Source organism: Arvicanthis niloticus, chromosome 15 (genome assembly GCF_011762505.2).
Source record: "Arvicanthis niloticus isolate mArvNil1 chromosome 15, mArvNil1.pat.X, whole genome shotgun sequence".
NCBI classification, from domain to species: Eukaryota; Metazoa; Chordata; class Mammalia; order Rodentia; family Muridae; genus Arvicanthis; species Arvicanthis niloticus.
The window spans coordinates 58,121,191-58,193,279 of record NC_047672.1 but is presented as its reverse complement, the minus strand read 5'-3'; the positions used below and the strand labels follow the sequence as shown (position 1 = coordinate 58,193,279).

The 72,089-nt window shown below is 40.1% G+C and overlaps 1 long non-coding RNA gene across 2 annotated transcripts; it reads right to left on the bottom strand.

Moving 5' to 3' along the window:
* Positions 1-53,760: 53,760 nt before the first annotated feature.
* LOC143434472 (uncharacterized) lies at positions 53,761-70,421 on the bottom strand. Of its 2 annotated transcripts, none has more exons than XR_013103946.1 (3): positions 70,361-70,421; positions 61,144-61,188; positions 53,761-54,461 (listed from the first exon to the last, which is right to left on the bottom strand). It is a non-coding gene; the product is annotated as an uncharacterized LOC143434472 (long non-coding RNA). The 2 variants fall into 2 exon arrangements; XR_013103947.1 differs by lacking the exons at positions 53,761-54,461; positions 70,361-70,421 and adding exons at positions 60,161-60,244; positions 68,840-68,910.
* Between the last annotated feature and the right edge of the window lie 1,668 nt (positions 70,422-72,089).

The window sequence follows — 72,089 nt, the reverse complement described above, 5'->3', positions numbered from 1 at the left end:
AGTCAAGTTTTCAAAATACTATCTTCACCAAGAAAGATTTGTTGCTCTTTTTTCTTCTGACCAATCATCAATTTAGACATTTTTGATCCATTGATCAAGCACTTAATCAAACATAAAGTGTCTCTAAAATAAAGTATATAGATTCAAAATAAAACCTGATCCATGAAGGGGTAAGTGAATTTAATCTCATGGAAATTTTAACTTACAAAAATTTTTAATTAGGTCTCTGTTCCTCCCTGTTCCAGAGACAGCCGCATCTTCTTGTGCAGTGCCAGTCTCATCTCATAAACAAAATGGTGAAGGCTGGTCTGAACAGATTTGGCTGTATTGGGTGCCTGGTTACCAGGGCTGCCTTCAGCTCTGCATCTGGCAAAGTGGAGATTGTTGCCATTAACAACCCCTTCATTGACCTCAACTACATGGTCTACATGTTCCAGTATGACTCCACCCATGGCAAGTTCAACGGCACAGTCAAGGCTGAAAATGGGAAGCTTGTCATCAATGGGAAGCCCATCACCGTCTTCTAGGAGCGAGATCCCATTAACATCAAATGGGGTGATGCTGGTGCTGAGTACGTCGTGGAGTCCACTGGCATCTTCACCACCATGGAGAAGGCTGCGGCACACATAAAGGGTGGGGCCAAAAGGGTCATCATTTCTGCCCCTTCTGCTGATGCCCCATGTTTGTGATGGGTGTGAACCACAAGAAATATGACAACTCACTCAAGATTGTCAGCAATGCATCCTGCACCACCAACTGCTTAGGCCCCCTGGTCAAGGTCATCCATGACAACTTTGGCATCGTGGAAGGGCTCATGCCACTCAGAAGACTATGGATGGCCCCTCTGGAAAACTGTGGCATGATGGCCATGGGGCTGCCCAGAACATCATCCCTGCATCCACTGGTGCTGCCAAGGCTGTGGGCAAGGTCATCCCAGAGCTGAACATAAGCTCACTGGCATGGCCTTCTGTGTTCCTACCCCCAATGTATCCATTGTGGATCTAACATGCTGCCTGGAGAAACCTGCCAAGTATGATGACATCAAGAAGGTGGTGAAGGAGGCATCTGAGGGCCACTGAAGGGCATCCTGGGCTACGCTGAGGACCAGGTTGTCTCCTTAGACTTCAACAGCAGCTCCCACTCTTCCACCTTTGATGCTGGAACTGGCATTGCTCTCAATGAGAACTTTGTAAAGCTCATTTCCTGGTATGACCATGAATACGGCTACAGCAACAGGGTCGTGGACCTCATGGCCTACATGGCCTCCAAGGAGTAAGAAGCCCTGGACCACCCACCCCAGCGAGGACACTGAGAGCAAGAGAGAGACCCTCGGTTGCTGAGGAGTCCCTGTTCCAACTCAGCCCCCCAACACTGAGCATCTCCTCACAATTTCCTTCCCAGACCCCATAACAACAGGAGATGGCTAGGGAGCCCTCCCTACTCTCTTGGATACCATCAATAAACATTTGCTGCACCCATCCAAAAAAATTTTTTAAATTAGATTATTTGTAAAGTTGCTTTCTTACTAGTACTTCCTGGTGTCTATCAAGAATTAGTAGATGGTAAGAGAATTCTATGCTGGATTGAAGTTATTTTGTCTGAGATCATTAAAATAGCAACCACTGAAGCAACTGGGCACTGATGATTCCACTTACCAATTCCCAGCTCACAATTCCCATAGAGCAACCACCTGCTCTCCTCCATTGGCTACCCTGCTTTCCTTCTACGCTTCCTGACAGATAGAACTTTCTAGAGTCCCCAACTTTTCATCTACTGTTCCTGTCTTCATAGCTTTACCCTCTTCCTCTACCTAATGAATTTGTTTTGAGAATTGTATATTGCAGAATGATCAGTCTTGGTGTATCTACTCATCAAGCAAGCTGGGCAGACCTGCTCAAACCTCTGAGGTCCTGGAATTCCATCTGGATTCAGTGAAGACACAGCATCAGAGGCTTATCAATTTACTCTTCCCCCCACTCCTCTTCTAATATCTCAACGCCCATAATCAGCTCGAAGAAGCTAATGAAGAGTCAGCGCCCCTATTCCCTGGGCTTGGGGACTAAGGTGGTAAATATTGGGCTGTCTTTCTAGGAAAAAGTAGTGGTTTTGTGGGAATAGAGAGGATTAGCTAGGATTTATTGCATAGCCATAACCTATTAGTAGAAATCTGTACAATTATTATCAAGATGAAGATATAAATTCTTAAATGGCATCAATTTACTTTGATTACAAATTTTAAGGTTTTCATTGGTACGAGCTTCTTTATTGATATAAAAGTGAGATTAATATTGTTCCTCTCATAGGCAATGTACCAGTATAACACATTTAGGAATACAAGGCTTAGACCCAGTTCTTCTTTAACTTTTTAAACAGATTTGAGATGGTTAGCCTGTGAGTTAAGGGAATATAGCAAATTCATGGCTTGGAGTTTATTGTTAGGGTGTTTTCTATGTTTTATTTAGAAATAGCTGAGTGGAGTTAACAGACAACAGTCCAGATTACCTTACATGGATAGTTGGTTTTCAAAACGTCAGAAGTCCACAGAATTGACGTTACAAATATTTCTGTATTAATGTTCATTTTGATTAGAGACCTGTCTGCTCCTGACAGCTTCCTGTATTGAATTCTAAGAAGAAATTGAGCATCCTTGGAGTTACTCCAGTTGTGGTGACACAGCCACTAGACAAGAATTGCCTCTTTCCATCTAATCATTCTCTATAATACTTTTACTCCTCCTAAGCTTACATGTGGCACTTTAGTTTTAGGGATGGAAAATTCACAAAATGAGCTACTTCCTTACTTCATCAGACTTAAGTACTGCATGCTGTGTTTACTTTAAAAGATGACTAGCCATACTACATGTAACTTCCAAAAATGTGCAAAAGCCACTGTTGAATCCATAAGGCTTTTCTTACGCAATCACTGAATTGCAATGAATTTGCAATGTGCAAATTGGGGTATTTCCACATCTATTTGGTGCTGTTCCTAATAGCCACAGGCTTTAAAAAAAAAAACAAAACAATTTCTTACATTATGAAAATGAGAAGAACAAATCAGAAAGAACTCTTGGTTCCTGGACAAGTGATGTTACCAAAACAAATCAGCATCCCTAATCTTCTGTGTTTACAGTCTACTGAGCATATGAAATAGTTTAACCTGGAGAGTTATTCTGCTGATTATCCCGAGATCCCAGAAGTTACACAAAGGATGGTACAGATCATACTGCTTTCATACATTTGTCAACAAAGAAAGAGCGAGCCATGGTCATGGTAAGACTAGATTCTTCCCATGTGATGATGCTGATTTTCAAGTTATAAAACTAGAGAAAACTAGATAATATCTCAAGATATCCTCCAAGGTCATTCAGGGAAGATAACACCGTTTAATTTAAAGTTCTTCAGTCATGCTTTACTTCAAAGTTCAGTCATAGCATCTACATATTATTCCCTTCTCCATCCAATGAAACAAAGGCAACTCGACTTCTGCTGCTGCGGGTGGTGCTGCTGCTATGATAATTGGCACTTCAGTCTTTCCACCCAGCAAGCACAACTTCCCATGAAAGATATCGAATCTACTTGAAGTTATCAAAAACCCTTCAGAACATATGGGTCTTGGTGGAAGCAACCTGCCAATAATATTGAGCAAGCTAAATAAAGAAAAAGCACTAAGTGAGGCTGGCCGACATCCAAGCTCTGAACACACTGTCGATGTGGCAAGGCATCAGTTCAAAAGACCATCTCCTCAGTAGCAGGAACGCTAAGTTCAAAGTCAATGTTCCAAGGAAGCTAATTTCATGTTTGCGTTTAATCTCCATATTAAAGAAACATCAGACAAGTGGTGTTTAGAGAAACTCTGGGGCTAAATCCAAATTCTGGAACTCAAATTATGTTTGCCTTTTGGGAGACTTAGCCATTTGGAAGAATGAACAAGAAATATGGGAAGGATTTTACAAAAGACATTAGATGTTGTTACACTTTGTACCCCCCAGGAGAAGAAAATGAGAGATTTTCACTTTCTGAGCAGCGTGCTCACCACATTCATTAGTCACTGGAGATGACTATCTGATAGCTCTCCCTTCTCAGGCTGCATGGCTCACTTTGCCTTCTGGAATCCCAAACATAACAAGCTGCCACATCCTGTTCTCATCAAAGGATAAAATATTCCTGGACAGGTAAAGTGTGCCTGTCACATGCCTTTTACCTCGTATATTTGTATTTCCCATGTAATTTTGATGTAACTATAAGGTGAATACATTTACTGGAAGTAAAATGTGGATCTGGTGTTGGCTGATATTTTGCAGTTCTGGGTCTTGGAGTTATTCGTGTATGCCTATGAATTTCACATCTTTGAGGAGACTAACATACCACAAGAATCTGACTAAATTTCCAGTGGCCACCATTGAGCTAAATTTTATGCAGAGAATTTTATTACAACAAAATGACTTTTGAATTTTTTTTTTAATTTCATGCATCAGCACTGTATTTACCTTGTTGTTACCCTGTCCTTCTCTTCGTCCAATCCCTTTCAGGTTCCCATTCCAAATTTATGACCTCTACTTTATTATTATTATTATTATATGAATATACATCTATGACAATATAACCAAGAGCCTCCAAATAGATTTAGTTATTTATAGTCCAATGTATACACATGTGTGTGTGTGTGTGTGTGTGTGTGTGTGCGCGTGTGTGTGTGTGTGTGTATAACCTACTGAGTCTATTTAGCTTTGGCTCCTGTGCATGTGCCCAGAGCTGACCATTAGATTTGGACCATCTATATGAGAGTTCATTGCCAGATGCAACTGATCTCCCTCACAAAAGCCATTGACTTTTGTGGCTCTTCAGGTAGGGGTGGGAGCACTGGGAATATCTCCTGTCTAAACTGGCATGTCAACTGGTATTGTCATTGTGCTAACCTTTGGGTGGTCATATTGGTGGGAGTTTATCGGAGCCTTTCCCCTACAAAATGACCTTGCTAAAAGCAGGCTGTCAGGTTGAAATAATGAAGATTGCACTGGAGAACTTTCTTGAGCCAAAGTTTCAAAAACATACAGATAATTGGGTTAGTTAAACCCAGACAATAGTCTGTTCTCTTGACTCTAGGTTATCCCCTGACCAGTCTAACTAGCTTAATTGTCTGAGAGCTGATCCAATCACCCTTCACAAGATATAAGCAGAGAGGTGTCCCTCCTAAACACAACTAAATAGGAAGCCATTACAATAACAAGATATAGAATGTTCAGGTAGGAACAAGAGAAAAGAGCAGAAATGTTTTGACAAAATTTTTGGTCTCTAGGAAGAAGGAAAGGTAAGATTAATCTTTGTTCAGCCAGAGACAAGGAAATAGTCACCCTGGTGTAGAACTGAGTTCCTTATAGCTTGTTGTTTCCCACGAAGAATTGGAAATCTCAGAGATAGGAGAGAAAAAGGGAAGTTTTTTGGGGGAATGACAAATTGAAATCAGAAAGAAAGTTCTAATTCTACCCACATAGTCACCATGAGGTGCTCCACACCATTTTACAGGCACATGAAAAGGGGTGTCCCTCATCATCAGAGAATAGGAAACATACTATATAAAACTTGAGTATAAGCAAATATGTTCCTATTAATCTTTAGGAAAATCTGTATCAGGCTTCCTGGGAGCACTTTAACTGATGTGATGGAGAAAGGCACTCAGCTACAATCTTGAAGCAAATGTGACACATTTCAGATTTCATTAGTATGCCAACTATGATTATCAGTGAAATAGATCTAATAGCTGATATATTTCAAGGAATTACCAAAACCATGGTGGAGGCTTGTAGGAGGAGCTAAGGAGAAGAAGAGGGAAAGGAAGAGGAAGAGCTAGAGAGGGCAGAGATGTAGAAGGATAAAAAGCCAGACAGGTATGGAGAGCAGTTGTGGGTAACAACTTATATTTAGGTTAGCTAATTGGGAAACAACCATAATTGTATGGGCATATTGTTATTGAGCATTACCAAACATATAAAGCCTTTGATTAATATTTAATCATTAGAGTCTCATTTTCCTACTGGGCCCGCATGGATGGTGGGATGGTCTGGGCAATGCCCAGCCTTGCGGAGAAAGCAGAGCCACCTCCCATGCTGGTGTCTCATGGGTGGCAGGGCTGGTGTTTCTGGCTGGCCATTTCTAGCTTCAGTGCACACGTGGCCTCTGGCCGCAGAACATGGCGGCTGAGCTAGGCAGAGCCACCGCAGCTTAGATAGTGGGCTTGACTAGCGGCCATTTTAAATAATTACTTCAACAGAGGCTATCCAAACTGAAATCTGCAGGGCAAAGCTGCATACTGGAAGCTCACATAAGAATCGATGTTGTCATTGTCAGGCTGATATATATATAAACCATAGAGGGAAACTCTATGTGCAGAATTTTTGTGTTACAGTCTTGAAATGGATTTTCTTCTTCCAGAAAACCTAGGTTTCCTCTAAGAAGCCTTTGAACTATTAGTGTTCATAATTATTAACTCTTTCACTTACAGAAGACTGATATAAATGTTGATTATAAGTTATCTTCACAAAAACATCAGAACCACAGATTGGTGAAAGCAACTAGGAATGATGGCTTAGATAATCAAATATAGAAAATTAGCTGTATAAAATTAGCTGCCACAATAAGCCCTGTGTTTGTAATAGCATCTCCTAAAACTTCAAAGCATATCAGGAAAAGACAGAAATTGAAGCCATCACTATCACAGTTTTGTTTAAATAAATTATAATACAGCATTGTAATAAAATTTTGTTTAAAAAAAATAGCACAATTTCAAGTAATTTAAAAATTTTAAATGCAAGAAGATATTTTTGATGTAGAATAAATAAAATATTCACATTTTAAGTACACACAGAATGATATGCTTATTATAAAATGAACAAGTTAACAATGCATAGAGTTGACAGGGGAATGAAATATGCCAGATTTGTAATAATTATATCTGAAATGAGTGATACTTTTATCATCTTATATTTTCTGTAGGTCTTTTTTTTTAATTTACAACTAGAACCATCAAATTACAAAATTTAAGGACTCATTGTTGACTCTGCCAACTGGCAAATGAAGTTGGCTCTTTCAGATTGGACTGTGTAGCAACTAAGGCAGAGCCAAAATGTAATGACACGTGGACCTAGATCTGTAACAGACACGTGCAAACAGTAAATTAATGCTTTAAACATCTTCATCATGTGCCCCCTCCTTAAACTATTTATAAAGCAGATGCTATGACAGAAATAGAAATGACCAGGTCTGCTAAGAAGACGCCCAGTTTGGAGAAGGCTGTCAGGAATCCTCTGGGTAGTTAAGCTTCTGACTAGGATGCAGCTAGGCCACTGAGCCGGGCAGTGGCAGGTCATGGGACACTTGGGCCTGTGATAAACAAACCCCCTTTTCTTTATTCTTCAGGCTCTTTCAGAGACAGTAGGGTGACCGTCTCCCTTCCCAAAACCTGTTGTGTAGCACTTAATGGGATAAAATTTCCTTCTGTTCAGAGTTCCTTCCTTCTGAAGGTCAGACCTCCCAGGAGGCTGTGGTTCTCCATGATGAATTTTATACATAATCCTCGTAGCTCATACCGGAGTACAGATGTAGGCAGGCAGCCCCTACTGGAGTTGAGGCCTTTTGCTAGATTCTATTTTTTATTATTTAAAATAAGGTAATATTGATTTTCACACAAGTTTATGAACAAAAGGCTTTACTGAATACAAAGTGCACACCTGTAGCTTACATAACTGAAACCTAAGCATACCTTTAGAATAGGAACTATATTCACATGTAGTGGTGGGACTTCATGTTCACTGTTTTGCCCTTTGTATCTTTCACTCTATGTATTCTGACATCTATAGTTCTGTAGTACACATGTAGGTGACATTCTGCAATATATTGAGCATTTCCTTGTTTTATAACAGCTACATTTGAGTCTATTGTATAGAAAGACCAGGCTAGATTCCTTCTGATTAACATAACTTTCTGGTATTCACAGTCAAGGGGACCCAGAAGTAACTCTGGCAGTTTATGGCACACATAAATTAGAATTACTGATTTATTTGGAGATTGGGGCCTTTCTACAATGCAAATTCACACCATGCACATGTATACACACCACACACACACACACACACACACACACACATATACACTTACACCACACTCACATATTCACACTGTACACACATACATTTGCACTACACACAGTCACACATATTCACACTACACACCCACACTAACACCACACACACACACACACACACACACACACACACATTTCTTCCCTACTACTATGTCAAAGTGGCTGAAAAAATTCTATTATAAGATTTCCTGCTTTGAGTTGATACTCTCTCCAGGAAGTCCCCCATTAAAATGCAAATATGGCTCCTGAGAGGCAATACATTAATTTATTAGTATCCTTTATACTTGGCAGAAGCAAAAGAAGGGAGTCCTAGGTATCTGAGAGTAACCAGGCTTTTGAAATTCCTCTTAGACTCAACCCTAGCAACCCATTCACTCCAGCTTTTTAATGCTGCTGTGTTCCCTCTTAGCTCTTCTGTGAGAGAGATTGGCTTTAAGAGATTGAATGTTCTCTTTCTCTCCAGGAAGCTCCAGAAATTCAGGAATCCAGAAACATCTTAGGACTAATAATTTCCTCCTTGCTAGAGGCAAGCTTTACCTGGATTGGACTCTACCAAGTCTGTTTGGCCATGCAGACTAGAACCGGGTCTTTCTCAGGGAGTGAGAAGCATGCATCCTAGACTCTTACAATGCTCTCCTATATTGGCTACCTGAGACTCCAGCAAATGCAGGAAGGTTGTCCTTGAGAAGTATATCTTTGAGAAGTTCTCAAAAAATTTACAATAAAGCAACTTTGGCTAAAGGTTTGCAAGCTCACTTGCTATTCGCAACATCCCAAAATTAAATTGGGATTAAATTATTTTAACTCTATGGGGAAAAAGAAAACAGTTTTGCCATGGATTTAGACAATCTTCAGAAAGTGTCAAGAGAACTGGATTTCTGCTGGTCTTCAACACATGCCCGTTAAGACTCCCAGGACGTCATCTTAGTCCTGTTAAAAACTGAGAAGCTTTGGGCCAAAAGAGAACTGATGTAGGCTCCCATGTCCTGAGTGGTATCAAGTCATGTCTCACAAGGACATATGTGTGTAGAGAAGCATGCTCTAGCCACGCCTTTTATCCAGTGATGTAGGTTATATAGAAACTGGTGCTACTGGGGTGAGAGAGATGGCTCAGAGGTTAAGAGCACTGACCGCTCATTCAGAGGACCCAAGTGCAGCTCCCAGCACCCACATGGCAGCTCACAACCATTTGTAACTCCAGTTCCAAGGGATCCGATGCTCTCCTCTGACCTCTGCCTGTGACCAGTGCCTGTGGGCACTGCACACACATGGTCACTTACAAACATGCAGGCAAACACTCCTACACATAGAAATAAAGTAGATTTTTTAAAGGAAGGAAACAAGCACTAAAATCAATTACAAGCTTTAAATTTAATCAAACATCATACTATCTGAGCAGGAAATACAGGCAATGTGGCACAGGTTGTGTTACCCACCAAAGTAAGGCAAGTGAGGAAAAGGGGTTTTTTTTGTTTTTTTTTTGTTTTGTTTTGTTTTGTTTTTTTTTATTATTATCTTTAACTGAGTTACTTTGGGACAACTCTTCAACTTACTCCCAAGTTATACCATTAAAAGTATTCACTTTGAGAAATGTGGCAAGAAAAGTTAAGTGGAGAAGAGTTAATCAAAAGACTCAATGATATTATAATTTTTCAGAATATAGAATTTTATCATTCAGCTGGGATGTGTTAACATCTTTTTCTCCCAGTGCTAGGCCTCTAACCCAGAACACCATGTATGCTAGACAAGCAATCAAGTCGGGCTCCATCTCTAGCCCTTAGAGTGTGTTAACTTCAGATGGTGGCCATATTAGCCATCACCTCTTCAATGGGTAAGCCAAAGAAAATCTGGGTCATGGTCTGTGAAACAGTGATATACTCAAAATTATATAATGTTCATCCCTGAAATCATATACACACTCAAAACAAAAATGGATTCAAAAGCTTGTACATATATATATATATATATATATATATATATATATGCACATATATACATATACATGTATGTAACAATATCAACCAAAGAAGAGGCTATCAAATCAAGAGTGGGGAGGGGACCATGGGAGTTGTTTGAAGGGCTAGAGAAAAAAGAGGGAAGATGGAAATGGATGCAATTCTATTTCAACTAAAACATATTAAAATAAAATACAATATGAAAATTGCATATGGAGACATCAATGTGTAGATGTGGTTTTTTGTGTGTGTATATATGGTATTTCTTTATCCTGCATATAGTTTCTGAAACCTATAGAGTCTCTGAAATCAAAAGGGTCCCTAGTAAACTGAATTGACATGTGGCCCCTAGACAACCTCAGGAAGAAGGCCAGTTGCCATTAAAACCAACCTTGTGATTAGCGACTCGGAGGAGAAGAAAAGAGCTACAGGTTGGGTTCATCAGCCATGCCTACACATTAACCACCATAAAGACTCAAAGAACAAGGATTGAGAGGTTCAGAGTGGATGAGCACATGGGAGTCATGCACCTGGAGACGGATTTCCATGCTCCTTCATCTTTACCTTGTCGTAAGCATTTTTTCTATCCACTTGTTTCTGCGTTGAATCCTTGTATTAAGAATGAGTAGTCATAGTTTGTAAAAAACACTTTGCTGACTTGGATGAGCCATTCTAGCAAATGTCTTGACTCATGAAAAGTGTCCCGGGTCCCCACTGACTCACTAATTAACATTCTAGATTTGTCTGGCATGTGACATAGGGGTTAATCTGGGGATGGGCCAGTCACCTGTGGGCCAAGTGCTACCTGCAGTCAGCATTGGAGTTGAGTTGTGTGAGATTCCTTGGGTGGAGTTGAGAAATGACTTCACATGTGAAAAGCACACAGCTGGTGTCAGAAGTGACCTAGTGACAGGGCAGAGAATAGGAGAGACCTCTTCCTGTTTTAACATTCATCGAAGTGACTTTCAGCGATGGACCCAACCCTTCCCTAACCTAGCTTCCTCATTTCTAAACAGCAGTCTTACTTCCTAGCTAATTTGGCTTTTATTAAGACTAATCTGAATTCTAAATAAACTCTTGGAGCTGCTTAGAGATAAACACTGCATAAAGATTGGAAAACACCCGTTGTAAAGTGTATTTCGGAACCGTGTATGTTTTCCCAAGCCAATGGCAGAACTCCTGTGAATTTGTGTACACAGTGAACGTCTGTGTTCTGACCTTGTTACCTCCTCACCTTTCCCCTACATTGACCGCCTCTTTTTATCTTAACCATCCATCATCTTATCGCTCTTCAAACTGCTCTATGCAGCCTCCCTCCAGAGCCAAGCTCATCAGTTTCCCCAGGAGCCTTGCTTCAACTCCTTTAGTTGTCTTAAATAATTCACATACATAATTTTAAATAGATTATGGTTTTGCCCCAGTAAAATAAGCTTTAAGACATTTTCTTTCTCCTAACTAAGAATCCAAAAACTGGATGACTCTTTGCAAGATTTCTGTCCCTCAAAATGCTTTGGCACGGGATCCCTGGACCTGCCACAAAAAGCCACGGTCGTGGCTAGCCTCTACGTGACAGATAGCATTAGGGTGTGCTTTCTCCTGTCCTAGCAATGACAAGCCTGCCTAATTGGCTACAATGTCTGGTCCTCATTAGAACCGGTCAGTACTATACATGGTAAAGAATGCATTTCTGATAATACTGAAGTTAGGCTTGGACCACGGCCAAGCGTCTCTCTGGCAGACTAAAGCTACTTTTCCAGCACTCCACTTTAGCAGGATGATTTGTGATAAGGAAATATAAACAAGACATCGAGGTCACTCGGTTACATGCCCCCACTTCCTCACCCACCTTTCCACCCTTTCCTGGGGCTGAGAAACCATTCCCAGGCAATTAGTCACAACTGTCCTTACCTCAGTCCCTCCCTCTTTCTCTCTCTCTCTCTCTCTCTCTCTCTCTCTCTCTCTCTCTCTCTCTCTCTCTGTCTTTCTCTACCTCCCTCTGTCTCTATTTCTCTCTGTCTCTTTCTATCTCTCTCTCTCTCCTTTTCTCCTGTTATTGGTAAGAAAGTTTTGAAAACTTGTCTTGAAAATTCAAAATCACTGTCTAGAAGAATATTTTTAAAGATTTGAATTTTTTCACTGCAAAATTTAACCAATTTAACACAGTTCTTCACCCTAAGATCAGACACTTTTAACGAAATTTTTAATTTAAAGTACTTTACTGTCTGAAAATGGAGGTGGGGAGCTCAAAATTAAAGACAAAAGAAATGTTATAAACTGGTTGGATTTAACCCCATTAAAGCTGGAGTTAGAGAGTCCCAGTTATGCCCCTCTTGGTCACATGTGTGGGAACTGGGCCTTCGTTTGACACTGCTGACCTGGATCACCAGCCCTGATCTACGAGCTGCAGATGGAATAGTTCTCACTGACCTACACATAAATATTCACATTACTGAAAGGACACTATTTGAAGTTCTAAAAATAATTGAAAATATTATATAAAAACAATCTTCAGGGGCTGAGAAAAATGGCTCAGTGGGCATAATGTTTGCACAAACATGGAAACCTGAGCTCAGATCCTAAAACCCACATAAAAGCTGGTATGGCAGTATGGACTTGTACCTCCAGTGCTGGGGTGCAGGACAGACAGTTCCCAGGATGCATGGGCCAACTGGTCTAACAACAATGATAAGCTCCTAGTTCAGTGAACAGCCTGTCTCTCACTAATAACATGAAGAGCAATATACAAAGTCCTCCCAGTGCTGACTTCTGGCTTCCACAAGCACTTACGAAAAATCATACAGAAAGACCACACTTTCATAGACAGTCACTATTTCCTTTTGCTGCCTCCCAGAACATTTCATGTGTGGCATACTACACAGTCAGAATGCCTTTTAAATATGTATAAAGAAAGAAATAAAATGCTCAAACAACGCTCACTAGTGAAAGAAAATCCTCCAAAATATAAATAACAATACTGGATTTAAAATAGCTCCAGCAAAGAAAATAAAAATTGAGGTTTTGGTGTATTGTTTCTCTCGGTTGCTTAATCAGATTTGTGTTTTTGTTCAAAGCCAACAAATGACAAAGACACCAGTTTTTTAATTTAAGATTATATTGTGTCCAGGACTGAGTGGGGAACTGTGACTCATATAAACAGTAGACTCAAAGAATTAGAATTGGACATGATGTTAAAGACATTTTAGAAAGATATTCCTGGTTAGAGAGATAGCTCAGTGGTTAAGAGCACTGACTGGTCTTCCAGAGGTCCTGAGTTCAATTCCCAGTGACCACATGGTGGCTCACAACTATCCGTAATGAGATCTGAGGCCCTCTTCTGGTGTCTCTAAAGAGGGCAGTATAAGTGCATACATAAAATAAATGAATAAATCCTGAGAGAGAGAGAGAGAGAGAGAGACAGACAGACAGACAGACAGACAGACAGACAGACAGACATTCCCTCACTTTAGGATTGGAGAAACCCAGGAGCACTAACACTGGCACACTTGGCATCAAGGAGCAGACAGAATCTCAGTTAGATGGTATTTCTCGAGATTCTCAGTATCTGACCATACCAAACATCTGGGAGTCTCAAGTTCGTCATTAGTGAGGTGAGATAATTGCTAAGCATACTCCATATAGGGCATCAGCAATCAGAACTTAATACACACAAGAACATCCAGACTGGTGCAGAGGGATTTAAAAAATACTAGCTACTTTCATCAAAAAGCGGAAGGTTAAATCCAGGAACAGAAGGGGACTAAGTCAATGTGTTCCTTTCTGATCATCTTTCTCTAAGAGTTCATCATCATTGAAATAGATAATATCCAAATGTGTATACAAACTGGAGCTTCATTATTTATTAGAAAGATACTAGACATGATGTTTGAGATCATGAACTCTTGACCTAATTAGCCTATGTTCAAATGTGAGCCCCTCCATTTTCTCGATGGGTAAATGATAAGGAAGTTATCTAAATGTCTCTGTGTCTTCCTATGATATAAAATCATATAATATAGCATATGTCTTTCTGTTTGGTGGAATTTACTTTGTGTGTGTGTGTGTGTGCTTTGTGGCTGTGAAATCACAGCACTTACAGAGTTTAGAGGACATCATCTATCCATCCACGCAACCATTTTACAGATAAGGAAACTGATCCAGAAAAGAACAGAGATAGGCCAGCACACCCCCAGTAAATAATGAAGCCTCTGAAGGAAAGTATTCTCAGAACCTTAGCCATCGCTAGTCATCAGAGAACATTCCCAGCTTCGTACTATAAATCTGATTCACTAGATCCATATTTTATAAATAAGTAACTTAAAGAGTAGGGGCACTTCACCCAGTTGAACTTCAAATTACTTTAGATCAAAGTAATGTATCTTTTTTGGATATCAGACTCTTGCTTAAAAATTTATGTGCTTTAAAATTCCTGTTACAGAGAACATAAACAGTACATTGAGTTTGATCAGTCGGTGAAAAATTAATCTCAGGGGGTAAATGCTTCATCTTTCTGGGCATCGGAGAACTACATAACAAGTATTTTACTAAGTTCCATTCTGGCCCCGAGATCATCTGTTTATGTCATATGGATGAGCAGCTTACGGAGAAGCCTCACAAGGCCTCTCTCACAGGAAGAAGGCTACTCTGGAAATAATCCCACCGCTCAACAGCTTGCACGTTTGCCATGACCCAGACATCCAAATGCAGCTTCCTTGTGTCTGCTTTTCACTTAAGACTCAGAGCTGGGTGAATTAGATCTCTTACCCCACTTGTCTACTCCCATCCAACTTCACAAGCCCTGCATCATGTTTTATTTAGTGAACTGCTTCTCCTTTAATGCTCCATCCTGACTCCCACTCCCCTCGCTGCTAGAGCCATCCACTCTAATGTTTACAAAACATAGGTGCTGTGGTGGTTGATTTGAAGTGTCCAATTAGAGGATATCCAGGCAGCCGGGAAAGCTCACTGTGTGGGAGTGGCTATAGGGTAATACCCAGGAGTGGGAACATCAGTGGACATGGCCTGGCTTCTTGAAGGACTACCAGTTAAAATTCTCAGAACATCTGTATGGGGTTAGACTTTTACTACCAATGCAAGAGAGATTCCCAGCTTCCTCACCAACAGCGGGTGCTAGCTGCCTTTCTTAAGGTCATCCGTCTAGTGGGTCGGAGTATGTTAGTGGGCCACTTCCGGATCTCCAGCTCTTAGAAACGTTCACATCTCCCTTCTGTGACAGTGAGGGTTTCTAGATTCCATATACACCACCCATAAGTTCTGAGCAACAGGAAGTGGTACCTTGGGACATATTCATGCTTTTTCCCACACCAATCTACCATTGATCTCAAAATATTCCTCATAGGCCTTCATTCTCCTGGGGATTGGGGTTGCGGGGCGGGGGTGGTCCAAGCCTTTCTTAAAGCCTTTCTGAAAGTTTCTGACTTCAACATCTGTGAAACTGATATACCAGGATTGCATTCTGCCCTCCTCGATCGCTTTTCCCTTTCTCGTCCCGCCTCCCGGGCCCTGCTCTTCCTCCTCGCACCATCCTCCGTTTCTCTTGCCTCCACCATCTTGCCACCTAGATCTTGAAGAGTTCTCTCTTTCTTATCTCCTCCCTCAGCTCCAGGAGCATTCTCAATGCCCTGCCTTACAATAGAGGGGAAGGCAATGGGGAAGCGGAGGAAGATTACAGGGGGAACAAATTAGGAAACACTGTCTGCAGCACTCACTTTCCCTGGGAACATACTTTCACCATCCCAAAGCACTTTACATATCACTCGACCATCTCAGAAACACAGAGAACCCATCACCATCTGTTGATAAAAATAGAAACCAAGGCTGAGAGAAAAAGAGAGGCATTGTGCAACGTGATAAGATGGATGACCTCCAGGTAACCTATCAGAAGAAGTGGTATCTTTTACAACAGCCCCTGCCTTCCAAAAGCAAGAGGAAACTTTTAGAACATCAACTCTCATTCTGATCTCTCCATCTTCTCTTTTGTAGATCCAGTCATCTGAGCTGAAAGAAGATTCTGCCAAAAAAATAAAAAGAGTGAAAATTGGTCTATGCTTTTCAACAATAGCTTGTGTTTGTTCTTAACCACTGGTAGGAATATTTTTTTCATTGTCGGTGACTCTTTTATAAGAAATATTTTGAATATTCAGATGTTACTATTAAATAACAACCAAACAGGCAGCTAATTATTCCTTTTTCAGACTACAGAGTACTTACTAATTACATCTCGTGCTGACCAACATGGTGAGTAGATTCCTCTTATGGAGCAGGTATTTTCAAATATTAAATGTCTAGGTATAGACACATATGCTGCTTAGCTTAATTATTTATGCCTGCTTGCTGGTGATATAAGCTTTACCTTGTCACCTATCAAAACCTGAAAATCAGCATATATGTCTCTTTCTGTGATCAAAATATGTTAAATCTTCTTGGAGGACACTTTTCTATGTCCCAAGTGAGCACTGGATAGTCGGCAAGTACCACATATGAATGAGGAGAGGCTGTGAGGTTGACTGAAAAGCTTCTTCTCCACAACCTACCATGAAGGATTTAGACAAATGATTTAAATCACAAGTGTTAGTTATATCTTCAGCAATATATAAATAGGGCTGGAGTCTAGCTTAGGGCTAGCATGCTTGCCTGACATCCAGGAAGCCCTAGATTAATATTTCTAGTACTGACAAGGAATGTAACATGGAGATAATAATACGTGCATGTGTGTGTTTAAGAGTTAGCATGAGGATTAAATGAAATCATGGCTATACAACACCTGGGATATAATGTGCACTAAAAAAAAAAAAAACTACTTTTCTTTTTTTTTTTTCCACCTAGAAAAAAAAAAAAAAAAGAGTAGAATCGCCATGAGCAGCACTGACTGAGTAGCAGAAACACACAATAAAACTACCACAGAGATGCGGACATTTCACCTTTGAAGTGAACCCAGCAACAGTCATGTGGGTGCTTGTTGTTCAAATATGAGGCTTGGCTTAGCTTTTGCATGCAACGGGAACTTCCCACGCTGGCAAAGAGGCATTGCCACTAAATAACTGTAAACTCTGTGTGAGCTTGGAGCAGAAGCTTTAAACACAATAGCATTGCCTTTCGGAATGAATTGTTTCCATTCAAACATATATATTTAGGGCATGGTCTCTTTCCCTTCTATACTATGAGTATCTCTTACATATGCTGAGTATCCTTCAGAGCCAATGAAAGCTAGTCATATGGATGAGATACTTAGGGAGAAAAAGAAAAAAAGCAAGAAAGCTCTAGACCCATGCATCTTGTAGAGGAAACAGCAGGCATTTAATGTAGACATTATTCTTACAAGGCCAAGTACTTGTGGGGGTAGGAGGTGATATTTTGTTTTTTATGATCATCCAAAGAGCGCAACCCAGTAACCTCATATTTCCTTCATTCAATCCCATTAACCGGCAGGTCGTCCTCTTCGCTGTGGCCTTCCATGTGAAAGCATGCTAAACTGCTTCAGAGCTGCCTCTGTTTCTAACTTACACAGTGTGTTCTTCCTAGAAAAAAAAAGTCTCACATATATTCCAGGAAAATAGAAATGCACACATCCAACTTAGTAATTAGCCAAATAAAAGGTTCCCTCCACAACTGTCCATCCTCCTTCCCTATTCCAGAAAGCATAAGCAACTGACCCATGAGGAATGAGCCAGATTAAGCTGGGTTTGAAAGAGTGAGCAGTAACATATAAGGCTTTTTCTCTACCATAGCCCAGAACCCAATTAAAGGAAAGAGAACCAGAGCCTAATATATAGCTGAGAACAAGGACTTATTGACTGTCCCTAGGATATAAACCGCTCTACCGGGCCCTGAGATACCCTGTTGGAGGATTGCAGACTCTTGTCTCTTCAGCTTCTCAGCTTTAGCAATGAGAGTGAACAGCTTGCTGTAAAACCTACCTTGAGCAGCCTATAGATGTCTAACAAGAACTGGGCTAAGCAATACCTCAGCTATATGATATTATGCAGTGTCCAGTGATGTGGGCGTCCCTCTTATATATGAATCAAGTGTTTCTCAGATTAGGTCCAGGAGAACACCAGCTTATAACAAGATGTAGTGGAGGGAGGACGGAAAGGAGAGTAAAGTCCCAGATTCAAATCGGAATTAGGACAGCATGAGTTAGACAGCTAAAGATACAAAGCAATAGAATGGAGAGGTGACATCGGAAGACAAGGAAAACACACAGTCATAATTATCATGCTTGAGGAATGGAGTCCCCTCTAAATAAAAGTCTACACATGCTATCTGACTTCAAGAACAAAAGAAGAAAGAAAAGCATCATCACCATGGTCATCATTTATCATCCAGTACCATGTGCCAGGTGCTGGTCCCAAGTGCACCCACTCTATCTACTAATGTACTTTATTCCCGCAGCATGACCCATCAAGACAGACATCGTTATTTCCCCTCTACACATGGAGAAACTGAGAGACATAAAGGTAAATGGCAGAAGCAGAGTTAAAGACAGTTTGGCTCAGAGCCCACTTGCAGAACCCCTCTACCCTTTGCCTGTCGGCAGAGAAGGGCAGAAGCCTGAGATTCTTGGCTTGATCCATACATTAATCACATAATGCATCTCAGTCTCTGTTCTGTTGCTGTGAAGAGACACCATGACCGTGACTCTAATTAAGAATTGACCTTATAAATACAGCATTTAATTAGAGCTGGCTTACAGTTTCAGAGGCTTAGTCTTTTATCATCATGGCAGCAGGCAGGTGTGGTGCTGGAGAAGTAGCTGAGAGAGACATTGGCAAGGAGGGAGGGAGGGAGGGAGGGAGAGAGAGAGAGAGAGAGAGAGAGAGAGAGAGAGAGAGAGAGAGAACTAGAGCCGGCATCAGGTTCTGAAACCTCAAAGCCTACCCCCAGTGACATTCTTCCTCCAACAAAGCCACACCTCCGAATCTTCTCATCTTTTCAAATTGTTCCACTCTCTGGTGACCAAGCATTCAATTATATGCCTACGTGGGCCATTCTTATTTAAAACACCACACAGTGCATTTTTCTCTGTCCTTTGCTTACCACTAGGAAGCAAAGCCCCCAAGATCACATGGTGGTCTTCCCCACCCTCTCATGTTCTCATCATCTCCCATCACCACACACAAGATCTTTCAAGCCAGGGTGGCTGTATGATGGTTTGTGAAAGGGTCCTATTTGGTCTTTTTTTTTTTTTTTTTTTTTTTACCCAGTATTAAGCTTCCATAAGAAAAGCTTTCTTAATGAGAAATTACCTACAATGGCAAATTTGTCATTCTTTGGGGCAAGATTGTCACTTTTATAAAGAGGGGCCCAATACTTCTGCCTTCAGATGGCAAAAGAACCCATGTAGCTGTTCTTTTGTAAAACTATACAAATTTGTTCTCTGTAACAAGTGAATATGGCATAAGTCTATTTAACTAGTGGACAGAATCAGAACATAGTGAGAACAGCATAGCCAGGATTTACCAGCCCTCCTGTCATCTAGTTGGCCCCCATACTGAAGTCCTCAAGGGGCCCAAACAATCAATTTAAAAGTAATAATTACAGAGCCAGAGTTATAAAACAATTATGAGTTAGGAAAAATGCATTTGTCCTCAAAATAATTCCCAAACATGTAAGTAAACAGAGTCTTATATTCTAGAACAAGGTTAGCACATTATAGCCCTTGGACCAAATCCAGCTCACAAGATGATTTTATATGATCCACAGCCAAATATGACTTTTATCCCCAACTGCTCCCACACCAATTTGGGATATTGTCTCATTATGTAACCCAAGCTGGCCTCCAACACAAAATAATCCTGCCTCAGCACTGCCAATGCTGAGAGTGCAAGCATGAGCCATCACACCTAGATTTTAAAGAGCCGGAAAAAACACAAAGTTAAAATAGCATGGAATACATAAAGCTGTCTTTATGTTTTTTAATTACGTGTTTGTGTGCTTGTCATTGTAGGGTCTTTGCCCAGGAGTGCAGTACCTACAGATGCCAGAAGAGGGCACTGGATTCCCTGGAGCTGGAGTCATAGGCACTTGCCAGCCACTTGAACTGGGAATTGAACTCTTAACAAAGTTATATGCACCCTTAACGGCTGAGCCTTCTCTCCAGCCCTACCTCCTTTTTATAAATGGGAACTCGTGAAGTGTTATTGGAACACAGACAAAGGCATGTGTTTACTTATCGTCTGCAGCTATATCCATGCTGTAAAGGCTCAAAACCTAAACAAATAGTTCACTGGCTCTTTATAGAAAAATATGTTGACTCTCTATAAGTAGATAAATGATGAATATGGTGTCCTGACAAGTTTTTCAGTATTGAATTGCAGTTTTTAATCATTAGAAAACAGTGAATATATTGTAAGGCAGTACTTAGACTTACGGTAAGTTGAGAATCCTTAATTTTTTGAGAGGCATGATTTTTCTAAAATGGTGTAGGATCGAGACAAACCAGACACCTGGGTGAAGTGAAGCAGGGGACATCCCCTGTACATGCACTTCTCTTAGCAGGAACATTTTGCACTCAAAGCTCAGAACCAACACCATTAAAGCCAACGAAGACCGAGTACACGGGCTTCTTCTGTTCCTGACTCTTGCCCATTTCAGAACCTACAAATCACAGGGAAAATCTGAGCAGTTTTTCATTAAGCATTTCAAAAGAAAAACAGAGGGTAGGCCTTCATTTGAAAGCATGTGGTTTGTTATTGTTTGTGACTCCCTGTTGGCAGTGGCTGGGTGTATTTACATTTCTCTCGAAAGGGGTGATCCATCACAAACTCAATGGCTGCGCCCTCCTTTTAAATTTTTCATGTTCAATACATAGTAGTCATATCAGGAAGTCTGCTGGTCCAATCTGAGTCTCATCCATATCCACTCCAAAAACACAGGCGTCTAGAATGGTTTCTAAATCCAGCATCATTGCTGACTTCAAAAGCAATTCCTTGAGCAAAGGCTTTGAAAGGACACAAAACAGACTCGCCATTTATCACAACTCAACCATCCCCCTAGGACTTCATAAAGGTGCTGCAATAAATAGGTTTGTTACCACCCTGGGTTACATAAAAGTTTATTTCTATTCAAATGATTGCCTGAGCAATAACTTCTTCGTGGGAGGTACTATCCAGAAAGAAATCCCGTACTGAGGGCCAAGGACTCTGTGGTCCAATCCCAGGTCCTCAGCGTACCAATTCTATGAACTGCAACACAGAAGAAAACATTCTGTCCTCGAGACAAATTCTCATTGTTCAAGTATGCTTTAAAGTTCTGTGGGATCCTAGACAGACTTCCCTTCTGTGGTCTTAGCTAGAAAATAATTCATGACTCATGGGTCTCTGAGACTCTCTCTTAACCAAGTTTGGGAACCTGCTGCAGCTCAATCTACAGCTTTAAAGTCCACTCCAAACCATCATTTCTATCAGATGTGCCATGGTCCCCAAGAAAAATGAATACTACATTTCTGAACCCCAATTGACATCTTCAAGATGTATAATTCAGTTTCACCTAGAAATAAATATATGAGTTAAATTCTTAAGTAGCTTTAGAAAGAAATAGGCCTTCAAAAAAAATCTATTTAGTCAATAACAGTCTTGACTGGTTCTAATGAGTTACTAATGCCACTGTCTGCCTCGCCAGTCATTATAAGCTCTGCCTAACACAAAGAAAAATATCTCTCTACCACAAAACCAGATTTTTTTTTTTTTGTTAAAAATCGAGCCAGGCAGGAGAGTGTGTGGGATAGACGGAGGCAGTACATATTTAATTGGGCCTAGGCTTGCTGCCTGATTTTCATTAGGCCCTGGCCTGAGTCTGATTTGGCCTACGCTGAGTCCTTTTAGGCCACTGGGTACCAAGGCCAGTGCTTATTTTCATGGCTGTTTCAATTCATCAAGAAAATCCTTAGAAAGATGAAAGGAACGCCACATGTTTTCACCTGTTGTTCTTTCTTGTGTGCCTGTCACTTTGCTAGCCAAACTTGCTTCCAGCCAATCCAAATGCCTCCCAAACCTCTACAGTATGCCTTTGAAGATCTTAAGTATTTTCTTATGCTGGCCAGGATAGCTTCCAAATAAGGAGTAAAAACATAACGTAGTCCTTAAATTTTTTTTTTTTTTAATACCAGAAATGCAAAAACACATTACAGTGTGTGCATGAAAGCCAAATTCCTCGTCCCTCAGTTTAGGAGGTTTGAGGCAAAGACACCTGACACCCATTACCACGCCCACAGCACACTGCTCATGCGTGAAGAGGCTCCTGCGAAGACCATATGCTGTTTGTATTTTTGCCACTTCACAAGTTTTCCCAGGCTCTCTTGAAAAGGTGTTCTGTGGGTCAAGGCCATTGAGTGGGCTTATCTCACTGCTGTCGTGAAATTCGGGTTGCCTTTACATGATCAGCGGCGCCTTCCGTATTGCCAACAGGGTAGCAATTAGGAACTAATCTGTCACCACTGGCTTCGAGCTCAGGCTTCCATCAAAAGTGAAGGAATTTTCCAAGGAGGGAAACACAGTGCTACCTCCGAGCTAAAATTAGCTCTGTCTTCCAGGCAATACACACTTTCACATGGCTTCAGTGAAACTTGCCTCAGGCAGTTTACAAACGGGATGCAAGGAACCGATTCTCGATAGACACAAGTTTGGGCCACTGAATTAGCTGAAATATATTCAGATATGTATGTAAAAGGTAAAAAAAGAAAAAAAGAAAAGATAGGGAAGGACAGCACAGCTCAAGTACGAATGAATGAGGCTCTATTCTGTAGATAGTTTTTAGAAGAGACAAAAGAGACAAGTAAAATAACTGAATATACCTAATTTTTTAAAGTGGAGTTGTGACGGTTATGTTAAATATTTATGTGGCAGAAAACAAATGAAGTAGACAATAGAATTGAGTCCCTGGATGGAACTTTATATTATAGTCATAGTTTACCTAAAAGGTAATAATATCATTATAACTCCTTAGGAAGTATTTTCTACATCCCAAGCAATACTAAGCTGTGCCTTCTTTTCTTTATTATTCTCAATAGCATCATTAAGTATATGCATTATATTAATTTGAAAGGCTCTAAGGCTTGGAATATTAAGAAACTTGTTCAAAAACTATTATCCAATAGTGACAGTGAAATCCCCCAAACTTACCTCTAAGCCCAAACTGTACAGAAACCAGGCAACTTTCTGGAATGCTGGGAATTGTAGTTCTTGGAAAATGACAAAGCCTTATGGGAAAGTACTGTGGCCTTCCAAACATACACACAGACACACACACAGACACACACACACAGACACACACACACACACCATAGCTTGAGGCCATTTCAGCTGGAAAATTCCAGAGAATGGCCCTGAAGAAAGTCTGTCTCTTGGTCAATATTTAATATTTAATAAAGTTTGCTTTAAATTTGGTCCAAAATGGTAACGTTGTTTTTTTCTGGATAATCTCAGGATTAGCAAGAGTCATCGGTTAAAATCTTACTTAGAAGAAAATTATTCTCTCAAAGTTTCCAAAGTCAGTTATTTAGATACCTATGAGTGTTTTTCATAAGTGCAGTTATTTCTTGATCTACTGTTGTGTGTAATTTTAAAAATCCACGCAATGTCCAGCTAGGCTCTAGAATCGGTAGCCACCTGATCCTCCTTGCCTAATACAGAAAACGTCCATCTAGCCCTGGTTCCTGTAGCTGGCTGCTAAGCCACCCAAACCCAACCTTCCTGAGAACACCTGGGGCTACTGCTTTTGGTCCACAGGCCAACCACCAACGACCACTCCACGGTTTTGCCCTCTTTCTTGCCCACCTAAATTGGTGCACATGGAAAACACCAGACAGCCTTAATATTTAATGCAAACTCAATTTGTAAATCTCCACCCCGATATGTCCGTGCAAAGAGCACACAACTCAGTTACAATATTTATAAGCTGCATGCCTAGATTGGGCAGATATACTGCTACACTATTCCCCAGCTATGAGATCCCTTGCTACTTGTGGCTTTACCATGTCATGTGGTTCTGCTCCATCTTCCACCTCCTCTTCCTCCATCTTCCTTTCTCTCCATCCCTCTATCTCATCATCTCCACTTCCTCCTTCCTCTCCCTCCTTCTCTAAAACTTCCAGCCCCACCTTTCCCTTCCATTGCCCAATCACAGGCTCTAGCCTTCATTTAACCAGTTAAAATGGGGAGAAGATTGACACTGGAATCACCTGAGTATGCAATCTGGCAATCTGCTCCCAATTGGGGCAGCCCCTCTTCAGGAAGCAGAATTAGCATCAAAATACAAACAGCACCAGGACCATCCACAATAATGCACTTCAAATAAGAAAGCAGTAATTACTCCATTAGCCCAAGGAAACTAGAAAATTATCATTGATTGTGTGATAGTTGGCGTTTATTGTTAACCTGACTGGATTCAGCATCACCATAGAAGCGTAACTCTAGCTGTATCTGTCTGTAAGGGTGTTTCTAGGAAGGTTTAACTGAAGAAGGAAGACCCACTTTAAATGTCGATGGGCCCATTTCATGGACAGGGATTCTAGACTGGAGAAAAGAAGAAATCAAGTTGAGGACTAGCATGGATCCTTCTGCTTCCTGACTGGGCACAATGGGACCAGCCACCTCACGTTCTTGCTGCCAGCCATTCCCCATTGTGTGGACTGTACCCTCAAACTGAGAACCAAAGCCCCTCCCTCCTTGCATTTGTCAAGAGTTTCATCGTAGCAATGAGAAAAGGAAGAGAGACAAGTTTTCCAGTTCATTTGGGCTTCCACCAAGGCAGTATATATCTATCAGATATTGATCAAGAAGAAAAATTAAACAGCTTGTCCCTACCTACCAGAATGTTCCATCTACCTCATTCACAGGGATGAATGAGGTTTGGTTAATCAGATAACTTGGGTTCACAGTTTTCTCTCTCAGCTCATGAGGATACAGCTATCAATCAAAGCACAAACAGACCAAACCCCTGGGGCTACCTCATCCAGGTTAGCAGACAAGCCCTGTCAGACACCTATGGCTTCCAAATTCTCCTCCCCTTTCCAGTTCTCCTAGAAGAGAACACCTCTCTCCTGTGGTTGGACTGCATTCTGATATAGGGACCTCCAAGTAACAATGCTTGTACACTTGCCATAGCCCCACCCTGAGGCTTGAGGAATGTTAATCCAGCAAGTGTCTTCTGATTCGGGGATAATGCCCTCCACCTGGAATGTGTTCGGGGCAGTGAAAGCCTGAAATCTTACATCCAGTTCTGATTTCTGGAACTTGCATTCTTTTGCTCAGGTTTAGGATAAAGAAAAAGCCTACAAATATTTCATAAAATGGTCTTTATAATTTTTCACTGTACAGTACAGTAGGAGCTGAGAGTTGTACATCTTCATCTGAAAGCTGCTAGTGGAAGACCAGCTTCCAGGTAGCTATAGGGTGAGGGTCTTAAGCCCACACTCACAGTGACACACCTACTCCAACAAGGCCACACCTTCTAAGAGTGCCACTTCCTGGGCCGAGCATATACAAACCATCACAAATGGGGACCCCGCACTTGGGAGGCAGAGACAGGAGGATTTCTGAGTTCGAGGCCAGCCTGGTCTACAAAGTGAGTTCCAGGACAGCCAGGACTACATAGAGAAACCCTGTCTCGAAAAAAAACAAAAAAATAAAATAAAATAAAATAAAACAAAAAAATAAATGGGGACCCCAGAGAGTTTCCCCACTTGAATGTCTATGGCAGTGTGATTGCTCAGGCAGACATGTTGTTGAGGTAGGTTCCCTGCCAACCTCACAGCAGACTTCCTGTTCCTCTGGCTCTTCCAATCTTTCTGCCCTCTCTTCCACAGTGTTCCCTAAGACATGTGTGCTAGCATTGAGTGGTAGATGTATTGATGGGGTCTAGGCACCCCGCAATCAGTTGATCTTTGCATTTTGACTGTGATTTTTCTATAGCGCTCTCCTTATGCTGCAAAGAAAAGCTTCTCTGCTGAGGTGTAGGAGCTGTGGGTATAAGGATAGCAAAGTGGCAGTAGAAGATTCTTTCCTAAAGTCCAGGACCTCACTAGCCCTGAGAAATCTCACTAGGTTTTCAGAAACAGGCATGGTTTTCCTCCTGCAGAGTGGATCGTAAGCCCGGTTAGACAGCTGTTGGTTCCCACCAAAGACAAGAGTTCCACTGTTGCACTGTTAGCGGTATCTTGTCATGCTGGTCACTGTAGTTCACAGGAGACACAGCTGGTTAGGACTATTGATTGTTCTCCTCCTTTGGCAGCTTGCATAGAACCTCAGGGAGCAGGTCAGAGCCAGCTCAAATCTTCCAAGTCCTGTGCCTGAAGTGTGTGGTGTCTTCAGCAAAGAGAGACTTACTTTCAACCTCTGGGAGACAAACACTATTGCATTGCAACAGCCTATATTGCTTTGGGAGACTCATGGACTGCTCTGATCAACAATATAAAAGGTGGTTTCTCATGTTCGACACTGGGGTCTTTGTTAGTCTATGGCTCTTGTGAGGACCATTGTCAACACAAACAATAAATATAACTTCATTTAAAATATACATGTTTATATATAGTATTTATATATAGTAAAATAATATTTATTCCTTGGGGATTTTTTTTTCAAACATCCTGTCTTGTTTGTTTCTTCCCCCTCACTCTGTCTGCACTGACCTCCTTCCTCCCTCCCTTCATCCTAAATTACCCCCTCCCATTTTCCCCATTTCCCACTTTGCACTCTAGGTAATATTCTCACATCTGAAGATTTGAAGCTAGGAACCACAGATGACTGAGAACAGGAGGTGTTTGTCCTTCTGAGTTTCAATTACCTCGATAGAAACTTTTCTATACCATGCATTTACCTGGACATTCCATTGTTTATATGCACCACATTTTCATTATCCATTCATATACTAAAGGACACTTAGGGTGTTTCCGTTTTCTAGCTATTGTGAATAGAACAAAACTAGACATGGTTAAGCAACTCAGGGCTTGCACATTTGGTAGGAGATATAATTCAGCTCATCAAAGATCTGTGGCTACACACTTTTGAAATAAAGCTGCATAGAAAATAAGCAAAGGCAAAAACCTTTACAAGTCTTTTAAATCTTTCATTAAACTCCTGTTTTATCAGGCAATAGATATACTTCAGCAATGTTTGTATAGAATCAAGTAGTTACTAAATCCTTAAGCGTGGCTTCTATTGTGTCAGGTGCCACTCAGCTTGGGAAGATGCATATGGTGCAGTTTCTTGCAATCAAGTGAAGAGATGGCTCATCAGAAAGAAATTAGCCCAGCAAGTCACAAGGACAGCATGTGATAGCAGGTTCTCTTCCATAGAAACTAGGTGACTAAATTGGCCCCATTTGAATTGAGTTTCCATGTGTGCTGGATTTCAATTTGCTTACTCACAAACATACAGTTTGCTTGGAGCTGCCTCAACCCAATGGCCTCCTCCCAATCAATTATTTGAGCACCCTGCATCAGAATCTCCAGGGGGAAGGCCACAGGACTCTGTTTTTAACAAGCACCTACATGGCTGTTCTGTGGATAATACGAACAGTCGTTCCTGCCCTCCGTGAACTCTCACGCCTTTTTCTCTGTGAATCTAATTCACACAGGTCTTTCCTAGCCATGTTCCCAGATGAAATGTTTCCTCTGGCAGTGATTTTTAGATCTCTATGCTGATGTTGCCTGAAATGCCAAGCCCACCCACAACTCCTTAAGTTGTCCTTAGTGACAATGCAGACTTAGCCATTTAAGTCGTCACCTTTCTCTCGTATACTAATTCCTTTTTCCATACCAAGGACGTTTCAATGCTGACAGACAGTCCAACTGAATCACTACACACAAGTGTTATTACTGGTATACAACCTTTTTCGGTTTTAACGATATACAGCTTTCAACAGCAATGACTTCATGAGGTTAGCTGGAGTCTTTGAAAGCCTTCTGAAGTTCTTCAAATGCTGAAATGCTCTGTGCACCCACTGACCTTGACCTTCAGAGAAGCAAAGCCAGCCCTTGTTTTGCAGCTCCGCATCCTTCCTTGCACGTTGTTTGCGTTAACTGTCAGCCAGGGCAACTTTAAAATGCAAACAATTCGGTCAATTGTCTCCAGTGGCAACAAATTAAGATTTTACTTCGCCAGGACACACTCTCTGAGCTATCTTTTAAAGGCTGCCTGCTGTGAGTCGCATTAAGAGCTAGCTCACATCTGGAAGGCAAAGTGACTGAAGGAGCTGCCTAGGGAGATTAGAATGCATCTCAGGTGTCTGTTTTCCTCTCAGATGCCGTGGTCTCTGTAGCAGCTGAGGGTTGCCATTTGTTGTCCTTTCTTCCCCCCAAAGGCCGTTTTGTCTTATCTGATGTTGAAATTCTTCCGAATAGCTTTGAACACAGAAACATAAGGACAAGCACTCAGTTGGAAATGTGTTTGTGTCTTTTGCTATGCTTGGCATTTCCACTAAGGTACAGATAAGTAGTGACTTTTCGGTGAAGTTTGGAGTGAGTGTCTGGTCCACACTGACTATGAACCATTCTTCTGTCTGCTTTAGGGCACCGAGCTCTCTTAAAAACACAAATGACCCGAAGTGAGGATAACAGTTGTCAGATAAAGTGTTGTTGTTGATTAACTGGCAGTCTTCCGTGATATAATGAAAAATGGCATTGGCTTTTGGGACAAGGAGACATTTTCTTGGGTGACAGTATTAGTGAACTATACTGTTCACTAATAGAATAGTGTTACATATGAGAAAGTCAGACTTACATTCTGGTAATTTCTCATGTTATTAAACTCTTCCACCAAGGAAAATGTTACTGCATTATCAGTATAAAGGAGCAGAGCAGATAACTGGCTGACTTAAGCTTTATTTATTTATTTATTTATTTATTTTCAGTTAACTGTGTAGCACAGCCCTACTGAAGCAATGGTGAAGATTTGTTAACTTAGTTTATCCAACATGTACCCCATACAGCATACTAAGCTCCATTTGGTCATTTTGCTTCCGCCTAACAGTTATGGAAGTGTAGAACAAAGATGCCACACTCAGCCTTTCCTGACTTTCTACAGCGGTCCCAGTGGCACCTATAAACGCCCTAAAAGATGACTTTTGGTTGATTTTCTCAGGTCACATTCCTTGTCCTCTGAAAGTAATTTCTTTTTATTCTACCAACTGAAACAATTTCATCTGATTTAGAACCCTCCTCTACTTCACATGCTTGGCCATGCCAACAGATGTTGCATGGTCACAAGAGAATCAAGGAGAACTCTCTGCCCTCGGTGAGTTTATAATTTATTTTTAAGAGACATGGCACAGAACTACTAAAGTAACGGTGGCAAAGGGGGGAAAAATCAATGAGTGTAGTCGTGAAGAGGTCAGCTCAGGAACTTTGGAAAGGTCATGGGACACTCCCCCCTCCGGAAGGGACAGGCTAATTAGCGTTCTTTAGACCAAGGGGATGGGAACTGACTTGAACCCCAGTGCAGTGGATCAATAAACCTCTTGCTTTTGCATTGAAACCCCTGTCCGTGAGTGTTTCTGTGGGAGCATGTCTTCCCAGTTTGGATCTCAGGGTCCAATAGTGGCACATGTAAAAAAAATATATATATATACACACACATATATATGTGTGTGTGTGTGTGTGTGTGTGTGTGTGTGTCCATGATTCACCGAAGAATGATACCCCAACTCAAATAGTGTGTAGAAAACAAAAAGTGTTTTGTTCTGCAGAAGTCCAGCATGCTGGGGTATCCCATTACCAAGATAGAGAGACAACCAAGTGAGCTTGCAGGCCTGATTTAAAGCACATTAGGGAAATTCCAGGGTATGTGACCTTTATCTTGCTCCATCTCTCGGTACACTCCAGAACCAGTGGTGTCTGGAAACTGTTTCTGGGGAGGTCTGTAAACTATTGCTGAGGAAGTAGCTGAAGAAGTCTAGAAACTGCTGCTGACCCATTGTCCTTGCCTCAGGCCAGGTTCTGAGACCTGAAGTTACCTGGAATTGCCAAGTTCTTGGAAACAAAGATTTAGGCCTAGTCTTCTTAACTGCCAATTTGAAGCCTGTCATGGAATCAGCCTAGCTTTCTCATTCCCTCTTTCAGTAATGGTTCATCTCAAATCCTTGAGATGTTTTTGAGGCCCCTACACTAACAGCTCTAGCCAGCCCTATGTCAAGGAGAGAACCTAGTAACACATCAGAAATGGCCACCCTTTTAACCCAATTATTTGGAAGTGCTAGCTAGTTGAAGACATCCTCCCTAGTTGCTTGGGGTACAAGCTGTACTAGAACATAAAAATCCTCAGTCATATTTACAACCAGGTCATAAATGCATAGAGTAAGACCAATGTATAATTTCACCAAGAATGGTCTTCTTTAAAAAAAAAAAAAAAAAAAGGATTTACTTATTTTATTTATATGAGTACACTGTAGCTGTCTTCAGACGTACCAGAAGAGGGTGTTGGATCCCATTACAGATGGTTGTGAGCCACCATGTGGTTGCTGGGAATTGAACTCAGGACCTACTGGAAGAGCAGTCAGTGCTCTTAACCACTGAGCCATTTCTCCAGCCCAAGAATGGTCTTCTTAATTTAGTTTTTGGCACATTTTCTGAGACCCTCGTGTACATTTTTGGCCTTGCCACAAGGATGACATAAAGAGTCAATATGACTCAAGACCCTCAGTGTTGCTCATTTCTTATTTCTGGTAGCTTTGATGTACATTCCTTTAGGATGTACTGCCTGTTAGAATATGAACCTACATTTTTGCAAGTGAAGGTCATTACACAGATATGTAAAACAGACTTTATGGCTAAATATGTACTAATGATGATAGACATGGTTTTATTGAGTTTTCATCAGGGATTTTCAAGGCACATGGAGACACACAAGGCAGCAGCAGCAATAGAAGGAAAACCAGAAAAATCCTAAATGTCCACAAAAATGGACCTAGTAATGCATTGTGGCGTGTTTGCACAAACGAATTTAGTAATTAACATGAATTGAAATTGATTTACACAGATAAAAATCAAAACCTTTGTCTGAGAGAAAAAAAGCAAACTATCAAAGATATATGTAGTAATGTATTCCATGTTAGGATAGAAAGGTGACCCAGGATTAGGGTGAGCTATGGACAGAGGTAGAGGGAATATGAAACCTAAATGAACCTGCCATTTCTTTACTCTAATGTTGTTACCTGAAGGATAAAGGAAATGTTTGTTAAATGTTATGTTTCTCTATGTTGCTGTATTTAAACTATCTTATAGGTCTTATTCTTTTAAAACAATCAAAAATAACTGTTTCTTTCTCTGCTTAATAAGTATTTATACCTTCTCTCCATGATAATCATCACGACAATGGTAGCAATGACTTTCCCCTCGTCTCTTTCTTATACTATTAACATTTACTATTTAATTTCTTTTCATACCATGATTCTTTCCAGAAAAAATGATATAATTTACAATAAGAAATAAGTAACAATCTCACAGTCTTTCAAATGGCAAAAGTGAGAAGAAGCCAGCTACCAAAGCAGACAGCAGTGCCGTCATTGAGCTTCAATCTCCCTTCATGTTTCTTAAAGTTCAAATGACAAGCAAACAACACTGAGCAATTACATTGTTCTTAGTACTTAAGAGAGTATCCTGGCCGGGCGGTGGTGGCACACACCTTTAATCCCAGCACTTGGGAGGCAGAGGCAGGCGGATTTCTGAATTCGAGGCCAGCCTGGTCTACAGAGTGAGTTCCAGGACAGCCAGGGCTACACAGAGAAACCCTGTCTCAAAAAACCAAAAAAAAAAAAAAAAAAACCAAAAAAAAAAAAATAGTATACTGAGAAAGAAAAAGCATTTCCTAGGATTCAATTTTTAAAGCAGTCTCTCTTCAAGTTCACTTTCCCTAAAATCAAAACCTGGTTTCTTTTCCTCACAACCTTTTTTTTTTTTTTTTTTTTTTTTTTTGCTAAAGACATATAACATCTTGGTGCTGTTTACAAGGGGTCATTCATTACTTAGAAACTAAAGTAACACATGCCGTTAGTCATCTAACTAAATCCAAAAATGAAATAACCAGTGGGTAAGCAAGGAGCATGTGTCTTAGATAATTGTCCCTAAATATAACTTACTTTAAAGGAGCTATGGACAGATGAAACTAAACATCCATCATTAATTACAGTGAGTGACCAGTATCTGTCTGTGGCTGAGTCACTGAGGAAGAAGAGTGGTTTTATTTCAAAAGCCTGATTCAGCATAGACTCCAACTGGCAGAATTCTATGTTTTCTTTTAGATTTGTCTATTCTTTGAGTCCAAAAAAACTTGCTATTCACAGCCCAAAATCTTAAGTTGATAGGCAAGAGTTACCTACTCAGGGACATTCTGTGGTTTTCTGGTAGTATATTCTGTAAGTTTCTGGTGTCTATGGTGTAGAATATGTCACAGGGATTGGGGGTTGAGTTAGTTCCAATTAAAGACTGTAATGGAAAGCCCACTTATCTGTTAACTATTTCTGTATTACCAGCACATAAAGGAAAGCCAACTAAGAGAATTTGAGGTATGAATTTCAGAGAAAAGATAAAGAACTTGTGGCAATGATCACTTGCATCTGTATTGCCTTTCCAGCTTTTCATTCTTGCCCTCTTCTAACTGTACAAGAACCCTTCAGTTAAAACAACAAAATTTGACCATCAGTGACACTGACTTTTAGGGAGACTTGACCTAAATCAGAGAACTAGTCAGCAATACAGTGGGATCCGTGAGCCCTGGCTGCAAAACCAGCTGCCCTTCCATGGCTCCAGGTCCACTGAGCACCCTTGATAAAAGAGCCAAAGTATGAAACTGCTCTTTTCTCTTTTTTATTAATCATTTCATTCGTTTACATCTCCAGTGATATCCCACTTCCCAGTTACCCCTCCAACAGCCCCCATCCCACATCTGCCCTCCCCCTTCCCTTTTGCCTGAATGAGAGTGCTCCCCCACCCACCCACATTCTCCTGCCCCACTGTTCCAGCATCCCCCTACTCTGGGGCATCTCTCTCCCTCCCTCCCTCTCTCTCTTTTCCTACTCTTCTCTCTCCGTGCTTGCTTTCTATCTTTCTCTTTCCAGTCCCCAGTGAACTCTCCCAAGGGCAACTCCCAAACAAACCTGCATTCAATATAATCTAATCTGGCTAGAATTGGTTCATTTCACCAGTGGGAAAATAACTTATCAACTATGGCTTGAACAAGTCCCTTAGAAGTTTATGTGTTAGAAACTTAGTTTCCAAACTTACATTTACAGTATTCCAAATTGGAGCCTCCAGAAGATAAATTGAGATTTGATGATGTCATCTGGGTGGTCCCCCTATGATGGCATTTTTGGCTTTGAATTAATATGAGTGCCTCCTCTTTTTAACTAGCATACTTACTCCATCTCACCATGAGTTGGCTTCTGCTACACTATGAACAGTCACCAGAAACTAAGCAGACACAAATGTCATGCTCTTCCAGACCCCAGAATCTCACCTCAAAATAAACTTCTTTCCACAGGGAGTGTGCAGGGCTTAGAGCTAACAGAAGAATTAAATAAGTTAAAGTGTTCTGTTATTACAAGACACTGGTGGGAAGGGGGACTGTAATGGTAATAAAAAGGAGTAGATTCACCACATATACATTAGATAGATAGATAGGTAGGTAGGTAGGTAGGTAGGTAGGTAGCTAGGTAGGTAGCTAGGTAGGTAGCTAGGTAGATAGATAGATAGATAGATAGATAGATAGATAGATAGATAGATAGATAGATAATCGTTGGCATTTCTTCTAGGCTCCACCCCACAGTTACCTGGCAACGGCCAGGTATGCCTGACTCACTATTAAAGGGGCTGCTTGCCCCCTCCTCACTTTCTTGTCTGCTCTTGCTCTTCTTATCCACTTCCTCTCTTCCTCTCTGTCCCTTCTCTCTCCATTCTCCTTCCTCCTCTTTCTCCATGTGTTCCTAGCTGGCCTTTACTCTTCTCTTCTCTTCTCTTCTCCTCTCCTCTCCTCTCCTCTCCTCTCCTCTCCTCTCCTCTCCTCTCCTCTCCTCTCTCCTCTATTTTCCTCTCCTCTCCTCTCTCTCTTCTCCTCTCCTCCTCCTCCTTCTCCCCCTCCTTCTTCTTCTTCCTCTCTCTCTCTTTCTGCCTTTTTCTGTCTCTACTACCCTCTCAACTCTCCTCTCAATGCCCTGAATAAACTCTATTCTATACTATTACATCATGTGGCTGATACCTCAGGGGGAAAGGACACCTCAGCATAGGCCCCCTGCAGAGGCACCCCCTCCTCCCACACCATACCTCACCTCTATCAAACACATCCCTGGCTTCTTTTTCTGTTTTTTAAAAACACAACAATAATAAATAGAAACACTCCATTATTTTACATTATCTGAAACCCTATATTTTGTGATGGCAACAGAAAATGGTTTAAGACAGAGTGTCATGAGTCCCCTAATCTTCTCTACACAAACTCCCCATTATAGAATGATAACATTCCTCTCAGAATCACACCATCTCTGAAATTTGAACATTTACTGCAAAGTTGGAGTGTCTGCTGTGAAGCCTTCTCTTCAGGCTGCCTGATGAGTTATAATTGTAATTAATGTAACCAGAAACAAAATAGGTTTCTGTTGTTACCCTGTGCTGACAGAAAATCACATCCTGTGTGATGCATGAAATCATCTTTCAGAATCAAGGTCAATAGCTCTTAATGAGATCACAATTAGATCCATGAAGACTGTTTTCAAACAAACGTTAAGGCTTCTTTCTTTTTATTTTGTTTCTCCTGCATTGTAACTCAGTACTATGGGATAAAATCGATTTATTTAAGGATGGAACTGTCTTCATGCTTATTTAATGATCAAGAATAATGTAAACATGAGAGCACTTTCCGGACAGAAGTTGACAATATTTGCAATCTCTCTAGTCTAAAGCTACTCTCCATGGGAAGGAACCATATGGATGGCTAACCTTGCTAATGCCATTTGGAAAGCTTATGGACACATTGCATAATATAAGCAGGACATTCTTTTTCATAAGTGCCAGAATAGCTTACCTTCAAATATCAGATGAACATAGTTAAGGGACTGGAGCCCAGAAATATATTAAAAAGTTTTAACTTGCCTAGCTTTAAACCAGTGTTGGCCCCAATTATTCAAAAAAGTAAGTATGCTATAACTGCCCCCCCACTCACTTTGTTTGCCTTCCCTTACATAAATGAACAAGTATCATATCTGATACAGATGAGAGTTTAACATTATCTAAAGACGCCCTAGACAAACAAGCTTTCCTTTTTAAATTGGTCATCATAATAAACAGGACTCTCATAAGTAATGTTGTTCTATAGCGAATGTCCCTGTATTACCAAAATTATTAATTAATTAATTAATTAATTAATTCCTACAGGAATTAATGCTAAAAACCACCATGATTATCTCATTAGATGCAGAAAAGGGCTTTGACAAAATTCAACATCCCTTCACAACAAAAGTCCTAGAAAGATTATGGGTACGAGAGACATACCTCAACATAATAAAGGCAATTTACAAAATGCCCATAGTCAAGATCAGCCTAAATGTAGGGAAACTCAAAGCATTTCCACTAAAATCCAGAATGAGGCAACGTTGTCCATTCTTTTTATACCTAGTCAATATACTACATGAAGTCCTAGCTAGAGAAATACAACTGAAGGAGGTCATGGGGATACAAATAGGAAAGGAAGAAGTCAAAGTACATCTATTCGCAGATGATATGATAGCATATATAAATGACCCTACAAACTTTATGAGGAAACTTCTCCATCTGAGAAACACTTTCAGCAATGTAGCAGGATACAAAATTAACACCCAGAAATCAGTAGCTTTCCTATACACAGATGACAAATGGATGCAGGAAGATATCAGAAAAACACCTTTCACAATATAACACCCACAAAATATCTTGTGGTAACTCTAACCAAGCAAGTGAAAAATTTGTATAATAAAATCTTTAAGGCATAAAGAAAGAAATCAAACTGTAGGCAGAGGTTCCCAAATTGTTTCTTGCTTGAGTAAATGAAGACTCCAGAAGCCAATAGCTTGGCGAAGATTAAGGTAGAATTTCCAGGCCAGGCAGGAATAGAAAGAGACAGAGAGGAGTGGGGAGCGGAGCAAGGTGGGGGAGGGACGGATAGGAAGCTGCAGACATGTAGGTCTCTCAGGGCACCAATAGTTTGTAGCATCCGCAAGTGGCTGCGGAGGCTAAGGAGAAAGGGACAGGATACTCTTCACCCAGCCTTTGAGTTATCGGGCCACTTTTAAAATATAAAAGTCTCTAGTGTATTTTCTTCCTATGGCTAAAGGGAGCTGGGTGAGCTGGCACCAGGCAGGGAACAGAGACTGGAGTGGCTTGGCGGAGCTAGCCCTGGGAGCTGGGTGAGATGGCCGTTGATGGCACTTGGCAAGGAGGAGCGGGTGATGCTCTCAGGAATACAGGTGGTATCTGGTCTCAGAGCATAGCCAAGATCTCGGAGCAGCATTAGCTAGCTGTAGGGGCTGACTAGATGATAGGCGAGAGGCTGCTAGTCCCAGAGCCAAGCCTGAGCAAGTGTGTTTTTAAAATTACACATAACATCAAACAAGACATCAAAAGGTAGAACAACTTTCCATTCTCATAGTCCAGTAGGATTAATAAAGTAGAAATGGCCATCCTACCCAAAACAATCTATGTATTCAATTCAATCCCCATTGAAACTCCAGTGCAATTCGTTACAGATCTTGATAGGACAATTTTCAGCTTCATATGGAAACACAAACAGGAAAGCTGAAACAATCCTGTTTAATAACAAAAGAACTGCTGAAGATATCACCATCCTCAATATCAAATTGCACTAGATAGCTATGGTAACAAAAGCAGCATGGTATTGGAGTAAAACAGACACATTGACCAATGGGATCATATAAGACCTAGATAGGAATCCACATGCCTATTGACACTTGATTTTTTCTTAAATAAAGGAATATATATATTTTTTAATTTCTTAAATAAAGGAATATATATATATATATATATATATATATATATATATATATATCACTAGTCAAACTAGATGGCTGCATATAAAAGAATCCAAGTAGATCCATGCTTATCACCCTGTATACAACTCGGTTCTAATTGGATGAAGGACTTCAACATAAGTCCAGATACATTGAACCTGATCAAGGAGAAAGTGGAGAATAGCTTTGAATTCATTGACTTGACACAGGAAAAGACTTTCTGAAGAGAAAACCCATAGCATAGGCACTAGGAACAATTAATAAATGGGGGCTCATGAAGCTGAGAAGCTTCTGTGTAGCAAAGAACATCCTAGTATGGATAAAGTGGCATGTTATAGAATAGGAAAATATTTTTATCAGCTACATGTCTGATCGAGGTCTAATATCTAAAATAATACGTAAAGAATTTTAAAAGCTGGACATCAAGAAAATGAGTAACCAAATTTGTAAATGGGGGGGGGAGACAGATCTAAAGGGAGAATTCTCAAAAGAGAAAAAAACAAAGAATTGTTCAACATCCTAATCATCGTGGAAATGTATCTCAAAAACTATTTTGAGATTGATCTTACACCATTCAAAATGGGCAAGATCAATAAGATGAATGACAGCGCATGCCAATGAGGATGTGGGCTAATAAGGGGAACAGGAATATAATCTTGTTACAGTTACTATGGAAATCAGTGTGGTAGTTTGTCAGGAAGCTGGAAATAAATCTATCTCAAGATCCAGCTGTACCACTCTTGGGCATATACCCAAAGGACCCTATACCCCACAACAAAGGCACTTGTTCAAACATGGTCATTGTCACTCTACTCATAATATCCAGAAATTGGAAGGAGCCTAGATTGCCCATTGATGGATAAATAAATACAGAATATATTGTACATGTATACAAAGAAGCATTATTCATCTGTTTTTTAAAAAAATGAAATAATGTAATCCACAGGTAAATAGATAGATCTAGAAAAAAAAATCATTCTAAGTGAGGTAACCTAGACACAAAAAGACAAATAAGGAATGTATCCTCTTACATGTGGATGTTAGCTGTTAAATAATCAATAAACAGGCTTCCATCCAGATAACCACATAGGTTAGTTAAAAAGTAAAGGACTATGGGTAGATGGAAGATCTCCTTAGAAAGGGTAAATAGAATAGACAGTTTTGGATGTGGCAGGAGGACTAGACCTGAAGGATAAAATGGGAATGAAGAGGCAATAGAGAAAAATATAGAGAGGGACAGCAAAAACAGTGACACAAAGCTCCAACTGGACATCTTTTGGCACCGAATGAAACCTCCAGTCCCAGGAATGGGTTACATCTAAACAAGTTGTTGGCCAAATGTGCCCCACAGAAACCCTCAAGGAACACAGGTTGCCCTCCACAAACTGATGGTAAGGCCCTACTGCTGAATAAAATGGCCACATAACTCACTGAACATGGGAAAGTTGAGTTGGTGCCTACCTAGAGCCATCACCCCTACTGACTAGTGCTCATGATATAAGAAGGTACTCTGCAAACTACCAGAAGAGAAAGGTAAACACTACCCTAACTACAAACCCTTCTGTCCACTATGGTGACCTGCCTGTAAGACACACTCATGCAATAGTGGCACAAAAGTTATGAGAGTAACCACCTACTACATGATTAGAATTAAATCCCACTCCAAGGATGGAACCCATGCCTAGCATTGTCCAGGAGGCCAAGAACCTAAGAATGAATAAGTCATGGTCCAAGGGAAAACCATGTACTACTGCTTTTCTAAAGGAAAGCACCAATAAAATGATTCCTAACAACATCATGATCTACTCATAGATCAGTGTCGTGCTCAGCCATCATGAAACTTCCTCCTAAAGTAGGTGGGAACAAATACAGTGACCCACAACAGGACAACATGTAGAGAGTGAGAAACCTTTGAACACTAAGACCTAACTTTGATATCTGGATCAAATCCTTCCCCCCAGGGCTCAGGAAACTGTGGAAGACGAGACAAAAAGATTGTAAGAGCCAGTAGGAATGAAAGACATCAAGGAAACAAGGCTTTGTAGTCTTGACTGATGCACATATGAACTCAACAGAGACTTAGGCAGCATGCAGAGGGCCCACACAGGCTAAATGGGATCCCAACGCTGAGAGGGGAAGTAGACACAAGCCCACATCACTAACCCATTGATATCTGCTGAGAAAGGAAAAATTTGTTTTCTCCAACAGAGTTCAATTGAGTATACATTTAAGGGCAGGCCCTATGCCTGGGGTTGGATAGCCGACTTACAACAAACAAACAAACAAGGGGTATTTTTAGAGGGGTTGTTTTGTTTTGTTTCATTTTTGGTGTTTTTGTTTGTTTATTTGTTTTGATTTTGCTTTGTTTTGTTGTTTTGTTTGTCTTATGATGCTTTGTCTGTTTTTTTTTTAGCTTTACAGACTTTTTGTTTATATATCATGGTTTCCAATTTTTTATGGTTTTCTATTTGTGCAAATGTATGTGTCTCAGTTGTTATGTCTTTCTTGTGCTTTTTTTGTTTGATTTTTCCCTGTATGTTTGTTTTGCCCTATTCTGTTTATCTGTTATTTAATAATATTCTTATCTTACTATTGTTTTATTTTTAATTATTATTATCATCGTTGTTATTATTATAGATGTCTGTTTTCTGATGAGAAAGAGAAAGAAAGAAAGAAAGGGTGTGGATTTGGGTAGGAAGGGAAGGGGAGGATCTAGGAGGAGCTGTGGGAGAAGATCATAATGACCATACACTGCTTTTCCATTAAATTTTATTTTACGTTTGTCTTAAATATTTATTTTTATTTTATGTCTAGGAGTGTTTTGAATGCACATATGTCTTTGTATCATGTAAAAGGTTTCAGATGTGCTAGAACTAGAGTTACAAATAGTTGATAGTCTCACTGTAAGTCCTAGGTCCTTCAAAAGAGCAGCCAGGGGTATGAGCAGCAGAGCTGTCTCCTTAATGCCACAGGGACTGTTTAATTATTTAATCAAGGTGTTGTTGTTTTTCTTCACCCCTTTTTATAACTTTGTGCTTTCACTATGGATTATTTTCCCTTTTGTATTTCTTACGTTTTTAGGTGCAGTTTAAAATTTTAAGTTTTTTTTCTCTTTTAAAAACCATTTTCTCTCTCTTTTTCATTATCATCATGAAGAATTCTAACAGGGTAGCATCTGCCTGTTCTTATTTTAAAGGTGCCATACCATTGCTTTCTGAAAGTCAGTGTCTCTGTGCAAAGGCAGCCATCAATGTCCATTGTTTTCCTTTCTGTTGGCTTTAAGGCCCCCTGCTGCTCTGCACCGTGCTTCTCCTCACGGGCATCCTTAATCTTTAACTCACATTTGGATTTATTGGTTTGGGGAAATTCTCAGCACCTATCTTTTCAGATATTGTATCTATTCTTTCTCTGTGTGTGGAACCCCAGCTACATTCCTGTCAGTCTACATGTTTCTTATGCATCTCTTAACCGGTGCTTTTTTTTTTCTATATGACTCATTTTAGATGACCTATTTAAACACTTTTTAGTAGGTTTGAGTCTTTTTTTTTTTTTTTTTTTTTTCTGTCTTGGGCTGTGTCAAGTGTAAGGTTAATCTTATTCAATGATTTACCAGCTTTCAGATACTGTGTTTCTATTTTTAAGCTCTGCAGTGGCCATCCTATTTTGTACAGGTAGCTATTTTCTATTTGAGTCTAGCAATTTAAAACTTATTTTGTCTTGTACATCTTCTCCAGCATTTTCTGTAGCATATTTATAAGGACTGTTTTAAAGTCTGCATCTTTTACAAAATATATTCACAATCTACGATTGCCAGCAAATGTCTCCTGGGGAAAGGAATTGTGGTTTTGGCTTCTCATTAAAACAAACAAACAACAACAAAAATTCCACAGAATTCCCTTTCTCCCAGTAAAGACCTGATGTCTAGATTGGCCTGTTATCTACAACCCAAGAGAAAATACCCTCTTGGAAGAAAGGGGCAAGTGATATTTTGCTACCCTCAGAAGAATTCTTCCTCGTGTGGCATCCCAGTCTGCCTGGTCCACTTGCTTTCAAATATGGTCTTTCTCCTATTTATCTGCTTTCCTCCAGATGTTACGGCAGAAGAAAGCCATCTTAATTTATCCAGAAACTAAAAGTTTATATTCAGAAATTGTCCTTATTATATTGGATGAGGAAAAACAGCAAAAAAACACCCATCCAAACATCATATAGAAAATCAGGATTTGAAACCCATCTCAAAAAAAAAAAAAAAAACAAAAAACAAACAAACAAACAAAAAAAACACCTCAGCATAATTGATGGTTTCAAATACAGTGCTAACAAAAATAGTTCAATAGCTTATAATAGTTATTCAAGAGATATTTATTCGTGGAGACTGAAGAGATGGCTCAGCAATTAAGGGCATTTGTTGCTCCAGCAGAGTATCTAGGTTTGTTTCCCAGTACCCATATTGTGGTTTACAACTGTTGTAACTCCAATTACAAGGGATCTAATGCCCTCCTCTGGCCTATGCAGGCACTAAGCACACATGTGATACACAGTCACATAGGTAAAATATTCCTACACATATAAATCAAAATAAAACAAAGTAACATTTTTAAAAGATTTATTTATTTTATGTATATGAATACACTGTAGCTATCTTCAAACACATCCCAAGAGGGCATCAGATCCCATTACAGATGGTTGTGAGCCACCATATGGTTGCTGGGGATCGAACTCAGGACCTCTGGAAGAGCAGTCAGTGCTCTTAACTGCTGAGCCATCTCTCTAGCCCACAAAGTCACATTTTTATAAAGATAACTGAAGGCCTGTTATGTGAAAAGCACTATACTAGCAACTAAAAGGAGCCTGGAACAAGAAATAGTGTAATACTATTTCTATCCTCCTAAGGGTCCCAGGAGAAAAACACAATACAGCTATGCCAGTCATTGAAATACAGGAAGTGATGGATGCCACATTCACTTAGATGAGTTCAGGTCATTCCTGTGTTTGTGGCAGAGCTATTGCTACCCTCAGAATTCCAGAGGAAAGACTATGAAGACTTCGTGAAGTTACGGTTTGAATTAGAGCCAAAGAGGAGGAATTTTGATGGGAAAGGCATTCTAGATATAGGAACGGGTGGTTTGCAAAGGCTCAATGATTTAAAAAGGAAAGGCATTTGAGGAAGTGCTAGGATTGTACACGAGGTGAGATGCCAACCTAAAGTCCTGTTTGCAGATTTGAAACATCAGGACTCAAACCTTGGGGTGAATCACAATATAAACAAGTGAAAGCAGATCAAAATGATTCTGATGAGTAAAATGATATGAATGAGTTACATGTGAGCAAGTGAAAGCAAACAGCCTGTGAATAGCCCCAGGCTTCACCACAACTGTGCTACAGCACGGTTGACATGTTGAGAGGCGAGGCTGGGATTAACATGGAGGGCTGGAATATGCAGCTTGAACTTGGGGTCTTGGGAAACATGTCCATAAGACAGAGAGAAACTAGAGATGAAAAATAACATTATATATCCATACGTTTTAGAAAAATGCACAAAAAGTACTGATTGAAACCAACCAAAAACCAGACCAACATGAGGCCCATCCCATGGGCAAGCACTAACCCCTGTCACTATTAATAATACACTGCTATGCTTGCAGACAGGAGTCCAGCATGGCTGTCCTCTGAGAGGCTCCACCCAGCAGCTGACTCAGAAAGATACAGACACCACAGTGGAGGGAGCTTGGGAACCCTTATGGAAGAATAAGAGGAAGGATTGTGGCCTCTAAGGGGATAGGAACTCCACAGGAAGACCAATAGAGTCAACTAACCTGGACCCTTGGGACTTTCAGACACTGAATCACCAACCAAAGAACATACATGGGCTGGACCTAGGCCTCCATGCACATCTGTAGCAGATGTGAAGCTTGGTCTTCTTGTGGGTCCCAAACATCTAAAGCAAGGACTATTCCAAAAGCCCTTGCCTGTATATGGGATGTGTTCTTCTGGCTGGGCTGCCTTGTCTGGCCTCAGTGGGAGAGGAAGCACATAACCTCACAGAGACTTGAAGGGCCAGGGTGTGGGGGGATACCCAGGAGATGGGGCGATACTCACCTGCTCAGAGGAGAAGGGGAGAGAGGGATGAGGGAACGACTGTGGAAGGGGGTGACTGGAGGGGGAAGTGGGTGGGATTAAAGTGAATAAGTATAAAAATAATAATATATTTTTAAAAAAGAAAAGAAAACATAGTTAAGAAGGGATACAAACGGGGGGGGGGGCGGAATAAAAGAATGCAGAGGTTAAGTCCCCCTCTTCTCATTCTGTTTGCTTCTCCCACTGCCTTCCCTTCCACACCCTGCCCCAGTGCACCACCTGCCACAGCAGTGGAGCAGCACCAGAAGAAATGATTACAAAGGCAATAATTAAGTCTTTGACTTCAATTAATAAATATAGAAAGATGAAATGAGACCAAAAGAAAAAGTGATCCAAGCATACAGGAGAGAAGAGAGAGTGCCCCATGCAACCCCAAGGGTCCAGCGACGTCCTAAAGTCAGAAGTATGTACCATGAGACGTTTATAATTTGTCCTAGCAGGGAAATTGCCCATATGCTTCAGATAATTTTGCCTAAAAATGTCTAATACCTGAAACCTGAGAGGTTCACCTTAGCAATGAAGAGTTTGTTGTTTATATTTTTTTCTAATTTCTGTATAATCAATTGTACTTTTCAACTAGAAAAAAAATATACATATTTTTAACTCACGTTTCCTGCCTGTCTGGAACACTCTTCTGAAAATACATTTTAATATTGGATAGAAGGCTTTGGTGTGTGCCCATGCCTCACACTGGCTGTCAGCGAGGGTTTCAGCAAAAAGAACAACACTTTTGTTTAACACACTCAAGAAGCAGACATGGTCAGAGAGTAAGGAAAGTATGTCAGAGCCAGGAGAACGTGAACACTATTAAGCAAAAAAAGAATATTTTAGCTACTTTTCTTAATTTTCCTTATTTCCAAAGAAAGGCTTTCTGTCTAATGTTAGCAACACAGCATAAGAAACTTCCCCTAGAGAACAGAATAACTAAATTGTCCAGCAAAAAGCCAGATAAACTCTTGGCAACATCCACAACATCTCTCGATGACCCAACCCAGTGCCCGGGGCTGCACTCTTTCCTCTCGTACTTGTCGATATAAAACAGATACGATAATAGCGAGGAAGGGGAGACACACTTCAAGGTAAGCATGAAGTCTCATCTAAGTCTCAATTATTGTGTTCCTGAGAGTTCAAAATCAAGTCCACTTGGTATGATATGCACAATGATGTGACATATTTTGAAAATTCTTCATTCAGAATCATAGGAGAAAGGAATTCTCTTGTCTACTTTAAGGTGTTCAAATTGTCAAAAGGAGCTAGAATATAAAAATGAGCATTCCTTGGGCTATCCAACTATGTATTGTCCATTGATGGAGACACCATTCATTCTTAAACTCCAGTTATTCTCCTATGACTAGACCTGCCTTGGAAGGGCCAATACAGAGTATCAAACGAAATTCACAAGTTACCTCTTTTTACTGTCAAACAAAACTTGCAAACTGTAATGATGTGCTTGATTGTCAAGTCCTATTCCCATACGTAAAGCCAAATAATTAATGACTGGGCAGATCAGCCATCACTTGAAAACTTCAGAATCCACTGAAACCGCCATCTAAAGCAGTTTCATTGCTATAGGTATGCTTGCTCTTTCTTGGGAACGCAAAGCTGTGCTCCCTGGCTGACAGAGCAGCTATAGACAAGCATTAGGCCACATTTCAATGTCATTCATAACTTAATGCTGGAAAATTCACACACCTCTATTGTGGATTGCCCTGGTGCTATTTGTATTTTGATGCTAATTCTGTTTCCCCGAAAGGGGCTGCTTTGGACAAGGAGTGAATCATGTACTCAGGTAACTTCATGTGAACCTTCTCCCTGTTTTTAACTGGTAAAATAAAGGCTAAAGCCTGTGATTAGGCAGTGGAAGGGAAGGTGGAGCTGGGAAGTTTTAGAGAGGGAGAGAGAGGAAGAAAAGAGAGGGAGGAAAGGAGAGGAAAAAGAGGAAGGAGGACAGAAGAGGAGGTAGAAGGAAGGTGGAGCAAGTGGCCTGGAGGAACCTCCAGTAGCAAGGGATTTCACAGATGGGGAATATCTTAGGGTAGTGGTATGTCTGCCCAATCTAACACGGAGCTTGTATTTGTAATAATTGAGTTGTGATTTCCTTGCACGGGCTTATTGGGATTGAAGAATTACCGATACACACCTCTGTTTGTAATTTACAATTAACTCAGTTTCTTACAACATTTGACAGAGGCCAAAGCCATTTGACTGTTACCCTTTCATTCTTAATTAAGGGATATGATTACTTACAACACATCGTTTTGTGTCCCCCCAACACGTTTGATGAAATGCGCTGCTTTTGTGTGCAATATGAAAAACTTTCTAAGTGTAGTTTGTAACTCGCATGTGGTTATTTGGAGATTTTGCCTCTAAGAATTCAATAACAGAGCATGTCCTCAAAGCTTTGCATTTTTATAGAATTAATTAAATGTTTATCCATGCTAACAATTGATCATTTCGTTTTCCTTTTTTAACATGTCTAATGGTTGTAGAAGAGGAATGTCACAGATTCCATAATGGTTTACCGAGTATACATTAACACATTCAATTAAAGCAGTTATGATTTCATGACTTGAGTAACTATGTCTGGGAGGGGCAGGGAAACCTGCTAACAACGGTGGCTTATTTCACATTTAGATTTTCCCCACAGGCATAAATACCCCTCCTGTTTTTACATTAGCAAGTTGGAGGATATGAGGACACCCTTTGAGTGTCTCTACACAGCAGTATCATTTTTCGCGGTGTTCAGAGGGCCCTTTCCAGGGATTCCTCTCTAAACTGTTGAGAGACTGGCTTATTTTTAATCGAAGAATGTATGACACGGGTTACATGGAATGGCCTTATCTAGAATTCCTAATAGGACACCACAAACTGTTTAGCTAGGATTTGTGAGCTTGTTCCCTTGACAAGGCAACACGGCTTACCTAAACAGCACTAGCATTCAATTCAGAGAAGTACTCAACACTCCCAGGTGTAATGTAGGCCCAGATCACTCTACAGCAGCCAAAGAGAATCTTAGTGAAACTCATTTGTGGCTGCCAATCTGGAAGCCACAGGCAAGAGGCTGCGACGGATCTTAAGTGAACTCTGGGACACATTCCCCAGGATACAGTTCTTATTTAGATAGCAGATGGACATATCATAAAATGTGCTCATGATCTGAAAATGTGCCAGAAGGAACAAGGAAGTCCTGACTCTGGAGAGTCTAGGGTAGGAATGCCGACATGATCCAGGCTAGTGCTGTGCTGAGCAGAAGATAGAGAGGCATTAATGATTCATTGAGCCAGTTGGCGTTCACCAGGGTTGGAAAGGAACCCACCCTGGCACATTAGCAGAGCGTCTCCCTCCTGTACCCAGCACTGCAGAAGCATTGAGACAAAAAGCATGGAGCAGGGACTGAGCAATGTGAAGAGGGGACGGTTGTGCTGCTGTTGGGCACCACCATCTTCTTTCTTCCGGGGGTTAGAGACTGTTTCCTTGAAGTCCGTAAGCTCATCTCTGTAAGTTCCATGCAGCTTAAGAAGACTTTATTTTCAGATCAAGTGAGTTCCCTTCCATGAATCTTCATGTCAGAACTTCCTAAATCCCATATCAGAAATTTATTCTAACACTAGAAAAAGGTCTCTTCTAAAAACCAAACCAACCATCCACACAAACAAAAACCACAACTCTATAATAAATTGCTAACCTGGTAAATTCTCTCTCTCTCTCTCTCTCTCTTTTTTTTTTTTTTTTTTTTTTTTTTTGATAATCTTATCAGTGGCAGTTACAGCAAATAACATACACTCACAGACACACATGCACACAGACTCACATGCAAATACACATGCAGACACATACATACATACATACACACAAAGAGATAAACACACACACACACACACACACACAGTGTCCAGTAGCTACTCTCTTTTCACTCCAAGTAAACACACACTCCTAAGTAAAAACACCAGCTGGAGGTTGTAATGACAGCTACATGACACTTCCCTGCACAAATTGAAGAATCATAAGGCTTTCTTTCTTTACCTTCTTTCTCTTGTTTCTGTGTCTCCTTGTTTCTCAGAAGTTTTCATTCCAAACAGAAAACTCTGGTTTCCAAATTGCTGAAACCAGGCAGGCATTAGTAGAGAAATAAATAGTTAAATTATATATTTTCACACTCACATCTCTACATGTCAATTAGAATCTTCTTTCCTTCCTTTTTTCCTTAATACTTGACCTTGAAGAAACAAATGAAATACAGTATCTCCATTGGTGTTACTAACATTGCACACTGGTGCCAAACCTGCAGTTAGTAATGCAAACAAAATATACTTGCCAGGGCAAATCCCTATAGCACAACACCCAGCCTTCCCAAGCTAAAGTCACTGAACATACACTTCAGACAGTGCCTCCCCTGGGCAGCCTTGCTCAATCCCTCTCTCCTGAAAGAATAAAGCTCCTCAGTGGGCTGCCATGCTTCTTCATCTTTGACATTCTAAACATCCCATCAGAATTAATTAACACCATACCCCCTCCTAGACCGCCCCTTACATGAGGACAAATCTCATACTTATCATTATAAGATCATATCTTCACACAAAGTTCACCAGCATAAAAATGCATGCATGCTGTTCATATGTGAGTGAAATAAACAAGGACAACCTCATACAGCAGGAAGCTCTAGATCAAATCTGACAACCTTGGCTTCTGAAGGAGCATGGGTAGCGTGAAGATCTAATTTAACTGAAAGTTGGGGCAATGCAAAACAGGATGAAAAAAAAAAGAGTCTTTTTATGAATTACTGGACTTTTGGAATCATTTACTCTCTACATACGGAGACAGCAAATACCTTTAAAGTACTTACTGATACTGTTGTAACTGAAAATCTGTGTCTGGAAAACTCTGACCTCCCAAGGCTGTGGTCAGGAGAAGTAGACAGAGTCAAACCAGCAGAGGAAATGAACAGGGCCTACTGACATCTCATCTTAAGGCTTATGTTCATATTCATGTACATATATTCTTATCAAAGGAACGGCAGCTGAGAACTTACAGTGTATAACCATTCTTAAGCCATGTGAAAAGGGGCTCAACAGAGGTGAGAGTCAATCTTCCAGCACCCATGTCAGGCAGCCCACAGCTGCCTATAACTCTGGTTCCAGGGAATCTGATGCTCTTCTCTGGCCTCTACACACATATTAAGGGACATGCACAAGCATGCACACACACACACACACACACACACACACACACACACACACGGGGTGCATAAATAAAAATAAAATAAATTTGTCTAGTGTTTTTTTCTACAAATCAAGTAAATATTTGATACTCTGAATTTGTTACTACCTTTAGATAGAAGAAAACCAGAATACAAGAATAAATCTTATTTGAAAACAATTTTAAAATTTCTCACACATGTCATCATGTAAACAAACCATCCATACAAAAATACAGACAATTCTTCTTGGTCCATAAGTACATGATTTCTTTTTTGATTTATAAATAAAAGCTAAGTGTGCTATATAGTTTTATGTCAACTTGACACAATGTTGAAGGAACCTTAACTAAGAAAATGCCTCCAAAGACCCTGCTGTAGATAAACCTAAATGGTATTTTCTTAACTACTGATCATTGGGAGGCAGAGGGTTATTGGAAATGGTACCATCCCTGAGCTGGTGGTCCTGGGTTCTGTAAGAAAGCATTCTAGACAAGCCATGGGTAGCAAGTCAGTAAGCAGCACCCCTCCATGGCCTCTGCATTAGCTCTTGCCTCCAGGTCCCTGCTCTGTTTGGGGTACTAGGAGGGGGGACAACATATGGAATACAAATAAATAAAATAATTAATAAAATAAGTTATTGTATATTGATACAATATTGTATATTGATACATTTTTTTAAAGGTAATGTTGACTCTAGGACTATACTATTTTATACAGTGGCCAGTCACCACAGATTACTATGAATTGAAATGTGCCTATCCCAATTTTAAATGTGTCATACTCGTAAACTATGCACCAATTTTAAATACTTTCTTAAAGAAATTGTATGTTTTTACATTTTATTTTACAGATTTCTTCTCAGGGAACCACACTAGCATCATTACTGTATAAGACATGAAGATTTTTTTTTCTGATCAAGGCTCAAAGCTTTAATGTTCAGCTCTCAATTTAAAGGGGAAGGCCCAACCCAAAGATTTTTGTTTGGGAGCCTTTGAATTCTTTTTTAAACCTTTGTTTGTATTGCAAATTGGCAAATTATATACACTTACAGATTATAATATGATGCTACAAATTATTAATATAATGTGTTGTTTCTAAATTGAATACCCCCCCCTGCATTGATCATGTATCATATACTTTCCAGGCAGGGTTCTTAACAACTGAAGGTGACTCTGAAAAATCCAGACACCTCCCAAAAGAAGATCCAAAAGAATGTGTTTTGGAATCAGGAAGAGGAAAATGTCATTTTCAAAAGGTTCTAAAAATACTTAACAAATGAGTTGTTAAATATGTAAATCATTTCCTAAGGAAGGTTTTGCAAAACACAACTATATTTCAGATTCATGGATTCTGAACTTAGTGTCCTTAAAGTCAGATTACATTTCTGACATATTTTGTCCTGATTAAAACCAAGAAAGCTTATGAACCAAATAAACACCAGTCTTTGCCTTATGTCCTTTCTACGCCATTGCCAAGACACACCCATAAATCCTAGTCTTCAACGTTTCTAAAGCAAGCATTTAATTCTATTTGTGCATATGTTTAAACTGGATATTTTGTTCTGTTAACCATGCATGGTATCTCTGAGGTTCACAGCAGCATTCGTGGGTTTCACAAAATGTGAGCTGGAAATTACAGACCTGGTCTAAGACTCTGGCAACACAGGATTATAGAAGGAACTGGTATTATTTCTAGTCAGGGTTTTTGCTCATATCCAATTTCACCCAAAGTCGAGCATTAATCAGCCTGCACCTTTCATATAGCAGAAAGGAGATTTGATTAATGTGATTTCTTTGTAGAAAAATCTAAGAAGATTAAGGCACAATGATATAGGGAAAACTTACCCTTTCAACCTGACACGCCTGTGCCCTAGAGAGGCCGCAAATCCTGTCATGACAGTGTTAAAACTCACTACACCCAGAAAGAGGAAAAACCCATCATAAAGGAAACTTTCCATTTTTTCACAATTTAGTTTCTGCCTTGGGAACAGATCAACAGATCTACAGGCTGGTATTAATTTTCTTCTGTGTGAGCGGTGGTTCTCCACCTTCCTAATACTGTGACCCTTTAATACAAGTTAATGCTGTGGTGACCCCACCATAACATTATTGTCACTGCTACTTCATGACTATAATTTTGCTACTGCTATGAATTTGAATGTAAATATCTGATCTGTGACCCAGGTGAAAGGGTTGTTCAATAGTCCCCAAAGGGGTCACGACCCACAGGTTGAGAACCACTGGTATATAGGCAGGAGAGCAAATTATTGAGGGGAACTTTTACCAGTTTTTTTTTTTTCCTTGTTCTCCTTACTCTCTCTGTAAGGCTGTGTTACCTTGGAGATACAATTGGGACCTTCTACCCATTTCTGTATTCAGTGAAGCACAATCAAAATAATCCAGCTGCAACCACTAGATTATTATTATTATTATACACTGGTGTTCTGATAACTACTTTCCGTGTGTCATGAAAATCTAATACTAAGAGGTATGTTTTTTCTGACATAAAGAAATCAATTCAAAACTGATAAACAATCACATACATCCACAAGTATATCAAGTGTCACCCATCTCTTTCACTTTTAATTTATATATGCTTGTATGGGAAAGAGTACACTGAGAGAAAAAGAGTAATATTGCAATAACTTTCTCTAGATTGCTCTCGACTTTCAGAAGGTGGGCATTAAACTCCCCCTGCTTTGCTCAAAGGAAAGATATTTGAGAATGTATTAGATCCGGAAGCAAATTACTTTCAAAGGCCAGTCCCAAGGTTGTTTTCTCCTTAGACTGTCACAGCAGATGTGAATCTAAAGCTTCAGTTACAATAGAAAGGGTTACAGAGCGACCTGCTTTCTACCTTGGCCACCAACTATGACACCCTCAGGGTTCACAACTTAAAAACTCCCTACTGCACTGCTCAGGAACCTCTTGATCCCACACTTCTCTTAAGAATTCTGACAGCCTATACAAGGCTATTTAAACAGATATAAAAATCCACCTTACTTGAAAGTAAGGGAAAGAAACTCATAAACCTGGTGTTTCACAAAATGGTCTCAAGTACAATGTGTCTTCTCACTCATATAACACTGAACTCTAATTTTTAAAATAAGAGAGGCCTTTTAATTGTCACTGTTATCTTTTTCATAGTCAATCAGAGCACACTAGTAGTGTGTTAGCTAGTCCGTTACATAAAAAAAAAGTATTCTGTTTTGACACATGAATCTTACATTAGTCAAGTGTGAGAAAAAGCTCTAAATAACTCATGATAGAGAAAGCAATATAGCTAGTATAAGGGAATAGAGTCACAACCTCTCAGCATCCGTACTCAAGTGAAATCCTAAGGTCTTATTCTTAGAATCATAAAGCTAAATATGAACACACATATATATGTATGTATGTGTTTGTGTATATATATATGTACATATATACATACATATATATGTATGTGTGTATATATGTACATATATATACATGTATATACATATATATACATGTATATACATATATATACATGTATATATATGTATACATATGTATATATACACACACACATATATATACATATACATACATGCATATATATATATACATATATATGAGATATGGTGACACACGCCACCTTTGAACCTAGTACATACCCATGCACACACACACACACACACATGCCTGAATACACACACATACACACACATACACACACATGCACACTCACACAAACACACAACTGAACACACATACACACAGAGTTGTCATATTTAATGAAGAAACAATAGAGTCCTTGTGATCCATTCCTAGGAAGGCGAACCACTTAAAATTGTACTGAAAACCTGTAGTGATCAAATATCAGGAATTTCTTATGTGCCCATCTACTACTAATATTTCACAATAGTTCACAGCAGATCTAAGACATGTCTACTCACCCTCACCTCACCCACCGCCCTACTTAAATAATTAATGCACATCAAAGTACACAGATCATAATTGTACACTCAGTGAAGTTTCACACACATGGTGAACACATCCATGTAGTTAGGACATGATTCAGCTGTGCTCTATCCTCATAAATGGGCTCATATGATGTGTTCTTTGGGCATTCAGCTATTTTCATTCAACCTTCTATTTGAATCAACATGATGTTTCATACAGCATCAAATGTCTTGTCACTAACATTCTTTTGCATTACTATACATAATACATTCCACTGTTGATGAACCAAAGCGATTATTTTTGTTTGTTTTGTTTTGTTTTTTAATGTAATAAGGCAAGTAATGAGTCCCTGCTTGGAGCTCTTTTCTCTCTCGCTTTGCCTCATAGTTTAAAACCCATCAATCTTACTACGGTGCTGGCCCACTATTCCATCTTACTTTGCCCTCTCCCACCCACACTTTGGCTACACTACCTTCTCTCTCCTCCTCCTTCTCTCTCTTATAGACTAAGTGCTTTGCTATTCCCAAGATGTTCTCCCTGACTGCTACCATCCCATCCTCAACATTAGACCACTGTTGGTCTTCAATAATAACAATTTAATGTGATTCACCTGTGTTCCTAGAAATAGATCGTAAAGATGTCCAGGACTTAGTCTATTGTTTCAAAGCTGTGAAACGTTATAGGGCTGGCTGTGTCTCCTGCATTTCACTCAGAGAGCATCCTCTCAGAGATGGTGATGTCACCAACTCTTGCCCTCCAATTGTCCCTCACTCTACTTCGAAGCGCCCTGTAGGTTTCTGTTTGGATTTTCATTTTGTCAATGAGAGAGAAGTGTTAAGAGTAAAGCCCCAACAATATTGATAGCAGGGAAATATAATTTGCTTCTTTTTAAAGCAAAGCTAAACCCAGGACAAAAGGGAGATTTAGTGCCTGTTACATTACAGCCAAACCTCAACTCATTGAACGAAGTAAACCAATCTAATAGAAACATTGTTCTAGCTGGTTTATACAGTGTAAAGTTATTACCTGTTTTCTGCATGGTTAACATTTCTTCGGTTTTTAATCTGTTGCTTTGGCATCATATGCATTCACTTGTAAGACTCAAGGGCTCCAGTAAGTTCCCAACTAAAGAAACATTGAGGTTGAAGTCTTACGATTCCATCTCCAGATTGCTAACAAGATTTCTAAGGTATCCTACAACATGCCTTGTGGGAGTGTTCCCTACAGGGAAGAGGCACAGACTCCCTACAAAACTATAAAGAGTTTCAAGAACAAACATTTCATCTGAAGAAAGGACAGTTTTATATGGAGAGCATTTACAATGTTTTCTACAAGGTACAAAATGTTTCTGCCGAGAAAAATGAAACAAATTTTACTCTGGTTTTCAAAACTGAGCCAGAGTTTTCAATCAAGCAGCTAAAGAAAGCCAGCCAGCAGGTTTATGCAATTTTCAAGTTCAGGACATTTCTAATTAAGTAAAGAAAAGTGGTATATAAGAAAGTAATGTATTTTTAAAGCGTAGTAGAGAAATTAAATGTGTTCTGTTGAGGTTAACTTTTTCATGAAATAAGCTTCTTATCCTGGCAAGAAATGGGTCATAGCAATAAAAGTATGCTGTAAATTCAACTTGACAAATGAGAAAATTAATTCCAGAGGGGAAGACCTATTAAAGGAATATTTTAATTTAATCATGCAATGAATATTTTCAGTCACTTCTATACATGCAAGATACTGCCTTGCATATTTTAACAAGGTAAAGCATAGTATGAGTTAATCCAGTAATAATTTGTTCTGTTGTTAACATCTCAGTCATAATATAGAAAGATCAAATATAAGAAAAAAAAAGGTTAAGCTCCTATATAGACATGCCAGCTCTGAATATTTGCTTATAAACTTCAAATTCCAATATGTTATGCCCATGACTTATGACATGTGGAGAACATTAATCACTTCGGTGAGCAGAAAGGCTGGCTGCTTCTTCAGCATAAAATGTGATATGATGCCACCTTATGGTTGAAAAGCAAACCTGAAGGTTTGGGATGAACAATGACCAGAATGATCGAGGTGTGCTCCCTTAGATCTGTGGAGAAAGATGCTGGTTGCTACTACCTGTAAAATCAAAACACAGAGAACAAGCTTAATCTTGGGAAGAAAATACAAAGTAGCTGCATTCAGTGCAAGGGTGCCCTGGCTGGCTTATAGCTACAATGCAAGGATGACACACCTGGATTATAGCTACAATGTAGGGGTGCCACATCTGGCTTATAGCTACAATGTTAGGGTGCCACATCTGACTTACAGCTACAATACAAGGGTGTCACATCTGGCTTATAGCTACAATGCAAGGGTATCATATCTGGTTTATAGCTACAATGTAAGGGTGCCATGTTTGGTTTATAGCAACCATGCAAGGGTGCAACATCTGGCTTACAGCTACAAGGTAAGGATGCCACATCTGGCTTTTCTTGGCAAGGATGCCAGGTCTGGTTTACAGCTGCAATGCAAGGATGTCGCATCTGGCTTCAGCTGCAATGCAAGGATACCACACCTGGCTTACAGTCACAATACAAGGGTGCCACACTGGGCTTACTGCTGTAATGCAAGGGTGCCATGTCTAGCTTACAGCAAAAGTCTGCCCACAGTATTCTATCAAAGACCTACTTATTTGTTCACTATTGTAGAATTTTCTCATAACTGTTGTCACTTGAAATTTTTTTTACTACATTTCACTATTCTTAAGACTAGTTGTTTTTTACATCAACAATAATAAACAAGGAAAGTCAAATGTACTACCAATTTAAATTTCTGGAGTTACTTAAATATAGTTTACTGAGTTATACAGTGGTTCATTTGAAAGTGTCATTATGGTAGGTAAAAAGTTACCTGATAGTGACATTCTCTGTTTGGTTCCTTTAGTTACCCTAAGAATAAATGCCAATTGGGACTAGAGAGATGATGAAAAGCTAGACTGCTTTTCTAGGGCACTCAAGTTCAGGTCCCATTATGGATGCAGGGCAGCGCACAACCTCCTGCTACTCTAGCTCCAGGAGGTCAGCGCCATCTTCTGGCATCTGCGGGTACTGCAGCCACATGCAGACATGGAAATACAAATAATTAACAAAATTAGATCTTTTTTTAAAAAGAAGAATGCATCTCTTTAGGACTCAGTCAAAAAATAGAAGTGCCCAAACTCAAACAAATGTAGTGGAAGCATAGGTTAACATTCCTGTCAATCTCACCTAAGCAAGCCCCATCCACTCAGAGCCTTCCTCTGTGGCAGCCTGTCCTCTTCCGGGTTGCCACTGTTCCTCCAGACACTACGCGGATCTACTAGGTACTTTACTTTTGTAGCGTTTTTGTTTTTCAGGATAGGGTTCCTCTGCATAGCCCAGGCTGTCCTCGTACTTGCTCTGAAGACCAGGGTGGCCGCAAACTCCCCAGATCAGCCTGCCTCTGTCTCCCTGGTACTGAGATTGAAAGTGTGTGCCACCATGTCCAGATTTACTAGTTACTTTTGTGTAAGCAAGGCTAACGTTTTTCTCCACTCAACCTTTAAAGTCAACATCAGCCACATTTTTGTAGATCTGGTTGTTTTTGCTTCTTTTTGCTGTGAGATGGATCCAGGAACTCCAGGGAAACACAGATCCTTTAATGCCCTTTCAAAAAATGCTGTTTCTAAAGTTCTTTGTCGTCTCAGGATTACTATCACAGTTCCTGGGCAAACAAAGCAACTTCTGCCCCAAGAACTACCTAAGAAGGCCACACCTTATTCTAGAACATCTTTCCATTTTTCCCATGACTCCAGAGTGACTTTTAATAGAGATTATCAGTGCTCGACTTTTGAACCCTTATGTATGAAGGCTATCCCATCTTGGCAGTAAACTTTTGGAAAAGGTCAAAGGAATGGTAGAGAAACAAACTCAACTGCAAGCAAGACTCTAGGGAGAACCCATTCATATAAAACAAGAGTGTGAATTCAAAACGTTAAGACAAGGTGGATGAGGGGTATATGAAAATTCTGCGTTGTCTACAACCTTTTGTGTATCCAAAATTATTCTAAATAAAGAACTCATTTAAAAAACAATAACAACTGTTCTTTGAGAAGTCAGAAGAGATACCTGTATTAACTTGTCTGCCCTTTGACAGCCTTATCAGGTCGACATCTTTCTCTCTCTTGCACACTAATACATTCTATGCAGTGCAGACAGTCTGTCTTACATCCTAAGGGTCTGAAGCTGTCATCTGACTGCTGGGGAGAAAGCCCAGCACGATGCTTCCTAGATTGGAGTTCCCTGTGCAAACGCCAGTGTAGACAGTGCTGAGCTTGCCCTGTGAGCTTAGCCAGGCCAGCTCCTTCTCTATGCTCTCCTCTCCTCTCACCATCTCACCCCTGCAGAGACGGACAGTGCTTACCTTCCACCTCTGTGAGAAGAACAGGACTAGTACATATAAATCTGAGCATAATGTTAACTGTCTGATACATATACAATACAGAATATTTATGTCAATTGTTTTGAGCAGCCTTGGCCAGTAGATTCCTCAGGGAAGAACCTACTCTTTTTTGTTGGTGGTTGGTTGGTTTGGTTTGGTTTGGATTTTGAGACAGGTTTCTCTGTGTGTAGCCCTGACTGTGCTTGTCCTGTCCTGGAACTAGCTCTGTACACCAGGCTGGCCTTGAACTCACAGAGATACACCTGTCTCTGCCTAGGATTAAAGGTGTGCACCACCATTGCCCAGCTAGATCCTGCTCTTTGAGTTGCAGTAGACACACTGGAGTCTCTTCATAAATAATGACATCCACCCATCATGAATTCGAGTTTCAGCCCCGAAATTTAGGTATATAAGTCAGCTTTTCTGTTACTGATAATCACACTGATGCAAAAACAAAAACAAAAAAACCCCTACACCCAATTTCCTTTTTTGAATGTTTATTTTACTTCTGGTAGAACACAAAGATCTAAGCTCTACTTTCAGAATACTATTTATAGCCAGAGAAAGGACTTGTGCCCAGAATCTCATAATCACACAGCTATCTGTTCAAGGGCCACTCAGACTCTCCCATTAGACTGCCATTTCACTCCTGAAGCCTTCTCTGTTTAACCTTTTGGCTTCCTGAGTGGAGTAGCAGAAGCCACAGCATGGGGATTGGAGGTTCTTAGAAGTCGCTGAGATCAAAGGCTCTACCCTGCATGAACAGTGTTTCTCTCTTCCTGGGTAGTGTTTGCTCCTGATATCTGGTGGGGAGAGGAGAGAGGTTTGGGTTTTTTTTTTTTTTCCCCAAGCTCACAATTGCAGAAAACATTTTTAGAAGTTTCACAACTAGGAGAAAAAGAAGTGCTTAAGGTATGTACACGGCTTCCATGAGAAGACAATGAGTACCTAAGGATTCCTGCAGCAGATGATGCCCAGACTGTATGAAAAGCACATCTATTTATCAGATGCAACTTCTCTGCCTTGCTTTTTGTCCCTGGAGATTTGCTTTTCTTAGGAAATTACCAGCCTTTTTCTTGCTATAGGCCTGGAGTATGTATCCTTGAAACTCTAGAATTCCCTACTGCACAACCCAGAAACTTCTAAATCCTCAAAACTTCACTCATCAAGTCTCCCCTATATTCCACAAATACCTTAGGATCGATAGGAGCCCCTCCTCAGAGGACCCAGAGGCAGAAAGAGCTTCTTACTTTAATACAGGAAGACATCTGAGATTACTCCATCTCTGTTCCCAAGGCTGCCTGTACAACCTCCTCATCAAAAACAGTGGGCAGTACACACTGTGTGTTTACTACATCACACAAGCTCCCACCAGTATGTATGGTTAAGACATCTTAACAAAAATGATTTAAAATTCTAAAAATATTTTCAAAGAGCATACTGGAAACTATAAGCATATTGAAAGACCAAAATTCCATCAGAATGTAAAGACATTACCAAGCTCAAATATATGGAAATTTGAAGCTCCTGTGTCTAACATTATAACTACCAGGTGCATGCAGCTGTTTAAATTGAAGTTAATTTGAAGGACAATGAATTTGGGCAGTCAGTTCTCAGTCCCACTAACAGAGTATTGCCACTGTTGCAGGAAGTTATATTGGGCAGACTGACAGGGATAGTATGGGGGGTGGGTGCAGTCAGACTCTGGAGATCCCACTATGCGATCTTTAATTCTTTCCACAAACACTCGTGGAGCATCATCTCAGTATAAGACATTGTACAATGAGCAGAAACATGTACAAAGACTATAGGATATAAAATATGAATACCTGGGCATCAGAAATTTGTATTTGAGATTCAGAAATAGACATGTAAGTGAGAAGAGTTACATGACATGACATAGCTGTTGCACTCACGAACTAACTGTAGCCTCAGTGATACATACAAAAAATGCACAGGATAGGGCCCCTAAATGTTCATCATAGGTAAGAGGAGATCCTCTGAAGCCCCACCCCTACCAGCTATGAATCTTTGTTGGGGGGGGGTGTCATGTTCTCCAGTGGTGTAGTTACAGGTAAGCTGCCCTTTCTTCACTCATTAACTTCCCACCCACTCCCAGCCAACTAACTCAATGTGTCACACACAAGAAAAAGACTTAAAAGTAGGAAGAAGACTTATTGAGAAGAACAAGGTCAATGGGAAAGAAAGAAAGATGGGGAAGGAGAACAGGGACAGGGCCGGCAAAAATAATTAAAATTCATTATGTAAGTACACGAAGCCATCAAATACTAACAACTTTGTGGGGAAGAAGCATTCATATAAAGAATTGCAAGATGGATACATACACAGCGCTGGGGGCGGGGTGGGGGGGGAAGCACATCATTGCACTCACATGACTAGAGATGTTTAGACACCACTTCACACTGACCTTTGATGGTCTTGGATATTCCAAGATAATAAGCACTGTTTGGATTGAGAAGCTGAACATTTCTAGGCTGTCAGACCCATAGAAACAGCCTTTGGACGTGTGATGCTGTGGTGGTTTGAATATGCTTGGTCCACCGGAAGTGTCACTATTAGGAGGTGTGGCCTTGTTGGAATAGGTGTGGCCTTGTTAAAGGAAGTGTGTCATTGTGCAGGTGAACTTTGAGAGTTCCTAGTACTCAAGTTCTGACCAGTGGAGAAGAGGTCCTCTATTGGCTTCCTGTGGAAGGCAATCTCCTTTTGGCTGACTTTTGGATCAAGATACAGAACTCTGAGCTCCTTCTCCAGCACCATGTCTGCCTACAGGGTGCCGTGCTTCTTACCATGATGATAACGGACTGAATCTCTGAAACTGTAAGCCCGTCCCAAGGAAATGTTTGCCTTGTAAGGATGTCTCTTCACGGCAATGAAACCCCAACTAAGGCAGATTCCAAAACTGCTTTTGAAAAATGGCCCCCAAAATATTCGCTTTGCTAAGAAGAAAACATGAGACAAGGAACAGGCTCTCCAGGCAATGGGAAGAGCATAGCATCCGGAGACTATTAAGAACTACTTCTGTGTTTACCAGCTGTATAATTCTGAGCTATCAACTTAATTCTTCTGGGCCTCGTTTTCAAAGTAAGGAAAAGAATCCCTTCCCCCATCTACCCTGTAGAGAAATTTTGTTTAAAAAAAAAATGTAAAGAACCTCAGAAAGAGTAAAGTGTTATGTCATTGTTATTGCTCAACATGACCCAAAATTTTGGAGGCTGTAGGAATGCATGCAAGCGTATAATTCTAACCTGCATTTCGAAGGCTCAAGTTCTGTACAAAGACCTCAATCACATTCTCTACTTACAAATTTTTGTTTAAATTTGGAAGCAAAAAGGACATGTCTGCCCAGGCACTCACTCACCTCTCTTCTACCAGGACTAGCCCAAGTTCACTGCATGTTCCTCCCAGAAGACAATGTAGGGCATGCCAGTTCAAAAGATGTTCTGACAACAAGGGTAAACTTAGTTCGAATGGCAAATTGTTTCTCCTTTCGTAGGTAAGGTAAGTCAACCAACAATGAAGAGTGCACAGGTCTGTTTGATGTGACAAGAGAGCCTCTCTGTGGGAACATGGCCCCTCGGCAAAAATGGGGAGGAGACTGGCCTTTGAACAATGGCTGTATATGTACATATATGTATATGTATATGTATATGTATATGTATATGTATATGTATATGTGTATATCTCTCTGTTGGGAGCTGACTTTAATTGGAAAGCGGCTAGAAAGCAGCTATCAACTTTGAAGCCATCTGGAACTATATACCCTGATAGAGACTTGTTTTTCAATAGCCTACAACAAACATCTTGTTTATCCCACATAGCTTGTTTTGCTGTTTAGTGACCCCAGCTGCATGGTGAACGTGGTAAAATGTCTTCACCTGTGTTCCCCTGCTTGTGCTTATAAATACCCAGGATTTCCTTGTAGGGTGGTGGTGGTCAGTAGGAGGTGTGAATATAGTCTATGGGAGACAGTAAAGGAGACTTGACTACAGATCCTCTGGCTTGTCTCTATTCTTCGTGTCTCTTCCCCTTCTTCCCCCCACTCTCTCTCTTGCTAGACCCTGACCTGCGGAACAGAGTGGGTCATTACAATATTCTGATGATTTTATGGGAATTTTAATAAGACGTTTACACTTTGTAATCGCAGGCTTTGGAGTCTACCCACAAAAACGTCCAGTGGTTCTGGGAATGTACACTGGAACTTCGTTTGCTTTCCTGTAGATCCCAGCAGTTGCCATGGGGTGATTTCTTTTTCAGTAGTGGGACTAGATTGATTTTGTTTTTTGTTTTTGGGTTTTTTTCCAGATGTTTTGGAAATGGTCTCAATTACCAAGAGCCATACCTCCATCTTTGAGCACCTCCATGAATCCATTCAGCTCGGCAGTTCCTGCAACAGAACAAAAAATGTAAAGGCACATAGCCATGCAAACCATGGTTTCACCACACTCACCCTGAAGTTGGCACAGACACCAGTGTAATAATACAAAAGTCCTTGTGCCACAGTACACGCACCAAACTGCATCAATTTCAAACAAAGAGGTCTAAGGTTAAAATAATAAACTTTAAATGATGTGTGCCACATGCGACATTCGGTTCCAGATGTAACAGACCCAAACCAAAATCTTTAACTTGACAATTCCAAAACAATATGACCCTCTGAGGTTTCTGACTTTGAATTTTCCTCAGTTGCTCACAGATTACACTCTGACAGCCCTGGAGACAGCACAGCACTGTTTAAAATTCACATGCCATAAAGCCTGCCCAATGTGCTGCACTAAATCAATCCTGACTCCTTCGTTACTGTGGCCACTGAACCATTTCTACAAATGTACCGTGGACTTTTTCATTTTGAGAACTGTTTTAAATAATCACTGTAGGTGATTGGCAAACTGGATTTGCCTCTTGAAAAAGATATTCTTTATATTATAGCTGGAGATCTATCTCCAATCTTAGAATTTATAGCTCATTTGTGTAAAATTAAAATTGCAACATTTTAATAGCAAATGTAGGTGTATCAGTTATGGAGCAGAAACTGGCTCCCAGAAACCCATATTTTGGTAGGAATTTCATAACTCAGTAGAAGAAGCCAACAGTCTTTTCATTATTTTCTATTTTTGAAGTTTTACTTTAAATTATTTTGAAAAATTTGAATCACGTATTTTATCTGTGAATACTTTCTTTAACTTTAATTTCCCTCAGTTCCAGAGTATAAAACAATCATGCAGATAATTATTACTTAGTTTTCTGTCACCATATCTTTGTTTACTAAGACATCAAGTTTATTAATAACCTTCCCTGACTATATTATCACAAGGTTTATAGAAGATTTAAAACCACACATAGGATTAATAAATTATGAAACCAAAAATATAATAAATTTCTAGTGACTTGAAGTTCACAAAGTACAAAAAGACTGGCAGCTTATTTAAATTATAAAATATAGGTAAATTTATAACAAAATACAATATAACACAATAACAAAATTTTAAAATAGCAATGAGAAAAACCAATCAAGCTAGTTATAACTACTTGTTTACTCAATGTGCAGTAGCTAAATGCTTGCTTCTATCTCCTTAAGAAAAAGTCAAAATAATACATCTCCTGTCTGAAAAGTTATAAGGAATCATGCTATTAACAATCTACCATAAAAAGAACCCCAATCCTGAGTGAGACAACCCAAAAGGACATGTACAGTATGTACTCATTTATAAGTGGGTATCAGCCATAAAATAGAGAATATTCATGCTACAATCACAGACCCAAAGAAGCTAAGTAACAGAGTCCAAAGCTTGAATCTCACTCAGAAGGGGAAATAATATAGTCATCAGAGGTGGAGTGAGGGAGAGAATGGCATAGGAAAGTGGATGAGGAGGAGTACAGGGTGGGGATGAGATATAAGGAGAGCCCGGAGAGAGGGTCAAGGAGAGGACTGGTGGGGGTAAGATATGCCAGAGACCTGGGATGGGGAGGCTCCAGGGAGTCTATGAGAATAACTCTAGCTGAGACTCCTAAGCAGTAGGGCATATAGAGCCTGAAGTAGTCACTCTTGTAGCCAGGCAAGACTCCCACTGGAGGGATAAGGACACCAACCCACGCACTAAACATTTGACCCAAACTTTGTCCTGCCTACAAGATGTACAGTGACAAAAGATGGAGCAGAGACTGAGAAAAGGGCCCAACAATGACTGGCTCAACCTGAAACCCATCCTAATGGGCAAGAAACAGTTCCTGATACTACCAATGATACTGTTCTATTTGCAGACAGGAGCCTAGTATGACCGTCCTCTAAGAGGCTCCACCTAGCAGCTGACTAAAACATATGTAGAGACCCACTGCCAAACATTAGATGGAGTTCTGGGAGTCTTTTGGAAGAACTGGGGGAAGGATTGAGGGACTGGAAGAGGATAGGAACCCCACAAGACTAACCTGGACCCCTGGAGGCTCCCAGGGACTGAACCACCAACCAAAGAGCATATATGGGATGGACCTAGGCCCCCATCACATATGTAACAGATGCAGAGCTTGGTCTTTATGCAGGTGCCCCAACAACTGGAACATGGACTGTCCCTGACTCTGATGCCTGTGTGTGGATCCTGTTCTCCTAACTGGGCTGCCTTATCTGGCCTCACTGAGAGAGGATATATGTCCTGCAGGTCCTGCAGTAACTTGATGTGTCAGGGTAGGTTGGTATCCAGGAGGCCTCCTCCTTCTCAGAGGAGAGAGGGGGTAGGGGTAGGGGTTGTGTTAGAGGAGACTGGGAGGAGAAGGTGGCAGCAGTTGGAATGTGAAGTAGATAAATACATTAATTAATGGAAAAAAAGAAAAGAGAGCCCTAGGATACATGTAAGTCTGTGCATAAATGTACATATGTAGATTAAATGAAATTCTCTTATCTGGAATGACAATGCTCCCTGCAAGTGCCAAAGATTACCTAACAAAAACCCCAACACCAGGCATGAAAACCTCTCTTTTGAACTGTTGATCAGGGTTGTCCAAGAGACTACCCCCACAAAAAATTACGGACTACTGCTATTGCCATTGGCTTGCCCCCTGTGAAAGTGAGTCTCTAGAGCTGAAGAGACCACACACTATAAAAAAGGGTCCCAGAGGCCCCTGAGCTGGAGCTGACATGAGAGCCTCCTTACCAGAAGGTGCCATGCAAGCTTCAAAGGAAGGAAACAACCAACAATCTTGCCCAGCTGTGGTATTTATGAACCACAACAATGGCCACTGTGGCACAGCAATCCTAAGGTTGGTGGTAACCAGCAGCTCACTAACAAGACTTAAGACCTGCTCACAAGAGGGAAATCATACCTAGCAACGGAAACCTGGCCAACTACCCAAGGCTGGTGACAAAGTCATGGATCTTGGAGGACAACCTGCAACTGACACTTTACTAAATCAGTAAATCACTTTACTAATAATCCCTAACTATACCATAAACATTTGTTCAGGCCATTGTCTTCATCAGATGGTTGCACAACACCGTTACACAGATGAGTATAGAGTTAGAGTTACACACTCAAAAGAATGAGGAGGGAACAGTGAAGGGATTTGCTTTTTAAAGATTATTTGAAGTTACAAATGGGTAGAGAATTCTCAGAGCTCAAGGAACCAAAGAAGGCTAGAGCCAGGTTTTTTTCCACAGGCCAGTCATAAACAAAGATGTTTTATCTTCTTTCAAATGCTTCGCCAAAGCTATCCAAGTCGAAATGATCATGGAGAAAAAAAAAAAATAAAGTCCAGGCATCTGAATTAATAGGGTTGTGATTTAAAAACAGGAAACAGCAAAAATGTGAAAATAGGAATTTTAGAATATTTTTTGTGTCCTCTTCATAGTTATTCATGATATAGGCAATACCACTTGCAGGTACAGATAAATATTTCTTCACTGATGCCAGCAAACATCTTTGTAGCCAAAAGTTACTAATGAACTTCTTGTCACCAGTGGGCTCCTGCCTCCTACCAAGAAGAAAAACTAGCTAATTATTTTTGGAGGGATTGTTTTCAATTTGGCATCATCTTTTATATACTAAGCAAAAAAACCCAAACCCCATCTCATATTATGTCTTTATAAAATGTGCTAATATATGATCACTTCTTACCTCAAATAAAAGTTCAGAACATTAGCATAGAAGTAATATATTAATTTACTTCATTATAATTAATGTTTTGATAGCAAAAGAAAATAAATGTTCTACATGGTGGACCTATAATATGAGGCCATTCTGATATGTTAGAAACCTAGGGATGAGCACTAATCTTCTCTAATTCTTCCATTTATAATTAATATAAATAGCCAATGAATTGCTGAAAATCAGATGTGATGAGAAATGAGGTCAGAAGTGGGTCCAGCAAACATACAATAGTGTTATTATTTGTATCATCTCGAATCTTAACTGCACCAAACACAAAGCTCTGAGCGCAGCTGCAGGTACTAATGGGTCCATTTTATTCCATTCCCAAATGATAAGCTGATTCTCTGACCCATACCGAACACCCTCCTCCAACCTTAAGTCACAGAAGAAACTTTACAAGGTCATGCAGCAAGAATACATCTCTCACCACCACAGTACTGATGGGTTTTTGAGGCAGAAACCCTGTGATGATACAGTGGGGACCAAAAACAGGAAAGAACTTCCTTCTGGCTCAACATAGAAAACTGTCCTCTTAAGCAGTTACAAAACTTGTCAAGACATATGCAATAACTTTGCAGCTATGGAGCCCAGACAATCCCCGAGAGAAGGAACTGGGGTGAGCCTAGGAGGGCTTGATAAAGCTTTCTGTTGGGTACTGAGGAAACATCAGAATCTAGGGCCACAAATGCATGGCACTGGAGAGAATGGGTTGTGTCACCTGGGTGCATTATGTGTATTATAAACACAGAATTCTAAGTTGAGTTAATGAATACGAGTTCCAAAATCTTCAGCACATTCTCTCGGTCTTTACGTGGATGAAGACCACGTATAGTAGGTGTGTAGGACAATACGACACAAAGCCAGGCAAACAACAGCTACCAGAGATCATATGAGACTGTCAGTGTTTAACTTTCAACCTACCAAAGTAGACACGATCTCAGTACACACCCTGATCCTTCAACATCTGCAGCGAAACCATTTCTTAAATTCTAAGCTTACCTACACCCAGTTACTCAAGTTACTCTCTATATGCCTGTCCTAACAAAGATGAAACCCAACCTCAAAAGTGCCAAACTATGGCTGTTTTGCTAAGCACATCATGTAAACCCTTAGAGCAAGGTGCTAACCATCCATATTTTCATTGTTTCGTGGTGTTGGAATGTGTTTATGCTGCAGCAATTCAGGCAGTCTTATTCCAGTTCCTCAGGGAAAATCCTAAGGGACTGAGGTGTAAATGGGTTGGGAAATAAGAGCAGACTTTGTGTTTCCTTTTCACTTGGTATAGTCAACACCAAGTTAGAAGGGATAGTTTGTGACTTTAGTAAACCCTAACAAGAAGACTCTCAATCGATCTTGAAACCTTAAAAACTTCTTTGACTTTCTCACCAATATCTCTGACACTTAACAGGTTTTTTTTTCTCCCTTAAATTGGTAACATTTAGAAGTTTGCAGGTGAGCGGCGGTGTGTGTCACCCATCTCAACAGCCCCGTGAATGAGAGCAACAGTAATCCTAGTTTCAGAGGAAAAAGAGAGAGGCTTCAGGAAGTTCAGTGTGATACATGTGCTAAAGAAAGTGTGAGGGCGGCTTCCAACCCTCAGCTCTGAGATTCCAAAGCCACACATTTATTCATAATGTTCAAGAATTTCAATGCCGAGACTAAATCCACAGAGTCTAGCCTCAGAAAAATCTCATAATTAGTCCCAACAAAAGGAAAAGAAGCACAGCAATCCAGTAATAAAACAAGGGCCAGACTTTCCTTTGGATGAGCCTTGCCTGCCTCCTTCCCATCCCAGACAGCTGGGACAAACTCAATCGTCTGCATTTTTGTTTTGATCTGGGTGTGGGTGGAGGTACACTTTTAAATTATGTAGTCTGGATTTTTTTTTGGTTGTGGCGTTTTTATCAAAAATGAAAATTTCCAACGGAAGCCCAATTTGTTTCAAACTTTGATCTGTAATTTATACTATCCACAACTCTCTATGTTGGTTTGACTAATCGTGTAAAGATGTGGTAGAGCCTTAGATGTTTAAACTTCGTGAATGACATGACTCCTACAGAAGCCCACTGTGTAACTTTACAGAAGCCAGTGAGCGCCCCTGGTCTTTGGTCTCTTTATCTATAAAAGGTTCTTTGACTACATTTGAATTATAGGCCACAAAGCAGCAGTTCTGAGACGCACTTCCTTCAAAATAGAAGTTTCAAATCAAAACAAGGAGAGAAACACGCACTATCCCCTATTTAAGGATTTGTGGTTCACTAGCAATAGGTAATCTGAAAGTATAATAAAACTTCAGGAACAAGCTACAGTAAAGAAGCCCACTCAGAATTGCTTACACTTACGTTCTCCAAACTTATTTGATCAAAAAACAGTGCTCCAAGAAAAAAAATCTATAAATATCTAATAAAAACATACCCATTCGCTCACTCACAACACTGCGCTACGTGCTGGTGAGATGACTCAGTTCATAAAGTGTTTGAGGAGTAAGCATGACGATGGGAGTTCGAATCCCCAGAACCCATGTGAAAAAACAAACGAACAACCAACCAAACAAACAAAATCAGGCATACATTACACCTGTAATTACAGCAGGAGGAGGTGGAAACTGGGGGTCCCTGGGGCTTGGCAGCCATTATATCAGAATCTATGAGCTTCGGGTGCTATAAGAGACTATCTCAAAGCATTAAGTTGGGGACACTTGGGAAAGACTCCTATCCACCATAAACACTCTCACACACAAACATATATATATATATATATATATATATATATATATATATATATATATATTAAAAACCTTGTGTTGATCACCTACTATGTGCCAAAGATTGCACTAGGTGCTGGGAATTCCATGGCAAACATAAACACCATACTGATCTCTGAAAGTCTAGAGTTCAGTTGGGAGGATAGACAATAAAGTGCCAAATGGGATTTCAAGTTAAAAATGGGCGTTCTGAAGAAAATTCTAAGATTTTTCAATATCAAATGATGGAGATGGAGTCTATTTAGGTAGGATCACAGGAAAAATCACTTTAGTAAAACTTAGTAAGATGTCCCAGCATCTTAGATGACACAAATATAATTGACCAGAACCTAGCCTAATTAGAATCATTTATTTGAAGAACGAGAAGGAGTCTCCCACTGAGAAGCAGTAAAAGCGATTCCAGGCAAAACATCAGCAATTGTGAAAACACGGGATACAAGATTGCTTAACTGGTCCAAAGAGTTGAAAGTCCATTGAGGCAAAGAGGAATCAAGGCTTATTCACAAATCGTTGTCATTTCAGCTGAGTTAAAGGGATATCGTTCATAATTTTAAAAGTAAGACTAGAAGTGAATCAACTTTAATGAACAATCTAGAACTTTGTTTCAAGGAGAAATACAGATTACCTCTGAAATCTCTTACCGCTTAAAAATCCTCCTAAAAATAGCTTTCTTTTTTTCAGAGATCACAATCCCTGGATTTTTATAGTCAATTTTCCATCATCAAGTAATAGGTTATTGTGAGCACTATAGCTTATTTTCAAGGACAACTAGTTTATAACATTTCTTGTGATGTTGTGGGAAACCCCCTTGGAGTTGTTGGTCAAGAGGATCAAAAACTCCCAAAACAATAGTTGCTGCTGCTACGACCTCCAGTTGCTCCAGAACCTGAAGGCAAGACCCTATTGATAAAAACATCACACACTTCATACATTAGATTTTAGGGAACGTAGCACAGAGTTGGAAGCTTCCTGCTTGAGGAAGGAGTCTCCCAATGAAAAGCAGTAAAAGCCGTCCCAGGCCAAACACCAGCATCTGTGACAAGTCAGGATACAAATTCCTCCATGAGGATTAGCTCTCATGGTATCTGAAGGTGCTATGCAAGCTGCCAATGGAGAAAAGCAATCAACAGACTTACCCAGCTGTAAAGTCTACAATGGCCAGCCCCGCAAGATACCCTCGACAGCACAATAGTGGCACTTTTATCTTGGGAGTAACCAACAGCCTACTAAATAACCAGTGGCTTACTCAATAGATGATTCATTCCCAGCACTATAAACCTAGCCAAATTACCAGTGGCTAGAAAGTTCATAGATCCTAGAAGAAAATCTATTACCAATTTCCTAAACCAATGTAATTTCCAACTGTATTCTAAATATTTCCCCCTTGTACCCACAGTTGAGTCTGGTTCTCAGTGCTCATCACAGAAACTCCTTTTGGCAGCAGACAAACACTATTCTAGAGCTCCACAACTGGCCAAAATGCAGAAAATAAGGGATTCTGTGAACCCCAACCCCAATTAGTATATCTAAGGCTCAGGGAACATCCCAGAATAAGGGGCCAGAAGATGTTAACAGCCTGAGCAGACATCTTCTACGAGATACTGTCTTCAAGAAGTCATAGGGAAGCTGCACCCATGAAATCTCAACAGTCTGGTGGCCTAACCATGAGCACACCAGCTGACATGCCAGCATATATAAGGGAGATTTCACACAGCCTCACCTTTAGATCAACAGCTGCCAGGAGAGGAACCCTTCCTCCAGCGATGAGCTTCCTAGGAGGTTATTTGATCCAAAGTAATCAACTCTAAATAAATGTACATAAAAGCAACACTAAATAGACTAAGGACTAAGTAGGTTTCATATACATATATATGTATATATACATATATATGTGTGTAAATATATAATAATATAATATATATTATAGATATAGATATGAAATTGGCAGTAATAGGATCTATGAACTTCTTCTAGGATCTATGAACTTTCTAGCCACTGGTAGTTTAGCTAGGTTTATAGTGCTGGGAATGAATTATCTATTGAGTAAGCCATTGGTTGTTTAGTTGATTGTTGGTTACTCCCAAGAAAAACATCTGTGATTGTAAAAATAAGAAGAGGTTTTGAATTAGTAAAGAAGTGGAGGGGAGAAATCGTACTGTGTGTCACCATTCCCAATCTCATTCTTCCTTGATTAAAAAAAAAAAAAAAAGTGTTAGCAGTTTAGGCATAAGAGAAGATTTTCTCAGTTTAATAAAGGCTGTTTACAAAACATTCATAGTTCACTATATATTCAGTGGAGAACAAATCAAAGTTTCTCTGCAAAGATGTATGAAGCAGGAATTTATTTTTTATACTACTGGAACTACTAGCAGAAACAATCAGATAATAAATAGAAATAGAAGACACTAAAATCAGAAAAAAAAAGTGAAATTCTCGTCCTATGCAAATGCTACAATTATTGAGGTCAAAAAGTCATACCTAAAATAATCTGTTAGAACCAACATAGAAATACAGTAACATTGCCAGTTTCAAAACCAATATATAAAAATCAATAACATTTCTTTTCACAAATAACAGCTTATCTGAAAGAGAAACTAAAGAAACAATCCCATTTACAATAACATTTACAAAGTGGGAATGGGTTAATGAGATATTACCTCACACCAGTGAAGATTACTATCATAAAACACAAGAGATCCGGGCTTGGTAGCACATGTCTGTAAACTCAGAATTTAGCAGACTGAGTCAGGAGGGGAGTAAATGCCAACCTTGGCAACAGAGTAAAACTTTGTCTAAACAATAACGCCAAAGATGAGATAACAAATGTTGACAAGGGTGTATAAAGAAATGAACTGTCTTCTGGGTACAAACCACAGGAGCTGTAATTTCCAGCTTTGAGGATACACTCACTCCCAAGGTCATTGCATCATTATTTTACAATTGTAAGGTACTAAAACAAACTAAATGTTCATTAATAGATAATGGTTGATAGATATAGATGTATCACATATACATCATATTTTATGTGTTTTATATATCAAATAGAGATGAGATATATTTGATGTGTGTGTGTATATAGTATATAGATGGAATATTATCCAACCTTAAAAAGAAAGCTGTCTTGCCATTTGCCACAAAGTGGATGGACTTGAATGGCTTTATGTTATAAGAAACAAACCTAGACACTAGACACTAGAAAAAAACCTGCTACATGATTGCACTCATCTCCTAAAGATTTAACAAAGACTCAGATATACATAAATAGAGAATAACATGTTGGTTATAATAAAACCATAGGTTGGAGAGGCGTGAAATAGAGAGAGGCAGGTCAATGGATTAAAATAGCAGATGTAGGTTGAACAAATCCAGAATCCTGAAACATAACATGAGAACCAAAGGAATGCTAAGTGTACGGACCATTATTAATAGTTGATCTACCTGGCAGCCACATGCTACCTTCCCCAGGCATGACTTTGCTATTACTTACATGGACATCTGCTCTATCCAGAAGGATTTGCCCAAGGGATTGATTACAATCATTCTGATATTACAAAGAGTTGACCTATCTAAAAAAAAAAGTTAGTTAAGAAACAGAAAAAAAAAAAAAGAAAAAAATAGACCCTAATAACAGTTTGAGTCTCAGAGTCTAGGGCAGCTTTCCCTTGAGTGTTCCACATCTGGTCTGTGGCAAATATTCCCAGTATTCTTGCTCAGAAAGTACTGGAAAGGGAGAGCGAGCAACATGGCCACCTCTACATTCCTGTGGTCAGAGCTGCTCGCAGACTTCTGTTACCACTTAGGATTTCCATGTGATCATCGTATACCAGGCAGCCGTTTCCCTAACCACAGAGGACACATATCAAATTCCTTATGCCATCTGCTAAATCCCCTTTCTCTTGATTTGAGAAGAAAGAAATACTTGCCTAACCATCCCTAAAGAGAGAAGATAAGACTTTTCAAAGCCCTCCCCTAAAGAAATCCATGCAACTATTGAAGCCATCCCCACAGTCTACCCTTTGATGGATTTTGGGTGGGTAAGTCCCAGGTCCTTGCCTAGTTTCAAAATGTAGCCAGTTCCTTGCCTACTCTTTGGGAAGCTTTGCACAGAAACTTAACTACCTGCTCCCTCAGAGTGCAGAAGCAGTCACATTTCTGTGTCTTGGCAGAAACTTCAATTCTGATATTCTGTTGTGTGTGCATGAATTTTACCATCTCATATTTCATGAAAAAAAAAAAAAGATTGGAAACTGTTTCAGTGTGTTCAACATTTTCTCAGAATTCAAAATGAAAGAGATGATCCTGGGATAATCATAGGTAAGAAGAACCAAGCCCGTACTTTTATTATATGATGAACTTTGAAGGGTTTACAGGAAAGATGATTAAGGT